Raw genomic sequence first — 72,089 nt, 5'->3', positions numbered from 1 at the left:
CCATGAAATTTGGAGATTTTCTGACAACATAAAATTCAGCAGTCCATGTTGTGAATGATGGGTCCTAAACAGCTCTATATGATGAGACTTGATGCAAAATAGACGTGAATAGACTAAACCCTAAATATGTAATGCATTCTCTTATGAAAACCCTAAGCTCTGATGCCAATTTTGATGCAGGACATGAAATTAAATATGAGGTGCAAGATTTCAAGCTTTAGATCATACCAATTTCTAAACAATCACAAAAAATCACGTCCCACATACGTTCAAACATTTAACAAGGGGAATTTACAGGGGTCCAAGCCTACTTACGTTTAGGGTTGGATCAGGTAAAATTATAAACCAAACAATACCCCATGGAGTGTAGATTCATCCAATCCTGCAAAGGATTGTTCCTCAATTCAACAGATTCACAATGTTTCAAATAGGAAAAATCCTAGGGTTTGCAAAAGTTGGAAATACTTAGAATCTAGGATTTTCTAGGGTTAGGGTTTGGGAGTTAAGACGAGAGAGGAAAAAAATAGAAGAGAGAGAAGAACTTGAGAAGTATTCTGTGCGTGGACAGCAGGCCCACCTGGGCGCACGTGCATGACTGTCTGGTTGCAGGTGTGTGGGGCCCACGAACCTGAAAAGGGCCAGCTAGGGCTTGGTCGGACAGGAGAGGCCCACTCTCACACCAAGTTTCACGACGATCCGCCTTCCGGTATGTGCGTGGTGCTCCACCGATGTTTCAGCTCCTCTAGTGGGCCAGAATCTGAAAATTTGATGTAGTGGAAAACTTGGGTACAAAAAAATGATAAATCTAAAGATGGGAGGGCTATGGAAGATGGTGGATGTGGGGTGGAAGACATGGGAATGATTTAGGATAGTTGTGGCTTCGCACCACGGTAGTTACCCTTAGAGGAATGCAGAGTTTCGCACCTAATTAGTTTCTTCAACTCAGAGGGATAGAGAAGAAAAAATGCAGAATTTTATTCATAAACTTCAATGAAAAAAACCTACATGGGGGTGCCTATTTATAAGAAAACCCTAAACCCTAAAAGTCGCGTCATGTGTGCACATTATTACTTAGAGACGAAGTAACAAAAATAACAACTAATTAACGCCACGATCATGAGATCCAATGGTAGAATCCCTATGACGATCGGGTCCACTCCAATGCTCCACAGCATGGCTCCCTAACTAAGAGGTTCTCCATAGATGTCGTCGTCGATCCAGATCGATAGTGGGGCCTTCTTCCTCCTTGAGTACGTGCGTAGGGTGGGGAACATACACGTGCGCATGATGTCCCCATCACTTAACACTCAAATGTAAGCATCTTTGTAAAAAAAAAAGATAAATGAGGCACAAAAAATAAAACAAATGTTTTAAGATTCATGAAAAATTTTAAAGTTACAACAAGTTGGCGCCCATAAAAGTGCAAGCAAAAAAGATGTCATCTACGACAGACTTTGGCAAAGGTTGTTTCAAACTGACGCTTAAAGTTGTACCATTATCTTCCACCAAAGAAGAACAGGATTTATCATAGAGGTATTACAAATATAACGGTTGGGATTGGTTTCCAACTCAAGAACGAGTTCTTTCAAAGCCAGGAAAAATTGATGTAGGCCCATCGCCCAACATGCATTGATTTTGCATTGTTTATTGATAGATTTTGAACCTAAATATCAAAAGTTACAATTTATTATTTGCGGAAGATAGGAGAGGATATAATAGATGATATTGGGTTTATTTAAAGATATGATTTAAGGATGTGATTAAAGATATGAGAGGATGTAATTGAAGATTTTGAGCTCATCTAGAGATATAGTTAGGATTATTTTTTTATGTTTGCTTTGATTATAATTAGGCTTTTATCATCTTAAGTAGATTAAATTGATCCAAACTTAAATATGTTTGATTTAAAATTAATCTCTTAGTTAGAGGAACTCCCATTTGAAAATCACTCAAGGGTTTTATTTGAAAGGGGAAGGGGTGTTTGTAAGTAGTCATTCAACGTTTTTTAAAATGTGAGTTTTCTTTAGTTTTATAAGAAAATTGGTATCAATAAAGTCATTTCTCCCTTACTACTCACGTATTCGTTTGATGTAATTTTATCCACTTTGCGATTCTTGTGTTGATATCTCATTAATTCAATAACCGAGTTGAGCCACTAATGAACAGGTTTGATTTGTTCATAACATCACGGTGGACCTGTAGACAGTGCGTGTGCACCATAATGCATCATAAGAATGGGTACCATGTTGGGTACATTTCTTTCCTACTTTTGATTAGGAGGTGGAGTGACACTAAAAATAAATAAAAGGACATAGAACATTATATCCACACTCGCGAGTGAGAGGAGGCTGGTCACTAGAGAGAGAAGAGAGCTATTTGAGAGAGATGCAAGACTTTGGAGGAGAGAAGCTACAACAAAGGTCAATATAAAAAATATGACAATTGAGCTATAATTATATTACAAATAATCTAAAATACAATAAAATCCCTGGAAAAAATTGAGTCACTTCCCAAAGTGTTTTGTAGCCTGTAATATCTAAATGGCCCTTTTAATGTTTATTTGTAAATCCTTTACAAAGATCTGGTTTATAGTCACTCAAATGACCATTTATGCAATTTGTTATGCTAGAAATGATTAAAAATGAAATTTGAGTAGTATGCATTAAATGTTTTCCTTGTTTGTATTATAAATTGTAGTTATTATGATTTCATTGGAAACTGAGTGAATTAATGCCTCGTGAGAAAAAAAAAAAAACTTGATCCATAAGCATTTTTCTTCCATTGCTTAGGCACTAAAGGGTTCCTTTTAGTTTTTCATACTAAATGGAATCATTATTAGGATGTTTAGATTATGGGAAAAGAAAAGAAGAGAAAGGATGGATGACTTTTCTCGCGATGGGACATATATTATGTTTAGATAGCAAAGTAAATATTTGATGAAAAAAATGAAATCACTATCCAAACATTAAAATCAAATTTTCACGCATGAAATACGAAGTGACTATTGCGAGAGCTTTACTTAGATTTCCATCATTATTAAAATAAAACCTCAAAAATAAAATCCATGAAATTGATGCTTATTGAAAATCATTATTAGATAATCGTTACAAATTTCTTTTACCTTTCTTTTCTTTTCCCACCATCCAAACAAAGCCTTAATTGGAAAACAAATCAATATTCATATAAATATTTGATTGATCTCCATGATAAACCAAATAACTATCCATCAATTTACTTGCTTTTCCTTTAAAAAAAGCAAGTGAATCGAGATGTCAAATGAAAACCCTAATTCATGAGCATTTGCTCTCTTAAGGAGGCATTAAAGGGCTCCTTCTATTTTTCCATAATAAAAGGAATTATTATCCACACAACTTAAAGGGAAAAAAAAAACCATAATTGAATCCATATAAAAATTAGTTTGTGCTCCTCAAAATAAAAGAAAGAGAGTGAAGGAGAGACAATCATAAGCTATATACAGAAGGTAGGCACAGGTTCTCAACCATGGATGATGATATGAACTCTTCATATTCTCATTACTAAACCTCTAGAACTTTTATCTTATAATACACAAATTATTGAATCTTGGGCAGAGATTATGGCCGATTTGTTGAAGGATAAATTAAGTTGGTTTGAATGGTAAATCATCTGCAATAAATCCTGACTCTTAACTCTTGGATTTGACAATGAATCATTAAAAATTTACTTTTCAATATTTTAAATTTATCTTTGTACAAAAATTCCTCAACAAATCCTTCTAACGGGCAAATCTTGTTAAGTGTATTTTTGTACTTACAGAAAACAGGCTAGGTTGGCAGGTGTGTTGCCTATGGTTAAGAAGACTCAACAACTATTGTGAAAAATAGTTGATTAAAAAAATATTATATATATATATATATATATATATATATAGAGAGAGAGAGAGAGAGAGAGAGAGGCATGCTCACCTACGCACCTACGCACGTGCACACCTTTGCACACGTGTCATGGGTGTCGAATCCGACCGGTCCATAAGATGCAGAATCCCATGAAACCTCAGGAGGTGAATTTTCACCCTGTTCTAAGATTCTGGTGGGCCATAGCAAAGAGAAATTCAAATCAAGGGAAGAAACTATTTGGATTTTTCATGGCCCACCAAAGTTTTGGATCAAAGTAAAATTTCGTACCAGGGGGTTTCATGAGGTTCGACTTCATGTGGACCATTCAGATTTTCGGAACTCATCAGATATGATGAGTTCTCAAAAAAGTTCGTATGTAGTACGTACGAACTGGTTCACAGGTGAGCGTTTCCATGTGTGTGTGTGTGTGTGTGTGTGTGTGTAAAAAGTGTTTATTTGAAATTTTTAAATTTTTTAGTATTTTAGGAATAATCTCATATCAGAAAGGAGAGAAGAAAATATTGTGTTTATATAAAAGGTGTGGAGTACCTTATTATTTGCTTAGTAGATCCATTGAGAACCGAAACTTGCGTGTTCTAGTGTTGTACTGTAATTCTTGAGCTCGGTGCGAGGGCGTGGGTATGTGTGGCAATGTGGTTGTAGAGGCGCTAGTGGCGCACTTTGCACTTCGCACATGTCGCAGATGGGTCGCTCCCTCTCGAGAGTAGTGCAAGTTGCGGTGCAACGAAGGCTATGGGTCAAGTGGCTGGAGTGTTGTGGGTGAGAGGTTTAAATGATACCAGTCAATCTTTTATATAAGCTAGAAACAAGCCATTTAAGATATGTGTAACTGCTTATGCAGTAATAAACTAGACCATGCAGAAATTGTTGCATGTGTTTAGCCCAACAATCATAAAATGGCTAGCAAGTGAGTCTAAACAGCTGGCATGCAGTAGCTGGTTATCCCACATGCATAATGGTCAGAAACAATCAAATAACGACTAGTTTATCACCAACAACCATAAATGGTCATATGGAGTTTTGACTCTGGACCAAAACGTCCAGCGATCTGGCCTATATAAATAGTGCATGGATGGTTCATTGGATAATCACTAACCACTCGAATCACTCTCACATACAAGTCAACAAGAAAAACTCTAGTGACTTCTTATCAAGTCAGCAAGGTTTAATACAAACTTTAGCCAGCAGTCTTCAAGAAATAAACCAGAGTAGTGGTCTTAACTAGTTACTATTTTTGTAATATTCTCTTTGATTTGGGATTTTACTTTCATTTTATTTGCTAGACAAAACTATATATGTACACAAAGTTGCATTGGTGGTTCTTCGTGCTTGCTAAATGCAGAACCACATACAAGCTCGTCGTATCTTCAGAGTTATATGACTGCGACCTATCAATAGTTTCAATTACTTTGAGAAGGGGCAAATAATGTTTTAAGAACAACATGATCACACATGCTTTAGCCTGTCCTTAATATTTTGATTTCTTGTATTATTTTACAGAAATTATAAATATGTAATTTGTGCTAACAACAACTTAGGCCAACTTATTCAATCACAGTCACGAGTGAATCGTTGGAACTAACCTGAGTTAGGGGTGAGTCGTGGTATTGAACCGAATCAAGTCTTATTAGTCGACTGGACAAGCTGCATCATATTCGTCCGTCAAAAAACCACGGTGCTGGGTTCAAGCCCATGCAAACCTCAATAGTGGTTGTCCGGCTGTCCTAGTACCAAGCATTCTCTGTGTTGTGGTCCATTTGAGTTTTGGATTGGCTTGAGTATTAGGCTCACGGTCAAACACGATAGTTCACTTGATGGACAACTGGATCTTATGGACATAAATTAATTCCCTACGGGAAGGCGTGAGATATGCCTTCTTGAGCCGAAAAATCCAACACAGTAAAGCTAGCCCATGTGTCCATGAAAGCATGCCATCTTTCACACCACCCACGTTTCCTTGATCAAAATTCAATGTTTTGCAAGAAGCTCCTGGGGTGTGAAGATAGGTGGGCCTAACATGATGTTTGTGAGAAATCTACTTTGTCCATTTGTTTTGCGAACTCATTTTAAGATATGTGATAAAAAATGAGGCGGATGTAAAACTCAAGTAAGCCACATGAGAGGAAATAGTGGGGTTTAAACAACTACCATTAAAACATTCCTGCGATCACAAAAGATTTGTATCAGGTTAAGTTTTTTGTGATTACGATTCATCCCAATGAGAATCAACTTATAAATGGATTGGATGGCATACAAACATCAAGATGGAGCTTAGGAAAGTTTCAACGGCAAACATTTCCTTCCCCAATTTTCCCTCTCTTGTCTCTTTTGCCTCTGAGTTTTGGATCCACGCAATTTTTGGTCTCATGTTCAGCAAGACGGATGTGTTGGGAGCCTTGCACAAAACCTTAGGATCTAGCCTCCCAAAACAAACCAGAATTATGAGATAATAAAGCAATAAAATAAATCAAAGCATAAACCATACGACACAAGAGATTTTTACGTGGAAAACTCTCAAAGAGGTAAAAACTACGGGACCTCGTCCAGATCAACAATCCACTATGAAGTAGAACGTTACAACCTTCTTCACTCACACAGGAGTGGATAAATAATAAGAGAATAAAAGAAAAATGGAAAGATCTCACCGATTACGAGGATGTAGAAGCACTGAAATATAGTAGATCACCTCTACGAGCATAACCTCCCTTCCATAAGCTTCCTCTCTCTCTTTCTCTCTTTCTCTCTCTCACACCTTTGATAGCCCTAAACCCTTTAGCAAACCCTTACAAAGTTTTGGGAAACCCTATTGCATTACCTAGAAAGGCCCTAGGCACCCATATTTATAGATTTGAAAGTCCCCTTTCGCACCTCTTACGAAACCGCCTCCAATTTTCTTAGTCCGCACAAGATCCGGATTCAAATCTGCGTAAGCTCGACTAGTCAAGTAGAGTCCTCGACTGGTCGAGCACTGTTCCCTCGACTGGTCGAGCCGGCCCTCGACTGGTCGAGCACTATTCACTGAGCTCGCTAGACTTTGAGTCGAGTGACCCTCGACTGGTCGAGCAGTCCACTCGACTGGTCGAGCAGTGCGGTGAAACACTCCAATTTTCAACCGCTTGCACTATCTCTCTTCTGAACTGAGGAGGAAAACCCCATCAAGATGGACAGGGTGGATTTCTTACAAATATTGAGGTGGGCCCCACCTACCTTCTCCGACTTCAGACGATCAGTTTGGTTCTACTGCTGGGAGCCACATGCGCAAGTGCTTTGGTGCTCCGTTGGTATTCCAAATTGTACCTTTTTTTAATTAGCTAAAGAGGTAAACTTTGATACTCTGGCGGAGCGTGATGGATGATAAGCGGACACTGAAAATCATACTCGAGGCATACTAGTAATTAATTCCAACTGGCCAAATAATAGGGGCTACTTAGATGTATAATGGACCTAAAAATTAGAGTTTTTTATTTTATTACGTAATTTTAAGGAATGGTGGACATATATTTGACAGTTGTAATGGAAAATATCTGACGGTCCTATTTCAGCAAACAACTGTCAGAGGAAGAATTAATTAAGTAGTCTGACTTGGGAATGCAATGGAATTCCAGTGGCTTCCATAGTTAGGAGGTTCATGTCACGTGCATTTTTTATTTGCATAATATCAGCATCCGCCTGTAAGGATGTGGAAATAAAAAAATAAATAAATCCCAAACTCTACCAACGACAGTGATGTATGTGTTTTATCCACCTGGTTTATCCTTTATGCCCGCTTATTTAGGGCATGACCAAAAAATGATGTAGATACAATACTTAAGCGAACCACACTACAGAAAACAGAAGAAGGGATTGAACATCCACCGTTAAAAACTCCCTAAAGTTTATTATATTAATTTATTTGTCATCCAACCTGTTCATAAGGTCAAACAAACCTAGACTACAAAAAAACATTAAGCAAGCTTCATGTAAATCTTCCATAATCCTGTGAAGTTTTAAATAAGTGTTCCATCCATATTGTTTTCAGGGATGCAGTCTACTTGAGCTTTGGATATGCATCTATTTGCTCATGTCCTAAAATGACCATGCAAAAGTGATGGACATCGTAGATAAAACACGTAGTCCAAAAGAGCTTGGTTTTCAAACAGTATAGAGAATTTTAAATAATTGTTTTTTAAATATGGGTTTATCCAAAGACAAGTTGCATTAGGTGTTTAAGTAATTGTTTTAAACATTATTGGCAATTTCTATTCATTGGCAATAGCTGACAATACTTTCATCATGTAATCACTCATTAATATTTTTTACATCAATTTTCAATACACGTACGTGGACCTATCAAAAGTCGTCACTACGGATTTGATGTTGGCATAATTGTACTTGTATCCAAAGATATCTTTCATCGCATTTCCTTTATCAATATGTCTTCCGTCATTAATGCGGTGGCGTAAAACTGTATGCATGCCGTTCTAGGAATGATACAACTATGTTCAGAGCTCTCCTAGTGATTATAAAGACTACGAAGATCTAAAGATTGAACAATATTTAAGTGGATGGAACTATTGGATTGGGCCCGATCATTAAATCCACAAATGTTCAAAGGTACAGTAGGAAAATGGTAGAAATATAGCTTTGATTGAGCAAGATTTCAATGTAACGATATCCTGAAGGTCCAATTTATGGGCAACATATATATAAAAGAAGAGATCTGACTAACGGTTTCAAATTTACAGAGACTCCTTATGGGAATACTATAAGCGGTAGCTGTGAAGGATTTTCTAGACCATGAAGAAAACCCAACAAGGGTTTTATTGCATCCTAAAAGTCTATAAAAAGATAATGCAATGAAGAGCTCAAGGCCCACCTCCAAATATGGTCCATCCACAATCTTATGTTGTTATATTACAATCAACTGAGTTCTTACTAAGGAAATCAAACATTTTGGTCACATCCCCGTTGACCATTTGCCTGGATTCTTTATTTATACGAATGAATCATGTATTTATCTCTTTATTTCTCTTGTTATTTTTAATCTGTCCCTTGTAATGAGCATCATCTACAAATTAATCAAATCAGAATTATTTTAACTTTTTTTCATTTATCTGTTCATCTTCATTCTCTTAAGAAATATATTGATTGCAATTATTAGTGAAAGTAATATCCCGATCTATCAATAATAACTAACTTATACCCTTATGCAAATTGCTTGATCGTTGTTACAACCGATAGTTAAGAGGGGTAAAATTTCTGTATCTAGTTTTAATAAGTCCGTCTCAATACAGGTCACTGAGTGTCCAATCGAACATTAAGTACAACTTTAGTATGCCCCTACTTCTTAATTACATACAAATTGAATACAAGCACTCATTTACATGCATGGCCTGGTGTTTTTTATTGAATTGTGCGAATAAGTATAATTCAAAACTTCCATACACCGCATGCCAAGCAGTGCCTTAAAATAATAATTCCCTTCATAAAATCCAAACTTTCAATCAGGTATTTGGTGGGGACGCTCAAAGCAACTCAGCTGTTCGAAGGTCTTCCGTTTACCTTCTGGTCAGCTTTCCGAAGAGAGAAATTTGTATCATTTTCGTAAGGACTGCCCTCACTCTTTGATTGGAATTTCATGAGTGCCATTCTCTTGCCGTGTACAGACTACCCAACCAGGTGTGGCCCACCCGATGAACAGTCAGGAGCAGTGGATGAGCGAACCATTGTGTCATTCCGGTGGGAACATCTCCAAGTAAGCCTGTGAACATTCCCAGGAAATGGCAAGTCCATTTGCCGTCTGAGCATGCACGTGCCGCGTTTAGATCATTCAGCAGATGGGCCCGATCTTGCGCCGGGGCGTCTTTAGTGAGGGCCCCATCTGATAAAACGATGAAAAAAGTGGCATGCAATGACGGGATTTTTACCGCGGATGTCACCCATAATCAGTGTCTTCCTATGAACGAAATGACTAAAATGCCCTCGGTGGCTTTTTTCTTCAAATGCTGTGTATCTTACTATGCACCCCATTTCGATGATCAGATTGAGCAAAGACTTTGGCTGATCCAACGATCAGTGGACCACACCATAAAAAAACAATGTACACCACTCAAAAAAACCTCCAAATTAGTAGGTGGAACACTAAAACATGAGTTATCTACAACTCTTGTTTTACACAGCAGGTCAAACACCAAAACTCTATGAGGGTGGGCATGTTTTGAATCGGGATCCTCTGCTCATGACCAACAGAAAATTTCCATTTTTACTGCATTATGATTGATCCATATCATTATTGATGTTAACAGAAGTGCTGGATTAAATGCAGTGTGTGTGATGATGCGGTTCAATCATATTACAATAAATAAAATATTTATGTTGGTGTCAAACAGAGGATCTGATTTGTATGCCTTATATGTAAATCTACTCCCCTACATCAAATGGGAAAGCTTATGTTAACCATGTTATGCATTTTTTTCGGTTTCAATTTCGGTGATGTGATTTGTATGGGTATATTAGAATTGAATGTGCAGCTTAATTCAAACCAAACAATTATGATCCCAAGCGTCAAAATAAGCAGATATGTTGGAATTGGTTGCATGTGACTGAGATCAAATGAGATAGGTTGACTATTTAGCCACTTGTATAATATTGTTTAAGATGATCAGGCGATCATAAAAGAGTGAGGTTCCTCCTTTGAAAATGGATTACATATTTGCCTTTTATATGAAAGTACCTTTTTTTTTTTTTCAATATAGATAAAAAGAAAGTAAAATAATCGTAATCAGCTGCAGAAAACTGTAGAGCACTTCTTTGAATGGAGAATTTGCTTAATACTTGAATCGAGTCCAACATATGAGCATAAACTCAAATTACAGCTAAGATTAATATCTATTTGATGACTGCTACGGATTACACTTAGAGTTGTACACAAGTTAACTTGGTCAGCTCGCTTGACTCAACTCGAAAAAGCTTGACTTGCCTTGGCTCGAAATTGGATTCTGACCTAGTTGAGCTTGTTTTTTTTAGCCCGAAAAAAAATTCTGAGCCAAGTTCGAGCTTGCCTGAGCTCGTCTTGATTCAGCTCAAACCCCAACTCGAATCGAATAGGCTCAGTGACTTGGTTAATTTGATCTTAATGCTGCTCATCGAGTGTTTGATAAAATGACTCAGCGAATTGTTGTTTCTTGAACTAGAATCATATGAGGGTATTCTTGCAATGGGCATTCAAGGTAAGATTGAAGAAACAAATCACCACAATTTTTATTTTTATTTTTTGTAGGACTACCCTCTTATTTTTATCTTGATTCTACTCGCATGAGTACTTAATGAAATGATTATAGTGTCGTTACTGTTTTGCATTCAAAGTGTGTATATATTGAAGATGCATTTTATGTGTTTGAGAAAATGTTGCACATGCTTGAACTTGGCTCGAGTTATCTCAACTTGTTGATCAAACTGAGCTGAGCTGACCACTCAGGCTCGAGGACCAAGCTGGGCTAGTTCAAACTAGGGTTGATTGTTGGTCAAGTTATGCCAACCTTGACTCAGTTCAACTTGTGTACAACTCTAATTACATTAAATGTAAACAATGGATAATACTAATAGGTATGAAGTAAATAAAGGATATATTTGATTTAGTTTGATTCGTATGAAATGCCTAATATTATTGAAATTCTTACTATTTATAGCCTTAAAGTGACCATTTGAATGCTTTTCACGTTTTGACGATTATTATAATCATTTCATCACTACATAACCTTATGGAAAATTTCTTCTAAACTTGCCACATGTCCTAGTCTAGTAACCGCTTTAGGTTTTCTTACCGACTTAACTACTTTCCACTTGACTACTCTTCACATCTTTTTGTTTGACCGCTCGACTAAGTTTTTCAGCTATATTCCATTTCTTGGTTTCCTTTAGTCACTTGGTCTACTTTTGGATGCTTATCGGTCACTTTTTTCACTTTTATATGATTATCGACTACTTCATTTTTTTGACCAATGTTTTGTCTTGGTTGCTTTCTCGATTGATCTCCTGTATGCCTCCCTAATACTTAGTTGACCTTTGAATTCCTTTCAAATTGTACATTATTTTGTCATTCTTTCAATTGTAATTCTGTAAAAAGCACTCAAAAATAATTGAAGATCTTTAGCATGTTTTATATTTCTCTTGTTTTGACATGTGTTATTGTCGATTGAGTTTCCTAACAACAATTAAAAATAGGGTACAACAAACACACACACAATATCAACTTAAGGGAGAGCTTAGATAGGACATGGAAATGGAAAAGAAAATGTAAAGTTACAATTAATACTAAGCTCAGGTGGTGTGGCCAACCTGACTTTGGATTCTTACCATTCACTTCATCCTGGTTAATTATCACTGTTCGGGTTTGTTGAAAGATACACGTCGTGGCCCCGTGCCCAAACCTATGGTCGGCACTGTTTAAGAAAAAAAGGTGTTATGGGGGATTCCGGTCGTTGTTAATCACATCACCGTCATCATTTTCGGAAAAAACAAAGTGCTTAGAAGGTAGCGGGGATTAGGTGACAAGCGGGGAACAACTTAAAAGAGGGTGAGGTCCCTACCGTGGGGCCCAATTTGATGTATCAAATGTATATCAATGCCGTCCATCCATTTTTGCACCTCATTTTAGGTCATAAGCCAAAAAGCCAAGCAGATCCAAATCTCAGGTGGGCCATACCATGGGAAAGAGTGGTGATTGAGCGCTCACCATTAAAAACTGCCTACGGCCCACCGTAATGTTTACGTGCCATCCAACCTGTTGATAAGGTTAAAAATACCTGGATAAAGTAAAAACCAACAGAAAACAAAGATATTAGCTTGATCAGAAACTTTTGTTCCCACATGAAGTTTTTAACGGTCAATCACCACTTTTTTCTGTGATGTGATCCACTTGAATGTTAGATATACTTAATTTTTGGTATCATGCCATAAAATGATCTTTAAAAACGGATGGACGGTGTTGATATAAAAATGTATATTTCCGTGGGCCCCACGGTCAGTAGCCTCACCCACTAAGCCGTTACTCCGCCACCACCTAATCCGCGCCCTTAGAACTTAGAAGGGTAGTGTTGTCATTCCATCCCCTGAGCGCCTGTTCGGAACACGGGATTAAAATCGGAGGAATTTTGCGGTAAAATCCCTATAAACCTCGCAAAAAGGCCTCATTTCCATTCCTACTTGAAACACGCACCAGCAAAGCCGGAGCTCTCTCTCCCTCTCTCTCTCTCTCTCTCTCGTTTGCTTTGATCTTTTGTAATGAATGAATTACACTCGTCTCTTTCTCTGCCCACCATTCTCTCTGCAATTATCTTTCTTGGAGCTCTGAACATCAGCTTCGTCAATGGCAGAGACTCCTCGGGAGATTACTCGAAGCTTTCTGGGATTATAATCCCAGGTTACGCCTCCACGCAGCTCCGAGCGTGGTCCGTCCTCGACTGCCCTTACTCTCCTCTCGATTTCAATCCCCTCGACTCTGTCTGGCTCGACACCACCAAGGTGATACTACTTCCATTTCAATCTCCTTAATGAATATCCCCTGCATTCGTTTCCTTAAATTCATACTTTCTAGGTTTTCATTTCTGCTCGATGAATTTCAAGCTGCTGCGTTTGGTTCAGTTCAATGTCTGGATTCTTTCTTTTCTAGCTTTTAATTCGAGTTTCACGTCGGAGTTTATTATTATTTTTAAAAATCCGTTCGAGTCCTAATTCAACGGACATGATATGAGGATTCTCGTCATATGGATTGGGGTCCATGAGATTCAAAGAAGAGGCAGCATATGTATCCTCAGGTTTTCTGTTGGCACAAGCAGGGTTACATGATTCAGTGATCAGTATAGTTGATCAAGTGGAAATTATTATTGATGGGGCATGTGTGAAAAATCTTTCCTAATTGGATAATTGTAGCCATCCAACTTTTTTTCTTTCCTCAGGGGAATTTCCACTGTTGCTGCATTTTTTTTAAAAACATTCTGTGTGGAGATCGACAGTCGATGAGGTTATTTTTCAGTCATGGTCCATCTAGAGTGGGGGCATAACAGATTGACAACTAGGATCGCTGAGCGATGGGTCCACTTGCACAAAATGGAATCCCGAGGTACAATGGATATCCTTGGATGAGGATCATTTAATATAATCCCGTTCAAAAATGGCCCACTCTCAATCTTTTATTTATTTATTAAATATTATGGTTATTATTATTTTTGAAAGATAACAGAAGTTTCCGTTAAAAGGGGCGCTGAGGAGGTGTCACAAACAGAAACACAAACAAAGCCACAAAGAGCCAAAAGGTAAGAAAGAAAAAACGTTACAGGTTATCCAACCATCCCTTGATCCCCAGCCCACTCAAAAACAAGGAGCAAACAGAATTAGAAACCCCACCTACATTTCTATGCCTTTTGGGTGTTTATTTTAAATAAACAGGAAAGAGAATCTTTCTTTTTTTGAAAAGAAAGAAGGATATGTGAAATTTACAAATTACATCTGGTCATCAACAAAGTTGCTAAGCTGCAGATTGCATATGTAACTGGAATTTTGACATTGAATGAAATGAAGACCATGCTTCGTATGTGTTTTGAAAGAGTAGGGTTGGTGTCAGGTAGGCAGTCAGTCATCAAGATTTTTCAAGCAGTTGTGAGAAAAAGAAGCCAACCCCTAATATGCGGAACAAGGCTATGATGAAGAATGATGATTTATCTTTACAAAAGTAACTAAGACGAGGCCATGGTCATCTTTTTTAAATTCTATTCTACTTCTTTTGGTACATGATCCATTATCCCATGAAAGTGGCTGGATACTTTTTTATTTCATTTTTTTTTTTTAAATTACTTTTTCTATCCATACTGTGTAGGCTGCTGGTGATAGAATGTAATCAAGTAGACGAACCATGAAGAAGGGCTTCCGACATATCATCAGTAGCCTGTCTATAGAAGTAGCTACAGTGCTTAGTTACATCACACACATTGTGATGTAGGACAATTAACCACTTGTTCTAAAAGCTTGAATTGTTAGAGGATGGCGAATCAATCCCTTTATCTCATAGCCCAGGCCCCACATCTCATGGGTTAGGACCTCGGCCGAACCCCCCTTGTGGGCCCCAAATCATATGGGTACCACCTCACACAAGCCACCCACCTCCCACGGGTGGGGCCTGCATCACACGAGCAACCCCGCTCGAGCCCGATGTGAAAATGCCCATGCATTACATTGCATGCGATGAACTTTACCTTTTTCTCTTCCTTTTAGTGAAATGCTTTGTTTTATCACGTGATACATTAAATCACGAGATAAGTGACATGTGTACCTTCGTGCCATGTGTACCTTTCTGCCATGTGTCTCTTGTAGAGAGCTAAGATGCCAAATGGTCTTGGTTTTGTATTCTAAAAATTGTCTTTTGTCAAATGGCACCTTTAGTGGTGATGCCATGTGGTGGGCCATGTTCCATGTGCGACTTCCTAAGAGATGCATAGGTTGACAATGACATCATTATCATCACATAAACCTTAGCTAGTTAATTGGGGTTGGCTACATGAATTTTATTCTGTCATTCCACTCTATCCTATTATGTCAAGGGCCCTACCTTCCACTAGATCCAAGGTCATCAAGTCTTTTCTTACTACCTCCATTCATGTCCTTTTGTGCCTTCCCCTTGTCCTCTTAGAGCCTTCAACGTGTACCAATTGACTCCTAACCGCACGATTCTTGGTCTCCATTGCATGTAACCAAACCATCTAAGTTTACTTTCCCTCATCTTATCACCATTGGTGCCCCTCCTAAGTAGGGTTGTACATGAGCAGATTTAGCTCGGTAGCTCACTCGACTCGACTCGACTCGGTTCGAAACTGAGTTCAAGCTGATTTTTTGAGCTCGGAAAAGTTCCGAGCCGAGTTCGAGCTTGCCCGAGCTCGACTCGGTATTGGCTCGAACCTGACTCGGTTCGACTCGGATCGGCTCGGATTGAAAACCAGGTATATTAATAATATAATATATTATATATATAAATACTTGGCGGTGCTTTACTCTTTTTTAAAAAACACCAAATCCCTAAATCCCCAAATCTGTCCAGCGTCCGACCCTCTCTTCTCTCTCTCTCTCTCTCTCTCTCTCTCTAGTGTCCAGCGTCCGTCAAGAAATCTCCTCAATCATATAATACTTCGGATCCAGAAATCTCTTCTTTTCCAAAAACACCGAGAAGAGAGAGAGCAAAACCCTAGATTTGCGGCAGAAAAAGCAAGAAGAAGATGTCTTCTACTTTCAACAGCGACGAAACTGCCCTCTTCTTTGGCTTCCTCGACGTCGTTGTTGCCCTCTTTTTTTCCTGTAATTTCTTTTCGATGGGTATGCACACCTCTCGTCGGGGCTTGCTAGGTTGCCGGCCGGGATGGCAAATGGGATCGTTGGTGATGTTAGCATCCGGTAATTTATCCCTCTCTATTCATTTTCTTTTATAGATCTGAAGGTAGAGTACGGTGACTAAGCAGTTTGCAGTTCTTCAGTTTATTTATTTATTTATTCATCTGGATTTTTGAAGATCGGGTCTTTTCTAACTTGTGTTACGATCTCGAACTCAGCTCGAAAACTCAAACTCAAACTTGGCTCAAACTCAGCTCGAACTGGACCGAGCTGCTGTTCCAAGCTCGAAGGCCGAGCCGAGCACGAGCTGAGGCTCAAGCCGTCTGAGTCAAGCACGAGCTGGGCAAAGCTCTGCTCGGCTTGACTCGTGTACACCTCTACTCCTAAGTTCCCTTGAATGTATACATTTTTAATTGATGTAGGACAATTAACCAGTTGCTCTAAAAGCTTGAACTGTTAGAGTATGGCGAATTAGTCCCTTTATCTTATAGCCCAGGCCTCACATCTCATGGGTTAGGACCTCGGCCGAACCCCCCTCGTGGGCCCCAAATCACATGCGCCACCCACCCCGAGTGTGTCCCCACATCCCATGGGATACCCCACTCGAGCCCGGTGTGAAATGCGCATTAATCACCCCCGATGAGGAGTCTCGAACACGAGACCTCCCATGTGGGCCCCAAATCATAAGGGTCACCCACCCCGAGTGTGTCCCTACATCCCACGGGCTACTCCACTTGAGCCCGGTGTGAAAATGCCCCTGCATTAATCACCCCCGGTGACGAGTCTCGATCACGAGACCTCCCTCTCTGATACTAATTTGATGCAGGACAATTAACTAGTTGCTCTAAAAGCTCGAACTATTAGAGTATGATGAATTAATCCCTTTATCTCATAGCCCAGGCCTCACATCTCATGGGTTAAGACCTCGGCCGAACCCCTCTCGTGGGCCCCAAATCACATGCGTCGACCACCCCGAGTGTATCCCCGCATCCCACGGGCTACCCCATTCGAGCCCGGTGTGAAATGCGCATTAATCACCCTCGGTGAGGAGTCTTGAACACGAGACCTCCCCCGTGGGCCCCAAATCACATGGGTCACCCACCCCGAGCGTGTCCCCGCATCCTACGGGCTACCCCACTCGAGCTTGGTGTGAAAATGCCCCTGCATTACTAATTCTATCCTTCCTTGTCCTGCCACTCATCTATCTCAACATCCTCATTTCAGCTACACTCATCCCATGAACATGTTCCTTAACTCCCAACATTTTGTCCCATAAATCATGGTTGGTCTTATATCTAGCCTATAAAGTTCCCTTTTTAGTTTGAGTGGTACTCGACATCATGTAAAACTCCAAAGGCATATCTCCATTTCTTCCACCCAACGTGAATTCTATGGGCAAAGACCTTCTCAATCTCGCCACTCTCATGAATTATTGACCCTAGGTATCGAAAGTATTCATTTTAGGAAACTTCTTAATCAATAATCTTAACTAATTCCTTGTTTTCACTCTTATTGTTACTAAAATTGTACTCTATATACTTTTGTTTTAGTTTGACTAGTTTTAAATCCTTTAGATTCTAAAGCATCCCTCCATAAATCTAGCTTTATGCTTGCGCCTTCCCGTGTCTTGTCAATCAAAACTATGTCATCTACAAACAACATACACAATGTGATCTCTTCTTGCAAATGCCTAGCTAACTCGTCCATAATCAATGCGGAAAGGTACAGGCTCAATGACAACCCTTAGTGCAAGCCTATGGTAATTGGGAACTCATTTCTCTCCACAAGCGGTCCTCACATGTGTTACCCGCTTCCTCATACATACTCTTAATCATGCTAATTTATTCTCTTGAAACTCCTTTATTTCCCAACACCCATTAGATTAACTTTGCAGGCACGCTGTCTTATGCTTTCTCTAAGTTAATAAAGACCATGTGGATATCCTTCCTCTCCATATTTTTCTCCATCAATCATCTAAGTAGGAAAATAACTTCAGTAATAGACCTCTCTGGCATGACACCAAAGTGATTTTATGATTCATTTGTCTCATGCCTTAGTCTTTACTCAGTCACTCTCTCCCAATGTCTCATAATGATGGGGACATCATGCGCACACGCACACCCCCCACTCTATGCACATACTCAAGGAGGAGGAAGGCCCCACTATCGATCTGGATCGACGACGACATCTATGGAGGACCTCTTAGTTAGGGGGCCGTGCTATGGAGCATTGGAGTGGACCTGATCATCATAGGGATTCCACCATTGGATCTCATGATCGTGGCCCACTACCTTAGATGATCTAGGATTTTGAGTTTTGGTTATTATCGTTATTAGAAACATCATGAACGATTTTGATTGCGTTGATTAGTTGTTATTTTTGTTACTTCGTCTCTAAGTAATAGTTTGCGCACATGGCACAGTTTTTAGGGTTTAGGGTTTTCTTATAAATAGGCAACCCTATGTAGGTTTTATTTCATTTAAGTTTATGAATAAAATTTTGCATTTTCTTCTTCTTTAGTTCTCTGAGTTGAAGAATCTAATTGGGTGCGAAAACCTCCCTTCTCGAAGGGCTAACTACCGTGGTGCGAAGTTACAACCATCCCAAATCGTCTCTACCCCTACACCCTACATCCCTCATCTCCCACAGCCATCCCATTTTCAAATTTATCCTTTTTTGGCACTCAAGTTCTCTTTTACAACAAAATTCTAGATTCTGCCCACCAGAGGGCTAAAACTTCGGTGGAGCACCACGCACTCACCGTACATTGGATCGGCCTGAAATTTGGCATGAGAGAGGACCTCCCTTGGCCGACTAGACCCTATCTGGACGTTTCCAGTTTCGTGGGCCCCACACACGTGCGGACAGAGGTCCACGCACGTGCGTCTGGGCCAGGCCGTTGTCCGCACACGCGGATTGTCTCAGGTTCTGGATTTTTTCTATCTTCTCTCCTTTTCGCCATAAAACCCAAACCCTAATCCCAGATAATCCCAAATCCCAAGTTTTTTCCACTTTTGCAAACCCTAGACTTTTCCCGAATTGAAACATGGTGAATCTCTTGAATTGGGGAACAATCCTTTGTAAGAGTGGATGAATCTTACACTCATTTGGACATTGTTTGGTTTATAATTTTATTTGATCCAATCCTAAACGAGTGTAGGCTTGGACCCCCTTAGATTCCCCTGGTTGAATGTTTGATCGTAGGTGGGATGTGAAATTTTGTGATTGTTTAACATTGGTATGATCTATAGCTTGAAATCTTGCATGTCATATTTAATTTCTTGTCTTGCATCAAATTTGGTATTAGAGCTTAGGGTTTTCATAGGGGAATGCATTGCATGTTTAGGGTTTAGTCTATTCACATCTATTTTGCATCAAGTCTCATCATATAGGGCTGTTTAGGACCCATCATTCACAACATGGACTGCTGAATTTTCTGTTGTCAGAATATCCCCAATTTTCATGACTGAATTTTCTGTTAACGAACTATTTAGGCAGTTATGTTGCTGGAATTTTAGTAGCGTTGTGTAGTTTCCCTCATATAGAGTCCTATATGATCATTTAGTCCCATTTAGACGCATATGGTGTATTAGAGGGTCTTTAAGTTGAGTGAGTAGTTGTATGCCCACACGTACTAGTTGTGGTTTTGGCTTGCACCCTACACTAAACATGAAGCAATTGCAAGAGTTAATGAACAATATAACTCGACAGTTTGAGTCTTTGGGTAGGCTCTTAAAACAACATATTGATCAACGCTTTGAACAACTTAATGTGCGCGTTACCTAACTAGAGGCCTTCGCTCGGGCAAACCCCAACATTGGGGAAGATGTCCAATCTCAGGCAGGTAGTCAGGAGGATAAACAAAGGAATGAAGGTGGCAAAGGAATTGGTCATGAGCGCGCACCTGTGCACCCACCCTGCGAGGGGCATTATGATCACTATGACCCAAATGAGTGACTCCTCCAGGGGATTAAAGTAGAGGCCCCTACGTTTGATGGCCACTTGGACCCTAAAGCTTTTCTAGATTGGTTGGCGGATATGGACCACTATTTTAAGTGGTACGACATGTCGGATTCTCGTCGAGTCCGATTTGCAAAGATGAAGCTTGTGGGCTAAGCAAAGAGGTTTTGAGCTATTGTGGAGCGAAAGAAAGAAGGTCGAGGGAGCCCCCAATAGTCCATTGGGGAGAAATGAAAGAAACTCTTAAGGAAAAGTACCTTCCTTTCTCCTATCACTTGAGGTTTGTTGAAGAATGGCAGTCTCTTTGACAAGGTTCCATGAGTGTGGCTGAATACATTGAGAAGTTCGAAGAGTATTTGACCTGCTGTAAAGTTGATGAGGATCTCGTACTCACTCTTGCACGATTTAAGACGGGCCTCCGTTCTGACATTAGGAGAGAGTTGCTCGCCAAAGACAGACACTCTTGAACAGATGTATTAAGTAGTGTTGTAGGTCGAGTAGTACCTCAAAACACCTGTGGAAAGGCGGTTTGAGCCTCACAATTCTGGCGCTAAGGCCAACCCTTCTGGGGCTAAGCCTAGCACTGGATCTAAATACAAGCCTTCCAGTAGTGTTCAATCTGGGTCCAATGATGATAAGGTAAAGGAGTTGTTGAGTCTAGCTCGCGCAAAAGTGATGTGACTAGGTGTTTTAAATGTTAGGGGTTTGGTCAATTTGCCCACTAGTGTGGCATGAAAGAGGGCACCAAGGTGTTCCTTATTGATGGGCAAGTAGAAGTAGTGCCCCCAGAGAGTGACGGTGAGGAGGAATATGAGCCAGCAGAAACCCGTAGTGATGAGGAAGAGGAAGCGCAAGAGTCTGCGACCCTCGCAATTGTACATTGTGTCTTTGCACAAGCCAAGAATACCGACGATTGGCGCTGCAACACGATCCCCTATACTCACGCAAAATGTAGTGATAAGAGCTGCAAGATAATCGTGGATAGTGGTAGTTGTACCAACGTGGCATCAACTGACACTGTGAGCCATTTGGGCTTGAAGCTTAAAACCCATCCTCAACCCTATAGAGTGTCTTGGATTGATGAAACTTCCAGTCCAGTCTCGCACCGTTGTCTTGTTCCTATTCGGTTTGAATCATATAAAGCCACACTTTGGTGTGATGTTGTTCCCAGAAAGCCTATTGATCTTGTCCCCATGTCCCTGTCTCATAGGTCATCAGAGTCTGCAGAGTCCCTTGCACATCACATTCATTCATTGCATCAAGAAATCAGGCGAAAGATCAATATTAGTAATGAACATTATAAAATTTCTGCAGACCAATATAAACGATTCAAGGAATTCAATGTAGGGGATTTCATGATGATCCGCATCACGCCAGAGCGGTACCCTCAGGGAGCCGTTCATAAATTATACGCACGCAGCGCTGAACCATTCAAAATTATAAAACGAAACGGTCTCAATGAGTATGTGGTAGATCTTCCACCTTCCTTGGGAATTAGTTCCACATCCACATTTAATGTGAAGGATCTAATTGCATTTCAGGGGACCATTGATATATTGTCCAGCCTTGCATCAAACCATTCTGATTCCCCAGACCTTTTCCTAGATTCATAGCTTCTTCCTGACCCATCTTCCCAGCCTCTACCTCCCATACCTACCCTTCTCACACTCAGAGAGGAGATAGAGGATATTCTGGACCATCTGATAGTATCGACATCGGACGGCGGATTTCAAAAGTTCCTGGTTAAGTGGAAGTCATGCCCAACTTCAGACAGTGCATGGCTCATTGAGAAGGAGCTTCAGAGACTTGATTTTGACATCTTGGAGCGGTTCAGGAGTTTTGTTTCGCCAGTGGCAAAATCTTTGCAGCCGGGGAGAGTTGATTTGGACATCAGGTGCACGCGCACGCCCCTCACCCTACGCACATACTCAAGGAGGAGGAAGGCCCCACTGTCGATCTGAATCGACGATGACATCTATGGAGGACCTCTTAGTTAGGGGGCCGTGCTATGGAGCATTGGAGTGGACCCAATCATCATAGGGATTCCACCATTGGATCTCATGATCGTGGCACACTGCCCTAGATGATCTAGGATTTTGAGTTTTGGTTATTATCATTATTAGAAATATCATGAATGGTTTTGATTGCGTTGATTAGTTGTTATTTTTGTTACTTTGTCTCTAAGTAATAGTGTGGGCACATGACGCGACTTTTGCGGTTTAGAGTTTTCTTATAGATATGCAACCCCATGTAGGTTTTATTTCATTGAAGGTTATGAATAAAATTATGCAATTTCTTCTTCTTCTCTAGTTCTCTGAGTTGAAGAATCTAATTGGGTGCGAAACCCTCTCTTCTCGAAGGGCTAACTACCGTGGTGCGAAACCACAACCATCCCAAATCGTTCCCACCCCTATACCCCACATCCCTCATTTCCCACAGCCATCCCATCTTCAGATTTATTCTTTTTTGGCACTTAAGTTCTCTTCTATAGCAGAATTCCAGATTCCGGCCCACCAGAGGGCTGAAACTTCGGCGAAGCACCACGCACTCACCATACATCAGAACGGCTTGAAATTTGGCTTGAGAGAGGACCTCCCTTGGCCGACCAGACCCTAGCTAGACATTTCCAGTTTTGTGGGCCCCACACACGTGCGTCTGGGCCGGGCCATTGTCCACACGCGCGGATTGTCTCAGGTTCTGGATATTTTCTATCTTCTCTCCTTTTCGCCTTAAATCCCAAACCCTAATCCCAAATAATCCCAAATCCCAAGTTTTTTCCACTTTTGCAAACCCTAGACTTTCCCCGAATTGAAACATGGTGAATCTCTTGAATTGGGGAACAATCCTTTGCAAGAGTAGATGAATCTTATATTCCTTTGGGCATTGTTTGGTTTATAATTTTATTTGATCCAGTCCTAAACGAGTGTAGGCTTGGACTCCCGTAGATTCCCCTGGTTGAATGTTTGATCGTATGTGGGACGTGGAATTTTGTGATTGTTTAACATTGGTATGATCTATAGCTTGAAATCTTGCATGTCATATTTAATTTCATGCCCTGCATCACGTAAGTTCAATCCACGATAGTTAGTGTAGCTATGCATGTTTCCTTTATTCTTATAAATAGGTACCATGGTTCTTTTCCTCAATCTGTCTAGCATCTTGTTTGATCTTATAATCTTGTGGAACAACTTTTTTAATCAAAATAATCTAGCATCTCCTGTACACTTCCAAACCTCTAATGGTGTACCGTTTGGTCCAGATGTCTTTCTTGTTTATCTCCTACAAAAGTATTTATGGTCTCCGACATCATGTGAGTTTATGATTCCTTCTATATCCATGCTCTTAGAGTGGTTGTTTTTAACAAGTTCTGAAAATAGCTTATCTACCTTTGATTAATCTCATTGTTCTTTACTAGTACCCTTCGGTTATTGTTCTTAATACATCTAGTATAATCTAGGTCCCTGCCCTTCTTCTCTCTCATTTTTACAAATTTGAGGACATTTTTCTCTCCTTCTCTTGTCCTCAATCTATCGGGAAGATCAGCATAAGACTTAAGTTTAGCCTCACTCACCACTTGAATAAAGGTTAACAATGCTGTTGCTCATCATCAACAAATATCAGAATCACATAGACATTGTAATCAAGTATAATTTCCATGTGTCAGTCGTAGCCATCATATCCATTTAAACTTTGAAGCCTATTTGAGAACACTAAAAAATATTTCTTAGGGAAGGTCATGGCGGTGGTGTATTGGTAGATCAAACAAAGAAATTGGGTACTTCTTACAAAGTGGTGGTGCAGATTTGGAAAAGAGCAAGAGATGCTTTGTGGAGATATTATGCTTCAAAATATGAGGAATCAGAGGGAGGTTGGTCTCCAAGCATGGTGGTGAGAGGCAATAGCCGCTTTATTTGGAAAGCCATCTTGGAATATGGTGATAATTCTAGATTTGTGGGTATGATAGAGTTAGATTTGAAGTGGGATGTGGTGAGCGGGTTTGTTTTTGGGAGGATTTTTGGTTGGAGGAGACCTCCCCCTTGCTTCTTTTTTCCTATAGCTTACTCCCTTGGCATGAGGATGCTCTCTTAAAGGAGCTTGCCGATGGTAAAATTACCTGGTCGATTCAATTTCATTGCCATCTGTTGGGTTATGAGTGGGCGTTGATCATCAAGATTGATCTTCTAAATTGAGTCCCGTTCATCAAATAAAATCATGTCTGTGGTCAATTCAGCCAAGGATTTTACTTAGTCTTAGTTTTCATCAACTAAGTTTTATTCTGTCACCATTATTTATGCAGACCATGTAAAAATTATGGTAGATTACTACTATTCAGTTTTTGGATGATAAACTTGTGACAAGATGATATTTTATAATTTACAAACTCACAACCTATTTCACGTTTCTTGCAGGTTCTATCTGCTGTAAATTGTTGGCTTAAGTGTATCTTGCTAGATCCTTACAATCAAACAGATCACCCTGAATGCAAGTCACGACCTGATAGTGGTCTTTCTGCGATTACAGAACTGGATCCAGGTTATATTACAGGTAAACTTCTTATTCTACCAGTTATTGCATGCTCCTACATGTCAAGATGTTAGCATTCATGGTTTGCTGGGGTAAATCATTTCACTGGCATAAATTAGGAGTTTCAAGTATATAAATCCACAATCTCAATTGGATACGCTCCCATCAATATGGAAATTAGCGATTATGGATTATAGTTGCACAATCCTTCTAACCCAGTGCCTCTCCCACTTTGAATCATCCTTCAGAATCATGCTCCAACTCCTGCTTCCTTGCTGTTTATACTTGCTAACATTTTGAAATAGACGCTTCCCTGCTCCCACACTCGAATACCTTGCCACTTTGTTTCACGCTTTGTTCAACTAGGGGATTTCCTTTAGATTGATATTCACCACCGGTCAAGAAAAGTTTGGTGGTCTGCAGTATCTTTTTAGAGAGAATGTTTCAATGGTAAATATAGTTTGGCAGAGGTCCACACTTTAATAAATTTCTATTGCTTCAATTGATTACTTACACATTGCAAATTATGCATGTCCAGGTCCTCTTTCCTCTGTTTGGAAAGAGTGGGTTAAATGGTGCATTGAATTTGGTATTGAGGCAAATGCAATCCTTGCCGTTCCATATGATTGGAGGTTGTCAGCGTCAATGCTGGAGGAGCGGGACCTTTACTTCCACAAGCTAAAGTTTGTCTATCTCCTTTCTTTTTTGTGTCTGCATATTTTCAAACAATTTCTTACCAGTTGAAATATTTAATGCCTGGTTATGTTGCTCGTTTACCCATTAATGGCATATTTGATAGAGATTAGTAGATGAGGTTGGTGGTCCTAGATTTCCAGAAAATGGAAGTAATGGATGACATTGGATGGTGTGGATTGAAGCATCAGTGGTGTCACTATCTCATGTATTAGAAATTAGAATTACAAGGCAAGAAACTAGAATGACATTGATCAAGTAAATGAGTCGAGGTTAGGGTTAACCAAGCTAGGCGGAACGGCGATAAAATCAAGCAAGTTGTGAGGAACTGAATTTATTTTAATTCTATGACTTTTCTCTTTTACTTATGGATGTGAGCAATAATTAAAAAAAATAATAATAATAAGGAGAACGGAAAACAAATAATGTTGGACCAACCTCAAAGAGAAAAAGTAACTGTAATACCCACTATGCTCGAGGAATCTAAGCTTAATTTGCCAGTGATGAAGGAATGCCTTTCGCTTAATTCCTTGTTGGCCTCCTGATGAATAAAGTGAGAGGAAACCAACCTCAATGAGGAAGTAAAGGAACTACTAAGCTGGAGGAATCTAAGCCCAATTTTCCATTGATGAAGGTAAGTCTCGAGTCCCACTCGTCATTAGCCTCTTGCTGAATATGGCGAAAAGCGACCTTCACAGAAGCATGCAAAATCAAGATTTTCTCTAACCAATCCTTGGTTAATTGTACTCTGCACAAAGTGGAGGCAAGCGGGAGGGGATTTAGGTATGGGAGCAGGAAAGCATTTGTTTTAAAATGTTAACAAGTGTAGAATCCTAGGCAACAGGAGGGGTGGTCTGAGTTTGAAGTGCTAGTTCTAAGTGGTAGTGGCACCTTGGTAAAAAGTTCATTAAACTAAGATCCTGCCTCCGATGGGAATGTCTCCTCGCCAACTCACTGGATTGTGATGTAATAAGATTGCCTTCAACAGTAAAAGTCCAGGAGGGGACTGCTTGCTTCACAACATCAAATACATCTCTAAGTAAAAACCTTAATGATGGAGATATCTTGCATAAAACATATCTATCTGGGAAGAGGGAACCTTGGTAGCAAAGATGGTTGCCCATGAGTTTTTGATGGGCGGATTTTAGAAACACAACGGGATGAAGGCTTTTAAAAAATCTAATTCAATTAATTTGTTAATTAAGATCCTTGTTTAGATTCGGCCATGCTTCCATAAAAAAATAATTAGATTAAATTATACTTGACGAAGAGTTGTTGATCACGTGTTGTTGTCAATCTCCCAAACAAGGGAGTCTCTCCCAGATCTATCAAAGGTGGAAAGGGTAGAGAGCCACTTGTCAGAATCCTAGTAAGGGCTGTATTTGATCACAAAACATCCCAGAAGAAGAGGCCCACACTTTGGAACATGTGAATGTGTGGGATGTGAGAGGGGTTAGGTGTGGCCCATATGCACTCTCTCTCTCTCTCTCTCTCTCTCTCTCTCTCTCTGGGTAGGAATGTCCACCTCCCCCTTAGATGTGGATGTCCAAGGGCTCTCTATCTCCTTTCCCTCAGATAGGATCTTATGAGTGATGGATCCCTTAAAAAAAGAGAGTAAAAAAGTTAAATAAAAAGGAGTTTGGTGTACTGCATATGGTGCTTCTCCACTTTATGGAACATCTGTGTACCTTACTGTGAAGGATGTCTATATACCTTACTCATATACCCCAACCATCCAAATCCCTCCACCATCAGTGGTCACTATCCCTGAGCAATGCCCATGCCACCTAGGGTATGGATCATTTTAGATCTCAACGATTGGATGTCCATTGAGCGTGATCTAAAACAAATCAATGGTAGAAAACAAAAATCAACGGTTGAAAAACTTTGGTTAACCAATTGAAAACCTCAGTGGTGCTGGCTGACCTTTAATCATTCAATGGACCATTCAAACCATAAGATCACCCACCAATTCATGTGGTATTCATGTCCCGGAAACAGTGTTCGAAATAGCGGTATCACACCATGTATCGCACCCTTGGGATATAGATACATATCGGTTATCGCACGGGATATATCGTTTATATCACGTAATTTATCACACTTTTTGGGAAACATTGGGAAATTTGTTGAATTTTTCAATGAAACTTCAGGGATTATTAAAAAAGACCTTAATACACTTTTAAATCATAAAATCTCAAAAAAGAAGTGTACATAATAGGTTTACTTTGTAAAGAGTCCTAAGCTATGTGCTGGCTGATTGAACTGATGTAACTATATTCAAATTGAATGCATAACATTAATAAATGTATTAAAACATGTATGAAAATACAATTAATTCATTCAAAAGTAGAAATTGTAAACATTCCCATCAATGATGTGACTAGCTGATTTTTGGGGCATGATGGACGTTTAATGCTCACTATTTCATGTCGTGCGGCCCACTTGATTTTAGGATCTACCTAGTTTTTGGTCTAATGCTTTAATATGCTCTGGAAAAATGGATGGACATTGTGGATTTCTCACAAACATCATTGTGGGCTCCACCATGAGCCCCATAGGACCATCCATCTCTAACTAGGTCCTAGCGGGATGTGGATTGCCTACTGATCTGAGGGCCTCACCATAATGTATACATTTTATCCACTTTGTCCATCTATTTTTCCAAATAGTTTTATACCATACTCCAAAATATGAGGCAGATTCAAATCTCATGTGGACCACATCGTTGGAAACATGGGTCATATGAAGTTTTTAATGATGCGTCAGTGGAATTTGGATCTGCTTAAAATTTAAGATTTTTTTATAGTGAGGTAGTCAATCACCATTGTTTCTTATGGTGTGGTCCACCTAAGATTTGGATCTGCTTAATTTTTGGGACCACATTCTAATGTAGGCTAATATAGGCTGGAGAAAAGGATAGATATACTACACATCGGTAAGGTGATGTATGTGTTTTATCAGGGGTTTGTGGGGCCAGTGTGATGTATATGTTTTATCAGGGGTTTGTGGGGCCAGTGTGATGTATATATTTTATCCACGCCGTCCATTCATTGTAACAGATAATTTTAGAGCATGAGCTAAAAAACGTAGGGAGATCTAAGGCTCAAGTGGACCACACCACAAGAAGCAATGAGGATTGAATGGCTATAATTGAAAATGTCTAGGGGGGCCACATAAGTTTTGGATCAAGCTAATATTTATGTTTTCTCTTCATCCAGGTCTGTCAGACCTTATGAATAGATTGGATGGCAAATAAACATCATGACGAGCCCTGGGAAAGTTTCAACGGTGGGCATCATTGTCACCACGGCTTCCTGTGGCGTGGTCCACTTGAGCCTTAGATTCGCCTCCTTTTTAGGCTCATGCCCTAAAATAACCTATCAAAATGGATGGACGGTGTGGATAAAGCACATACATCATGGTGGGCCCTATAGAGCCCCCAACAAGACCATCTATATCCGGCTACCGATTCTGCCTGCGCCCGTAAAAAAAGGACGTTGATTAGCACTACAGGTTGGAAATTGGATTGCGTATTGAGTTACTCACTATGCTCTTATCATACTGAATAAACTCAGTTTGGCCCACCTTGAATGTATGTGGTCTATCCACGCCGTCCGTCCGTTTTTCCATCTAATTTAAGGGGTTGAGCCCAAAATTGAAGCATATCTAAAGATCAAGTGGATCATACCACTGGAAATAGTGAGGTTAATGATTTCCACCGTTGAAACCTTTCTAGGCCCCTCAGTGATGTTTATTTGTCATCCAACCTGTTCATAAGATCATACAGACATGGGTTAAGGTGAAAAACAAATATAATCTTGATCCAAAACTTCTGTGGTCCCAAGAAATTTTCAACGTTAGACATTCAATTCAACTCTTTCTTGTGGTGTGGTCCATTTGAGCATTAGATATGCCTCATTTTTAGGCTTAAGACCCAAAATTATCTGGTAAAATGTATGGACGGAGCAGATAAAGTGCATAAATCATGGTGGCCCTCACAGAGTTTACTCAGTACACTAAGTGTAGTGAGTTACTGTACGCAATCCGCTTCTTGCAGGTTGAGTGGCGAGACTCGCTACTAAAGTGACACCACCAAGTTCCATGGGCCCCACCATGATTTATGTGTTGTATCTACACCGTCCATTCATTTGGAGAGATCATTTTAGGGTATTAGACAAAGAATGAGGCAGATCCAGAGCAGTAGTGGACCCCACCGCAGAAAACAGTGGGGAGAGTGATGCCCACCGTTGAAACCTTCCTGAGGTCCACCATGATGTTTATTTGAGATCTAACCTTTCCGTTAGTTAACACATACATGAAATAAGGGAAAAAACAAATATCAGCTTGATCGAAAGCTTTTGTAGCCCTTAGAAGTCTTTAATGGTGGGCATCACTCTCCCTACTATTTTCTATAGTGGGGTCCATTGGAGATTTGGATCTGAATCATTCTTTGTATCATGCCTTAAAATGATCTCTCCAAATGTATGAACGGCGTGGATACAATGCATACGTCATGGTGGGGCCCACATAACTTGGTGACGTCACTTTAGTAGCGAGACTCCCTACTCAAACCTGTCAACTGCTAATCCATGTCCCTAAAAGGCATCCGAGGCCCTTTTTTTTTCCCCTGAAACGGAGGAACCCAAAAATCCCTCTTTTTCTCTTAAGTACACTCCAAATCTCCAATTTTTTAGATCATTTGCCGAAATCGAAGGGAATTGAAGCTTTTTTCGAAAAAACCTACGAACGGCGCATGACTTTGATTGATTGGCCTACCAAATGCAACTTCCGATTAGGCAATCTCTTTTACAGGTACCAAAATACACTATTTTGAAAGTTTTTTCCTTTATATATATATATATATTTCGATTTTCTGGGGTGATTCCGGTTTTTTCTGATTTTTCGACATTCCTGGCCCTTTAACTGCGAAGGAAATGTTAAAATCCTCGATAAAAAACAGTAGAAGTGATAATATCTATCGATCTCGCACAATATTTTGCAATCTCTCACGATATTTTGCAATATATCACATGATACGTAAGATTCTTCGAATTTTTGGTATTTCATGGGCCTTTTGAGGGGTTTCGTATCACTCGCCATCGATACCGATAATATTGGCCGATAGTATCGATATTACGAACACTACCTGGAAATACATGGTGGAACCCTTGTTGGATCGTGCGTGCTTTGAGGATCCTGATGAAGAAATGTAGCTACTCCTACTTTCAATGGCATGTAGAGGCCTCATAAGGAGAGCTAAAGCATGATTGATCAAGGCCTCTCTATCCACACATTCTCAGGTCATGGGGATTCGATGGAGCTAGTGTAGCTACAAGCCTATTCAAGTCTGGGCATCATGGGTCTCCTAATCTGATGCTTGTAAGCGATCCATGCCAATGCAAATGACCAAAGGCCCCATCCTAGCGGCCATCCATTGGCTCACTTCTACAATCATGTGGGCTAGGGAAGGCGGCAATTTGACATCAAGTTGACCCTGATGGCTAGAGACTATCCATGTTGATATGCTCTGGAACTTGTATGATCATGGCTAGGGCAATGAGATCCATGAAACACAACTCTTCCTTGGCTACCAAGCCGCCGTATCCAATTTCTAGTGCCCAAGAGCAGTTGAAGTGATACCTTTAAAAACCCACACATAGGTTCCATAACCGCCCGATCTTACTTGAAGTCAAGGAAGACACCTGGGGACCCAAACCTTTCTGCTTTGAACTTGTGTGGTTAGAAGTAGAAAATTTCGTGAATATAGTAAGAGAATGGTAGCTATCGTTCTCAGCTTCAGGGTTAGCCGCGGATTAATTATTCCAAAAACTCAAATTACTTACAAACTATTACTCTGGAAGAAAGAGGATTTTAACAAAAGACTAGAGAAAATCGATAGCATCATCAACGTGATACATGATTTGGATATGAAAGAAGAGGTAGAATCACTATCTGCTGAAGATCAAACCAAAAGATTATCCCTCTCTGTTGAATATTCCAAGTTTTTAAAGCAAGAAGAAATTATATGGAGGCAAATTTCGCGAGCTGTGTGGCTCAAGGAATGTGACAACAACACTTCATTCTTCCACAAAATAGCTAGTGCCTGGGCAAGGAATCATCATATCAGCAACATCTTAGTTGATGGGGAAAGAATAGAAGATAAGGAAGCAATTTGCAAAGCCATTGTAGATTTTTATACCAAATCGCTATCTAAGGAAGAACGGCCATGTCCTACATTAGGCAATATACAAATTTGTAAGATCTCAAATTTGGACAAGGAGTTCCTAGAGGGGTCGATATCGTACAAGAAATCAAGGAAGCAATTGACTCATTGGGGAGCGACAAGGCTCTGGGTCCTGATGGGTTCCCTATTCATTTCTTCCAATTTTTTGGGACATGCTTAAGAAAGATGTGGTTGACTTCATCCAAGAATTTCATGCCAAAAGGTCATCTCCCTAGAGGCATGGGGGCAACTTTCGTAGTTCTTATCTAAAAAAAAGAAGGCGCGGAATCCTTACTTGATTATAGACCTATCGGCCTCAGTGGGAGTCTCTACAAAATATTGGCCAAAGTTTTGGCTTCTAGATTCAGGAAAAGTCCTACCCTCGGTCATATTGGATGACCATGGAGCTTTTGTTGCAGACTGGCAAATCCTAGATAACGCGCATCTAGCCAATAATACATTGATTCAAGACACAAGGAAAAGTAAAAAAGGGGTTGTATGTAAACTCGACATTGAAAATGCGTACGACCATGTAGATTGGGACTTCATAAAATACATGTTGAATAGGATTGGATGTGGTGGCAAATGGATAAACTGGATGGTGCATTGTGTATCTTCTGCTTCCTTCTCCGTATTGGTCAACGGAGCTCTAAAAGGATTCTTTAAAGCCTTGAGGGGCCTTAGGCAAGGCGACCCATTATCTCCCTTCTTGTTCATAGTCTTAGTGGAGGCTTTAAGTGGTATGATGTTGAAAGGACAACATCAAGAATTAATCTTGCGTTTTTGAAGCTTGAACTCCGGGCCCAATATTTCCCACTTGCAGTTCACAGACGACACCCTTCTATTGTGTGAGGTAGATCTGGTCAAGATAGACAATTTGCAGAAAATAGTGGGTTGTTTCGAAGAGGTATCCAGGTTGAAAATCAATATGCACAAAAGCAAGATGCTGGGGATAGTGCTCTCTAAAGAAGAAGCAACAACCTATGTGACAATATTCAGTTGCGGCATGGGATCTTTCCCTTCTTATTTGGGTCTCCCACTATGTTTGTGGAAACCACCAAAACATTTGTGAAGCAAGGTGATTGAGAGATTTTAATGGAAATTATCAGGATGGAAAGGGGGGCTTCTTTCATTAGCCGGGTGCATTATCCTCATTAAATCAGCCCTATCTAATCTTCCACTATATTTCATGTCTCTCTTAAATGCCTGAAATCGGTATTATAGAAACTTATAGAAACTTAGAAAACTAAGGAGGGACTTCTTATGGCAAGGTGCTGAGTAAAAACATAAATTTCATCCCCTTAAACGGAACGAGGTTTGTTTACCTCTACCGAAGGCGAAGCGGGACTTAGAGATCTCAAAGCTATGAACGTGGCGTTGCTTGGCAAGTGGCAATGGAGATTTGGGGTCGAAGGAAGGCTTTGGAGAGAATTTATAGCTAAAAAGTATGGGCTGGAAGAAAGAGGCTGGGAGACAAAGAAGTCATCACTCTATCGGCTTTCAGCAGTGTGGAAAACCATCCTTGCGGTGTCCCCATCAGTTATAGCCACATCAGCCTATTCTCTTGGAAATGGCGATTGCATAAGGTGGTGCAGGACAAGACCTCTACAGGAGGATACGTGGTGCGGGACAAGACCTCTACAAGAGTATTTCCCGTCATTTGTAGCTCTATCTTTACATAAGAATATTACGGTTGATCGTTGCTTTTCTTTCACGGTAAGGGGAGTATGGTGTCCCCCATGTAGAAGGGCCTATCGGATTCGGAGTGCGAAGATTATGCAAATTTATTACAATGACTTCAGCAACTCAACCTCTCTCTAGGCTCGAGTGAGTCTTTGGTGTGGTCGGCATCAGCTTCTGGTTCTTTTTCGGTAAAATCTTTTTACAACATGATCCAGCCTTCACGAAATTCCTTCGAAAGCATCACTCCCGTTGCATTTTGGTTCTACGGGGCACCTCCCAAGTTCTCTTCCTTCACATATCTGGCGGGTAGGAAGCAGATCCTAACAATAGACTATCTTCAAAGGAGGGGTATGATTCTACCGAACATTTGTCTACTCTGTATGACCAGCATGGAATCCGTAGAACACCTTCTAATCCATTTCCCATATGCTAGTCAGCTTTTGATCCACATCTTCAATCTATTTGAGATCTATTGGTGAATGCCACAATCAGTTCTGCAACTCCTTTGGGCCTAGCATGGCGTTCATTTGGCGAAAGAAAGGTTAGTTGTGTGGCAGCTACTCCTTATGGCTGGTATGTGGAATCTCTGGGCTGAACGCAATGCTCGGTGCTTCGACAACAAGCTTAAATCTCCAGATCAGCTCCTGAGGATGGTGAAAAGAGATGTAGTTGAATGGGCTACCAGGCGCTTTCAGAAAGATCTGAATGTAGTCTGTTCCCTATTGGAATTGTAATCCTTTTTGCTGGATGTATTCTTTGTCTTGACTTTGTCAACCAGTTTTCAATAAAATTCATTCATAATCCCTATAAAAAAAAAGAAGGCATCATGCCATATAAAACGAGGTCTATTAACATTGGTTTTCCAGGGCACAACCCCAATAATTTTCACCCAAGATGAACATCCAACAAAATCACATGCCTTGTGAGGAGAGGAAAAGCTCTGAATGTTCAATGAGCCACTAAACGCTTACTATCGGACATTAAATGCTAAACGATCATGAAAATCTAGTCATATTCACCTTCCGCAGGCATCTTCATGAAGTCCTCTAGTAGACGTAGTGTTTTTTTATTTTTTTTATTTTAAATAAATAAATTATTATTTAAAGTAAACAACCTAGCCAAAAGAGAGAAACTAGCATTTTTTCTCTCCTGATTTCCATTCCATTCTTTCAAACATGCTCCAACAAAATTTTGAAGGTTTTTTAATCTCAGGGGAAGAACCAAATAAGCAGAAAGAAGAGAATCTTTCTTAAAACTGAGTTGCATTTGCATTCTGAAGATATCTTCTCTACCTTTGGCTCATTCCTCTACCCCCCAACTTCTTGCAAGGATCATTATTGAGTAGAGGACTCAAAAGAGAAAGTTGTCTTGGTTTATACTGAAAAAGCATTTAGCTTTGAGCTTTTATCATTTCTATTATCTAGCCCAACAAGAAGTTACATTAGGATGCATTTATTGATAATAATTAGTACAAGGATGGCCTTGATTTCTTTTTTACTTTGTTGCAGGTTGACTTTTGAAACAGCACTTAAACTTCGTGGCGGACCCTCATTAGTTTTCGCCCACTCATTGGGAAATAATGTCTTTCGCTACTTTTTGGAATGGTTGAAGCTAGAAATTGCTCCAAAAATGTACATGCAATGGCTTGATGACCACATACATGCCTATTTTGCAGTTGGTGTGCTCACTTTCCTTTTTAGAGCCAATTTACTTTAAATATTGAAGCTTCTGGATGGCAATGCATACCTTTTACTGTAATCATTTCATGGCTGTTAATTTCAGGTTCCCCTCTTCTTGGTGCAATTGAGACAGTCAAAGCCACTCTTTCTGGATTCACATTTGGCCTCCCCGTTGCTGAGGTGATTTCCCTATTCTCAAACTCTTTTTTTTTTCTTTTTCTTTTGCACTTGTTGTTTATGTGAACACATCGCCAGAGCTTTCTTCTTAGGTTGTGTTTGGATGGAGGATAAGTAGAATGTGGATGCAAAAGGTAACCTCGAATCCTCAGGAAATTGGAAGAATTGGATTCTAATCTCCCATCCTTTGTTTTGCATTCCATCCTTTGTTTTGCATTCCATTTTTACATGGACTACACATATGCTCTCCTCGAATAGTCATCTCTCGTCTCTTCTCTACCTTGGAAATTGATCAAACACCTTCTTTTTTTTTTTGAAATGAAGGTCCATAGTTTTTTGATGAAAAGCTGAGAAACGAAAACCATTTTCCAATGCTACTATTTTCCTCAAATGGATGAATAGCATTTCCATTGAAGATGATTTCCTTTCCAGGGTTTTCCACGTTCCCAAATACCACCTTAGAGACATTATTGGTTGAGAAGCATCCAGTGCTAAATGCTAAAATCTAAGTTATCAAGCATCATTCTCCTACACCTGGCACACTTATGTGACATCTGGACTGTTCCTATATTGTGCCCTACCATGGATAGCTGGCATACAAAAAACGACACCAGTCAGAATGATCCTAGCCATTGATTGGAGGATTTTAGCCATTGAACCTTGATTTTGGTGAGACCTTTTCCTGACTGACCACTTGTAATCCTCAACTGTCCTCCATTCGGTGGCTAGGACCATCCAACCAATGTGATTTTGGGGGTTGGCCCCATCCATAGTAGGGCCTATGTAAGAAGGTGCAGATCTTGTATGCGTGTATTGTTTTTTACCTTTGGTTAATTGTCTTGCAAATTCTCATGATCCATGGTTATGTCATAGTTCTTTTTGTGCTCTTCTTAAATCATATCTATTTGTTGAGGCTACATGAGTACATATTGATTCAGGCAGACAGAAAAGCAGTACATCAACTAGAGTGTGGATGCTCCTCCCTACTAATCATATCATTGGAATTCTTTGGATGTTCAAATGTTTCGATTTAGACCTACCTTAAACTGAACCTGATCTTTCTTGTTTTTTCACAATAAATGACAAAAGTAACTGTTCATTGAGTTAGTTCAATGTCATGGAATTTGAACCTTTTCTGTGACCACCTCAGGAGATTTGAACTTGCTTTATCTGGAAAATATTGAATGGTGATGAAAAATGATCAGAACAATACCAGGGAAAAGCTTCAACATTGATTGGTAGTTTACATCTTGTTTCACAAGAACTGAAAGGGAAAATTTATAGGATAGCTATGAACCAGCCACACTTTATGGGACAGACTGTTGGGCAGTTAAGGAAGAACACGTTCATAGGATGAGCATAGCTGAAAGGAGGATGTTGAGATGGATGAGTGACAAGACGAGGAAGGATAGAATTAGAAATGAATGCATTTGAGGGAACTTACAAGAGTACTAATAAGATGAGGGAAAGTAGACTTGGATGGTTTGGCCATGTGCAACGGTCAATAGAGACCAAGAACTGTGCTGGTTAGGAGTGAGTTGGTACAAGTTGAAGTTTCTAAAAGGGCAAGGGGAAGGCCTAAAAGGACGTGATTGGAGGTAGTTTAAGAAATACTTGATGACCTATGGTCTAACTGAAGATCTGGTCCTTGATAGAGTGGAATGGTGGAACAAGATTCATGTAACAGAAGGATAAAAAAGATGAGGTAAAGTAGACTTGAATAGTTTGGTTATGTGCAATGGAGACCAATAATTGTGCCGGTTAGAAGGAGTGAGTTGATAGAAGTTGAAGTCTCTAAAAGGGCAAGGGGAAGGCTCAAAAGGAGGTGGATGGAGCATAAGAGACTTGATGACCTATGGTCTAACCGAGGGTCTGGCCCTTGAGATGTTTCCATCCATCTTGGATTTGTCATGTTTTGTCCTTTTTCTTTTTTGTTTTTACATTGTCTCTTTGTAGATCAGTATATTATCGTTAAACTTATGCATCTATTGTTGCCTATGATACTGAGCTTTGTTTTCCTGCAAACTCATTTGCCGAGTCTATAAATCCAATTATTTTGATAAATATTCTGCTCTATATGTCATCTTTTGAGTTGTAGCTTAAAACATGGTGTGCCGTAAAGGCCGTTACGGGGCCATAAAGGTAACGGTGGCAATCGTTACACGTTACGGGGTCGTAACGGCCGTAATAGCTGTTATGGAAAAAATGACTTGTAATTGCCATTAACAGCACGTTACATCCCCTATAATGGCCATAATAGCCCTGTAATGGTCTATTACGGGACATATTTAAGTTTTTCATACTTTTTAATCAACATTACGGGGCAGATATAGGTTTTTCAGGGGTTTTTTTTTCAATAAATAAAAAAATAAAAAAGAGAGATCGTAACGGCCGTTACGGGGCCGTAACAGCCGTTATGCCCCGTAATGTAAAGGTAATGGTGGTGGCCGTTACGGCCACCGTTACCGTTACGGAACACCTTGCCTGACATACTAAAATCCAGTGCTTCCCATGAATCATCTCCCTTGGGATATAAATGAGTGTCTCTCTCGTTATTCATACTGAAATGCACCATACAAACAGTTGCCTACTGCTGCATATCTTTATTTAGTCTCATACTTTGGAGTCACAAACATTGCTTCAAGCAGTGGTCCCAATGCTCAAGTGGTGACCCAATTTTTACACACTTAAATCTCCCTTAGTGGTGCTAAAATTGTCACTCCCAAAGTAGGATATGCCATCTTCATTTAACAGTAGTGATATTGTCCACATGTTTACAACCCACCCTTGGGCATTTATTGTGATAAATGGAAATTTTATTTAAGAAAAACCAAAAGAACCCAGGAGACTCAAAAACAGATGCCCCTGGGACTGTACAACCATCTGGCATCAAGCTAAGCCCAGACAGAACAACAAGCAGACTCATGCAGCAAACCTATACAAAGTATTTAGAACCGAAAACCCATCATCCCCATGGATAGTTGAAGGCACCAGGGACTGGCTGACCCAGACATGACATTACCATCATCCATTCACCCGACCGTCTGGTGAGTGGCAGACCCCTGCTGTTAGCCCCCTCATTAGCTAACTTGTCTGCCTTATCATTGGTTGAATGATGAATGTGAACAAACTCCGCTTCGGTGAGCCCCTTAAGGTCTCTGATCTTGTCAAAAAATGGTGGCCAGTCTCCATGGGAGATTGCAAGATTCACCCACTTGATGACATTGTGTGAATCCCCCTCAAATATTATCAGGCTGAACTGCTTAGAGATGGTAATTTTATTCCATGAAACTGGAGTTGCCTATACCTTCCAGCACTAATAGCTTTAATATCACTGGGGCATTTCGCATTTGTGATGTTCTTTTCAATGAGTTTTTCTTTAGCCTACTATATGGCATGAGTTTTGAACTCCCATTGCTTTTTCTAATGGGCATCATTCAAGTGAGCTTTTGGCAAATCACTGGATAGGTGGCATATTTTGTATTCTTTTTATTGATAAATAAAGATAAAATTTTAAACTACAAGTAAATGAAAGGTTCTGATATCTAGATAGGATCTCAACAAACCTTCCTTGGCAATTGTCCGTGTTATCTCATTCACTTCCCTGAATACATAGAATGTGTTTTGTTGTGTGTATAGAAATCTCTTTTGTTGCATGTGCATGCCTATGAAATTTATAGAAGCAAAAAGAAAAGATTAATATTTTGATTGAATCTGTTGTTAGCATGCATGCCTTTTTCCTTATGTGGCTATTTATTTGTTACATTCATTTGTTTTAATGGGCACGCGATCTTAAATTATAGCAAATTAGCAAGGATAGTTATGTCATTTGCAACTCTCTACCTACGCATACAATAATCAAGAACATCAAATCATTATCCGACCCAAAAGGGAAAGACCTTTCCTTTACCTTTGGAGGTAGGAAATCATGATTGGGATAGCAGACGCAATGCTATGGAGACGGTCGATGAACTACTTGCATTGTGATGGTTCCCTCTGATCCAAAATTTCAGGTTTATGTTGCATTTAAAGCCTTTATTTCTATAGCTTAAAATTGGCTATATAGCATCAAAACAACTAGCAACATAATGCCATGAATATTACCATATGTTGTCACAGTCATATCAATGTCAGATAAGTCTATGACTATATATAGTAGTCCATGTATGTATGCATGCATGTGGTACTTTGGCTTCAATCACAAGAAAGCCCATACAGATGTGTCAACCACATACTGACAAGGAGCTGATCCAGTCAGTGGGACCTTTAGAATCATTAACCCTTGTATATATTGATGCATCATCACATGGACAATGTGTAATTCCTCCAAATCATGTCATTTGCTTGTCACATGTTTTCTCTAGTGTCATAAATACTGGAAGCAGTGTTTGAAATATCGGTATAATGTTACGTATCACATCCTTGGGATACAGATACATATCGGTTATCGCATGGGATATATTGTTTGTATCGGGTAATTTATCGCACTTTTTGGGAAACATGGAAAAATATTGGGAAAGTGGTCGATTTTTTCAATAAAACTTTAGTTATTATTAAAAAAGACCTTAATACACACTTTTAAATCATAACATCTCAAAAAAGAAGTGCAAATAATAGGTTTCCTTTGTATAGGGTCCTACGCTATGTGTTGTCTAACTGAACTAATATAACTACATTCAAATTGAATGCATAACATTTAGAGTGTATGCGATGATCGTTTCATCAAACACTCCTAAATACTTCGAAATTAGTCTCAATTGACAGCTGGTTGAAGGGAAATTTTGGAAAAAAAAAAAAAAAACTAATATATATATTTTTTAAAATTTTAATTAAAAATGATTTTTATTTTTAAAAAATTGACAAGGACTTAACAAATCATTAGATTGGACCTCATACATGCTTGATTCCATGTTTCGAGTGCAACATTGCAAGCAATTTGGGAGAAATAGTGAAATTTCCCCAAATTTTCCCAAATCGGACCACCTAAACTCAAATTTCAAAATCAGAGTGTATGTGATGATCATTTCATCAAATACTCCTAGATACTTTGAAATTATAAATTGACAGCTGGTTGAAGAAAATTTTGGAAAATAAAAAAAAAATGAAGAACATGAAAAACCAATGGATATCGAAATCAAAGCTCCAACTCCATGATTTTTCATGCAAAAAATGAAGAACCAATGAATTTATAACCATTTGACACTAATTTAACATAATTTCCAAGAAAATGGATCAAAAATTGAAAATGCTCACCGGATTGAACATGTCGGATTTATCGGCACTACCTATGCGTTTCGTATATAACACGATTGAGATACAATATATATCGTGGGATATATCAACCGATATCGTCGATATTTAAAACATTGACTGGAAGTAAGTCCCCTTCATTTCAACAGATTGCCCCTGTAACTTATGGGCTTGCTTAGTGCTTATAGACAAGTGTAGTGCTTTGGGACAAAATGAGCTTTGTCTTATAAGCTTTTGTTTTCTCACTTATATCCTCCTTTTAAGCTGTTTTCTCTGTAATAAGCATAGATTCACATCGAAAACGTCATATCATAACACCCTTTAAAAAAAATAATAATAATCATGACTATGCCATTGCATTTTAGTTTCATGTTGTGAGCTGTATTCATATCTCAGCTCTCAACAGATTATCACATTATGTTTCTGCTACGTTTGTTTTACGTGCTTGGTTCAAAGCTTCAATTTATTTACTACAAGCCCAGTCACATTCAACAAATTTTGAGATAAATCCTAAGTGGTCATGAGCCCTAGATCATTGAAAATCTGCATAAGATCTTCTAGGACTGGACAAGGCAAAACTGGATGACCCACCCTGAATCAATAAAAGTTGGATGAGACATTGAGATTTAAAACGGGCACACCATAGTTTAGCGGGTATTTGGAATACAATAAAAATACCTCGGATCAGTGTTTTAAAACTGAATCAAACTGGATGGTTAGGCCACTTTGGGCAGGAATCGGACACAGAAATGGATCGTGTTACCTATAAACCAAATTTTGGGAAAGATACCGTTCGAGCTGTCCAGTCTAACTGGTTGCACATATAGGTTGGGCATTTCGCTGATTGGATTGGCCTGTTCATCTGTTTTTGGTAAAAACTTCAAATGATCAGTGTGCGATTCTAATCATGACAACTTTATAAAAAGCAAATCCACTGTGCTTTTGGTGTTTAGCTGCTTAATTCCCATCGATTATTTATTTATTTTTATTTTTTTAATATACATGTCATAGGCCTAACAGGTCAGACTGCCGGTTGGACCTATTTGGATTAAAATTGCTGACAAAAACTGATGAAGATCCAATGTAGGTTTTAAAACATTGCTTGGGACCAATGTTGTCAGAATTGTTTATGTATTGCAAATCGTAATAGGGGCTAATCATATCGAATTGCAAATCATATCATCAATCATAAAAAATTTCTGATTTGCTTAAAAAATGAAAAAATAAAATAAAAATCTGAAACCTATATACATTAACATATTGTGATATTAAGGGTGCAATTTCATGATATTTGATGCAAACCAATGTTTTAAATAGTTTCACTATGTAGCGTGCGGCTTATGCTACGTAGCGTAACTTAGTCTTAACACTACGTAGCTCATGAAAAAGCTTAAATCGCATGCAGCCTACACTATATGATAATTTGCGTACGCTACACGCTACATAGACTATGTTACACACTATGTAGGTCACATTATTAGTATTTTTTTACTGCAACATTAAAATCAATTAATGTTATTCAATTATTTTTTTACCTTTTAAAAAGTTAGTTAATCTTTTCAGTGCTTTTAGTAAAATAATATAAGTAACAACATTAAACCAGTTTTGTTGCTCTTTCTTAACCTTTATACTTAATCATTGCCCTTTCCTATTACTTTAGGTTGCATTTAGTTGCACCAAATATTATGAAACTTTGTTAAATTTCATTATTAGTAAGTCTAAAGGTGCAGAATATCATGACATTGGTGCAACCAAGGGCAACCATGATTAAAAATCTAGAAGTTGCATGTAACCTACGCTGCATGCTATGTAGCTTAAGCCTCACACTTTAGAGAGATGAACATTGCACTACATGCTATTCGCTATTTAAAACACCAATGCGACCAAATGCACCCCAAAGGAATCTTGTATCTCTCCCTTCTTTCTTTTTTTTGTTTTTGTTTTTGTTTTTGTTTTTGTTTTTTGTTTTTTTGTCTTGGTAGAATTTACCTTAAAAAAGCAAACAAAGGAAAGATACAAGAATCTATGAAAATTTATGTTCTTTTGTACCTTTCATGTGTGTAGAATCATGTTCGAAAAAGTGGCATTTGATTATGTTGACCAATGAAAGAGATATCTTGATTTCTTTGTTTTGGGTTTGTTAATATCAAAATCCCCAAAACAACAGACAGTTGGGTGGTCCTGGATAGTTGTAGTCTCAGTCTTGTTTTTCTTTTTCTGGTTCCATTGTTCCCGGCAGTTGTTGTTAGTCAGTTCCATTTCTTTTTGTAGCTGCTGGTTGGCCATCTACCTTGCTGGCTTTGCTTAGCTGGGTTTGTTGTTCTCTTGGGGCTTCTTTTAATAAAATGCAATTTATCTCTCAAAAATCAAATTTAAATTTTAAAAAAATCCCCAAATTTCGTCTCTCTCTCTCTCTCAAAAGTCAAAAGACAACAATGGGGATTTTTTGTTAATGACAAAGGGCCTTTTACATGTTTCAAAAGCAAAAGGGTGAAAAAAAAGAAGAAGAAGAAAAAATGAATAAAAATGCAAAAAAGTAAAAAAGAATTTTTGAAGTAAATTTGGGCCCATTTACAGAGTCCATGATAATTACATGGTTATATGTTTCGATACAATAACTGTACAATCATGCAGATTTGCAATTTGGAGCTATGATTTGCATCGTAGGCATATATGATACGGTTTGAATTGCAAATCTTACCATTTTAACAACTTGCTTGGGGATAAATGAATCCTAACCAACAATGGATAAATGAATCCTAACCAACAATGCTCCACAACAGTTTTCTGCATGGAATCAATTGCAAAAGAAAACTGGATATAATAGTGAAACCCTTTGTCAGTGCTCTTTTTTTTTTTTTTTCTGTCGGAGCTACTGCACATTCTTAGGTCCAGTTTTGTGGATGCCTAAAAATGAGTTCACCTCATTTTAGTTAGCAGCAGTTACGTATTGAAGATTTTGATCTTTAATACACAGGTACTGTTAACTAAAATGAGAGGAACTCAATTTTAGGCATCTACCAAACAGGGCCTTAGTATTCCATCCACTCTACATTGTTTACTCATCATGGAAAAGGGCCTATTAGATCTATGCATGTAAATTTCCTTGCATCTGGTGAATATTACACAAATATTCCTATGATTATGGTCAATATTTCAGAACATCAGGAATTGGCAATCACATATTTCAAACTCTGAGATAATTCTTGGCTCAGTACCTCCATTGAATGATTAGTAAATTAAGGAAACCTTTCAAATTGACAATGCTTAGCCATCCGTTAGTGTGACGAGTTTGATTTTATGCTTGGATTCATTATGCACTGTTAGCTGCCACCTCCATTCTGTGATCTGTCCATGGAACATGTATGTGCGAAACACATTTGCTTACGTGTGTGGGAGAGACAATAAGATGATAGAAGTTACAAAGGTTTGGGGCGGTTGTACTTTCAGAGCAAATGCACTTCTGCAACTCATTTTTATTTTAATGTATAATCAATGTTACATCAACCTGGATTTCCTCTTGTGCTTGGACTCTTTCAAATTATCTTTCATTAGTGTATTCATACTTTCGAATTGTGGACATTGATGTCGTCATGTGTCTTGGAAATCCGATGCATTAACACAAGTTTCATTGGATTGTACAAGTTATCAGGGAACTGCTCGATTGATGTTCAATTCATTTGGCTCTTCTTTATGGATGGTGCCATTCTCAAAGTATTGTAGGACTGATAATACACATTGGAAACATTTCTTTGAGGGAGGAGGAAGGGGACATTATACATACCATTGTGATGACACAGAATTTCAGTCAAATTACTCGGGATGGCCTACAAATATAATAAATATTGAAATTCCTTCTAAACAAGGTGCAGCTTTGAAGCCTTGTACATTTGCCAGATGATGAAATCTTCTACAATACATCTTATGCTTGTAAGCACCAGTTAATCATTTCATCTTTCCAGGTGTTGATGCGAACCCATCATTTCCTGAAGTAGCACATGCCACATCTTCTGGCATGGAATGCGGACTCCCTACTCAGTTATCTTTTTCTGCCAGAGAAGTATCAGATGGGACCTTTTTTAAAGCAATAGAAGATTATGATCCGGATAGCAAAAGACTATTGTATCAACTCGAAAAGTAAGCAAAGCCACATCTGGTAATACCATTCGTTAAGCTGAATGCACGCTGCCCTAGCTTGATAATGTCAGAGTTGACATTATTTTTGCATTTGATGACACAACATGCATGGACTGTAATCCCCATGATAGTTATGGTGATAGCTGGATAGGCATGGTTGGAAAATATTCATGTTGCATAATTGTTGGCTATATTAATTATTTATAGCTGGTTGATTTATTTATAATGAGGTGAAACAAAGTTCATCAACATCTGATAGCTTATGAGGCATCTAAGATCTGCATGCTTTGGCTTGTTAAATCCTTGATTCCTTGGCCATATCCTGAGTGAGGTGGAAGAGGTTGCCAATTCTGTTGTTAAAGAGGATGCATTGAGACTGACCCTTGTATTTGGCAGTCTACCCTCTTGCAATCTTTCATCTTATCAGTGAATAGTTATTATCAAATATATATGTATTTGTCACCTTGTTTACTTAAAATTTGTACAAGCGTACTATATCCAAAGGGTTCATCTTTTAGGCCCTATCATGAATGGGCCACAGCCCAAAACACCGATCAACCAATCCTAACCCTTCAAATTGGACGATTTCTGAAGAACTGATGGTTCTTAAAAAAATGTCAATGTTCCGATTACCCTAGCTTTGGTTAATTTAGTTGAGACTCTTTGAATGTCTTAAAATGCGCTTCTGAGCGTGGTTATCCGTGAAAGTTGGTGAGATTTGTTGAGGAAATCAGTAATTGAGGATCTCTCGCTTTCCTCTGCTCATACCCTAAGGGAAGGAAATGGTGAGCCAATGGTTTGGCCAAAATGGGGTCCAATGTTCAATGTCTTCAGATAGGAGATTCCCTTCCCTTGTTGTAGTCATCACCCTCCAGAAAAGAAAGTTCCATTGACCATCCATTTTAATTATATATATATAAAAATCCTGTTCTAAGGGTTAGGATTGTTTGCTTGGTGTAGCTTTTGGAGAATGACTAATCCCTGGTAGTGCTCTCCAGATGAATGGATTGGATCTCATATATGTATGCCACACATGTGACAAACACTGTCCACTTTTATATATCTTGTTTCTTTGATAGTATATGCATCCTTTAAATATATGACTGTTTCTTTGACGGCCCTACTCTCTTGAGGATCATGTGCTGTACTAATGTTATGCATTTTTGGAGTCATATCATTTCCAGCAGGCTTAATGTTTTTTAATGCTGTAAATTTCAGGTTGTATCATGGTGATCCAGTTCTAAATCCTCTTACACCTTGGGACAGACCTCCATTGAAAAACATTTTCTGTATATATGGGATAGATATGAAGACTGAGGTAATGCTATTTTATTTGAATAATAATCATTTCTAAATTCTTCTTTAAAAAAAATTTGTAATTTGTTATGGCTGAGCCAATTGTGGCATTGCATCCGTCTAACCCTGACATTCCTGAGTTAATTTTTGGACATCATATTAACTATTAAGCAAAAACTCAAAATTGATTGACTCAATTGAGCACCTGACTGAAGATTGACTTCAGTCAGATTTGGATTCTCATTGGGTATGAGCGAAGTTTGTGAGTGTTTAACTCTTGATACTGTAAATAATAAGTACCAGTGAAATCCCTTAACCTGGGATTCAATATCATGTGTTGGATAAACAATTAGTTAACCTGGGATCCAATATCATGTGTTGGATAAACAATTAGTTTCATGAACCCTACTAGTGACTTGTGATGGGGACATCCCGCGCACGTCGTCCACACGTGCACGCACACCACCCCCCTACGCTCGTACGCCAGAAGGAGGGCCCCATCGTTGATCTGGATCGATAACGACGTCCAGGAAGAGTTTCCTAGCTAGAAGATGAAGTTTTGATTCAAAAGACTTGGCCCGTTAGTCAAGAAAAACCCATCATGGGATCTCATGATTGTGGCCCACTCGTCGGAATGATTTTATATTTTAGGTTTTGCTTATTTATGTTATTTAGAACATCGTGAACGCTTTAGATTTCTTTGATTGATTTTTATTTTCGTTTACTTCATTGTGAACTAATAGGTTGCGCATATGACGCGAGTTTTTGGGTATAGGGTTTTCCCTATAAATAGGCATCCCTTGAAGTTCTTTTGATTCATTGAAGATTAATAAAAATTTTGCGTTTTCCTGCTCTCTGAGTTGTGAAGCCTAATTGGGTACGAAGCCCTCCCTTCCTCGAAGGGCTAACTACCATGGTGCGAAGCCACATCTATCCCGATCTGCTCCTATCTTCTATCATCCATACTTCTCACCTTCTTCCATCCATATTTCTATTCTCCTACAATCATCTACGCTTCAAATCCATCTTCTATTGCAGCCGTTTTTCTCTCTACAACAGAATTTCAAAATCTGACCTTGCAGGAGGGCTGAAACTTCGGCGGAGCACCACGCACAAACCATGTATCGGATCGAGCTGAGATTTGGGGTTTGCAGTCCATCCCTGGCTGACTAGGGCCAAGGTGGCCTTTTTCTGAATAGTGGGCCCCGCACACGTGCGGCCGGGATCACACGCACATGCGTGTAGGCCATAGTTGTTGTCCACGCGTGCGGTACTTCTCTGGTTGGTCTCTCTCCTATCTTTCACTCCATTTTCACCCAAAATCCCTAAACCTAACTCTAAATTACTCAAATCTCCAAATTTATGCCCATTTTCTTACCCTTGGGTTCTCTGAATTGGAATTGGTGAATCCCTTGGATTAGAGACTGATTACTATGCATGTGTGGATGATTATTTCTTATCTGTGAGCATCGTTTGGTTCATAAATTTTATTGATCCAGCCCTATCATGTGTAGGCCTGGATCCGCATAGATTCCCCTTAATTGAATTGGACTTTTGTGTGGGATATGGAATTTGTGTAATTGTTTCTGAACTAACGTGATCTTAAGCCTGATGAGATCTTGCATATCATATTGGAATTTCATGTCCTGCATCAACTTGTTACTGTAAATTATCTTATAGGAAGTGATAAACAAACCACCCTGTTTGATTGATAGTAGTGTATTACGAAAAGTAGATTGAAGGGTGAGCTATCAAAAAGGGTGGATGTAAATAGTGGCTCCCGTATTTTATTTTGGTTCACATTCTTCCAAAATGTGCATGTGTTTAGGAGTTTCAGTTTATATCTGATTACTATTCTTCTTTCTGAGACATAGTTCGTATTTGTTATTAATAATGTTTATGCCTGTGTATTCTGCTCTAATCATATGCTTTTATGTTTTGCATTTGATTAGCTATTGATATCTTTTATTTCAGTAAATAATACTTTGGGTATCTTGGTGAGACAGGTTGGTTATTACTTTGCACCAAGTGGCAAGCCGTACCCTGATAACTGGATCATAACAGATGTGATTTATGAGATTGAAGGGGCACTATTCTCAAGGCAAGTTCTGTCTAACGCTTTGATGATGATGATTTTGAAACATATTTTGGGCACATTGAAGTAGTAGTCAAACTCACAAGACATCTCTAGAACCTGCTCCTCGATGATCTATTTTCATATTCTTTAATGACATCATCTCATCAATCGAAGGTATACTCTTTCACAACAAGAGGCTTCTATTAATCTGGGAACAAAGTACAATCTAGGTTGTGGTTTGGCATAGGCCCTTAATTAAATCGTTAAAAAAAACTAGAGAAAAATAGTCGTTACAAGGTACAAAATAGAGTAATACAAATGATGCATAAAGTCCTAATCTATGATCCTTCATCTTCAAAGTGTCCAGACCATCGATTAGGTGGAGCATTCTGGTGCATTTAGGACTTAAATAGCTTTAGCATTCATGTCCTGTATAGCTCTAGGAAGTTCGAAAGTTCTAGTAGCATGTCTGCTTTGCCCTGAGGCGTTTAAAAGACCTCAGACAGAAACAACACATGGCCATTCTACTGGAGAAACCAGGGTTAGCCTGGATTGCCTTGGCAATTCATCAGTCAAACAGTCGGCGTGGGACCATTGTTTGGGGCTCTAAATAGTCAGCGAGGAGTCGCCACCAGAGCCTTGAACAGTTGAGTGTTGGGCCACTGCTCAAGTTTCTCAGACAGTTTACTTGGAGCGAGACTGTTGGTACTCAAACAGTTGGCATAGAGCCACTGCTGGAGGTCTAAAGGCTAGCGTGGAGCAACCTTTCAGAAGGATGAGTCCTTAAACTCTCTCATTCTCACCTTGTCTCGACTGTTGGTGCGGGGAGAAGGAAGAGAAGGGCTTTGCAAAGTATCCAGAGAGCTTTTAAGCTATCTCAGGAACCAAATGTCATGAGCAGTGTTTCAAATAGCACCCGTAGCGTACACTACGTAGCATCCCAAATAGCGTAAACCCCCTATAGCATACGCTACAGGGGTCGTAGTGTACGCTACAGCTACGTAGCGCATAGCGTCTGTAGCATAAGCTACGATGTTTTTTTTTTTTTTTTCTAATGTTGAGGAATGTGACACTTGTAATATACTTGATACTTTTAACCTATGGGATTTTTATTTCTTTTCATAATTGTGACTTGTGGTTTCAATTAGACATTATTAATTAAAGTGGTTTGCTTAGAAAGTTGTTGATGTGATAATTATTTGATTTGGCTTATATATGTGGATTGACTTTTGATAAATGATAACTAATAACTTTTTTGAACATGCTTATAATTGATAAAATGAATCATCTTTTAGGCATTTTTATATATTTTTTTCCTTTTCTTTTTTTCACTATTTATTATATTTGTCCTATTTTTAAATCAAAAAATAGAAGTATCGTGTAGCTTCCGCTACACGCTACGTATTTACACTACACGCTATAGAGGGCTGAGTGCTATGCATCACACTACCGCTATTTAAAACATTGGTCATGAGTTTTTGGAAATAAAGGTCCAAAGGGGTATTTGTAATAATGGGAGACAGTTATTTCCTGTCCCTGAGGTGTTTACATGGTTATTTCCCACCTAAAAGCTTGTTCAGCGGTTTGGACACATGTCGCGCGATCATTGGATGACTCAGAATGCTTCTGTTGGCATGTGCTGGAAGTGCGAAGCGCTGACCTAGGTGATTAGCGTGGGATAAAATCTAGTTGAATGAACTGGTACTGCGCTTGGTTGCAGACTGTGGTGCGATGTGGTATACTGGGCCCCACACTGCCCTTGGAGGCGAGCACGGATCTGATTTTATCTCCTTCCAGGCTGCTTGCTGCTCTTCTCATGCTTTTCTTGGACGCTGAGCTTGGAGTGAGAACATGGTCCCACTCTGGCCTTGACCATTAGCTTGGACTGTCAAAATGGCTGCATATATAGGGCTCTGCACTAACTTTGAAATGAGCATGGATCTCCCGCGCTGGCTGATACCCATTATCATGGATCGTACTTCATAAAATTTTGATGCCAACACGTAGAAATGTGACACATTGGTACATGCATTCAAGGTGGACAGTATCCATTCATGAGTACATGAAAATTCCTTGAATGTTTTGGCAATATATCTATACATGCATACACATGAGGATGCTCCTAATATGCTACTGATTTTGAGGACTGCCAGGTTACCATTTTACTGCAGCTTAGCTCCTGCCTTCGTGGAATCTGCAGCAGCTGTAACTTGTAATGCATTGCTCCTCAATATAGATTAACGGTTTTGTTCAGTCTTATCCTTCCAAATGGGATTCAGGGACTGTTCCGAATGGAAATTTGGCATTTGTATATTGCCACTGATTCATGTCCGCTCATAATCCTTGTTTATGCTTCTTGTATCTCACTGCAGCATTAGATTCAGTTGGGGTATATTGGTGTGCCTTTCTTTTGTTTCCTTGCATCATTGATGAAATGGTTTCGTTAGATTCAGTTGTGGTATATTGCTGTGCCTTTCTTCTGTTTCCTTGCATATTTCCTTGCATCATTGATGAAATAGTTTCACATTATATGGGTGCGTTTGGTTGCACAAAATATTATGAGATTTCATTATATTTTGCACCAAATTACAATGATTAATCATGAAGTGTCATTAAATGTCATGATATTTGGTGCAACCAAATGTGCATATCTGGTGAATCTTGGAACATTTATTAGGCACTCTCTCTGAACTCTCATATGGAAATGCTTAAATGTGTTACTATCAGGTCAGGCAATATAGTTGATGGGAATCCAGGATTTTCAAGTGGAGATGAGACGGTATGCTCAAGAAGTAATTAATGTAGTGTTCTGTCGGATAAATTAGCATTAGTTAGCTAATTATAAAAACCAAAACAGTATTCCTTTCTGTTTTTATGTAACACTCTTCAACAAGTTATTTTTTCAGGTACCGTATAATTCCCTCTCATGGTGCAAGACTTGGCTTGGGTCTAAAGTGAATATAACAAGGGCTCCTCAGGTATCCCCAGCAGGTCCAATAAATCACCATCAATTCCTGTTGTAGTTGTCTCATGATTTCAAATATGGGAGTGCTTGAATTTAATAAATCGTCAAAATAATTCAGACATTAAAAATATGTGATTGGCATTTCAACATCCAAGGCGGGGCATCATCATCATCATCTAAGCCTTGTCCCAATTAATTGGGGTTGGCTACATCAATCCTTTTCTGCCATTCCACTCTATCAAGGGCCATAAAAACGCCCTAGCATGAATTTGGAAATCAATGCTTGTCAGTAATAAAAGTGTTTTCTTTTTCTTTTCTTTTTTTGCTTTACTCTGTGATATAGATCCATGTATCTCTGGAATGGTTGGTCATATCATTTTAACTATGCAATGACTCGCTATCCTATGAAAAAAAAATGCAGTCAGAGCATGATGGGTCTGATGTCCAAGTGGACCTGAATGTAGAGCATCATCATGATTCAGATATAGTCCCAAACATGACAAGGACTCCACGCGTCAAGTACATAACCTATTATGAAGATTCTGAAAGCATTCCTGGAAGGAGGACAGCGGTTTGGGAAATTGATAAAGGTGTGGTGATCAGTACTTACAGGTTGTGTTAAATAGGTTATGAAAGTCGACAAATGCATAAAATGATTTGGGCTGGTCCCTTTCTACAGCTCAACTTGATGGCAGCCTGAGTATCTTTTGCTCTGCCTCAATCAAATCCTTGGTTATGACATTTCATGTCCTAGTCTCTTGCTCATAGCTTGACTTGGCTAAATGTGGCTTTTTGTATCGTTGTCAGTGTCTAATAGGAACTCTTTCATTTTTACAAAGGGGCTGTTTGGTTGCAAGCTTGGTTCTGTCCATCTGGGTCAGACAGTGTGTTCCTAGTTTGTGAACCCAGTTTTTCCATGGGAACTGAGACATGGATCGCTTTTTCCCAACTGTCCACTCTTCTTTAAAAAATAAAATAAAATTTGTTGTATAGGATAGCTTCTTCTTCCAAAAAAGAAAGAAAAAAAGAAAGGAAAGAAAAAGGTGTAAAAGTTGTCTTCCTGCTAAGGTATGTGCTGGAATATGACATTGCTACACATTGCCACATGTGCTGCATTTGCCATCATCGTTCATCAACACCTCATGTGTGCCGCATGTGCCACCATCAATCATCAAGCACCCCACATGCCATTGTGCACATGCACCATCTTCAAGCTTCCCCACATGCACCACTGTCCATTCCATGTTCCTTGTTCCAGGTGTTTGACAAACAGCGTCCAGGAACAGACCATCTAAGACAAACTATCTAGGACACTGTATGGGACAACTCAGCTGGCTACCAAACAGGCCCAAAATTTTACTTTTTAACATGTATAGTGCGGTTCCATGTATTAATCTGCATCTCCTTTTATAGCAAACCACAGGAACATTGTTAGGTTGCCAGTTTTAATGCGAGAGGTGTGGCTCCAGATGTGGCACGACCTTCATTCTGATGACAAATCAAAATTTGTGACAAAAGGTGCATGCTTTTTCATATTATTGCCATTGCTTATCGTGCAATTCCATTTTACTGAAATTCTCTTACACGAACAGCCAAGCGTGGGCCTTTGAGGAATGAAGATTGTTATTGGGATTATGGAAAAGCTCGGTGTGCATGGTCAGAATATTGTGAATATAGGTACCTTTCTCTTCCTTCCTGTCTTTTGTATTTTGCATTATGAATCACTGCAAAACCAATGTGATGAGCCATCGGGTAATTCAGGTATGTTTTTGGGGACGTTCACCTTGGACAGAGCTGCAGGTTGAAGAACTCTTCCACAGATCTCCTCCTGCACTATTTATAGAATGTTGTAAGCTATTCCTCTCATGTTTTTGTCTCAAATTTCATTGTGTGCATTCCACTTGCACATGCATGTCTGTGCAATGTTCAAAATTTTGGAATGTACCGAATTCTATCAAGAATGTACTGCAATGCATCATGTTACAGGAATGAGTCGAAAGGTATCGCTTGTATCAGTTTGTATCATTGATTCATTTTGATGCACAGAATCGGACGGTATTCATTATTCCTTGCCTGATAATTTTGATGGAATTTAATATCATAAAATCCATAATATCAGAATGCATCATTCATATTGGGAATGATCACAATACATTGCACACAATGATGTCATATGTGCAAATGACATATTGGACAATATTGGACCTTGTTTCAATGGCCTGACATTATCCTTTATTAGAAGAATCCTTCCAAAAAAAATCATTTGTTAGAAGAAATGAGTTAAAAGAGTCATAGAGTGGCCCTATTCATTGTAAAATAAAAATGTCGAAATAGATCGGCAGAACTAGCAGGACCATCTTGAGGGGACAATTCAAGTTTGCAAATCAGTTTATGAAGTTTTATTGCTCTGGTATCAGGCTGTTTTGGGCTTCTATGGGCTGATACAACTGTATGGTTCATGGGCGATACCAGCACATATTGGGCGATATTTTGTTTTTTTTTTGTTTTTTTTTGTTTGTTTTTTATAAAAGAATATTGTAACCAGAGGATCAATGAAACTAGGACCTTATTCTATCCATTTTTTCAAGGTCAGAAACTCCAAGGGTGCTTGTTTGTCTGGTCACGTAATTAGATCCTCTTTATTTTAATTTGGCTTTGAAAGAAGGCAAACGATGAAGTGCTTTATGACAAAAAACTAGGGATAGTTTTTGTGGCATGTTAATTTCTGATGGGGGATGTTTGCAGGTACATACAACCATTGGATAGGGCTTGAAAATGAGGATGACGGATAATCCCGGTTGTTGGTATGCACAAGAAATTCTCATGCTGATTCTTTGCCCGTGTTCTAATCAAGCAGGAAGGGTTAATCCATCATCCTGATTATTGAGCCATGGGCCAAAATGGTGGGGGCCACCAGGCGAATAGTCCAAATGTAAACGTCTACCAGTGTCCTAAATTGGAATGGTGGTGTTGAATTATAGCTAGAATGGCTAGCCAAATTAATTGGATATGAAGTCGGAAGTGGTGGGGGTTGAGAATACGGTGGATGATGCACTATCCAAGAGAGATGATGATGCTTTCCATGCCATGTATGCGAGTTTAAGGAGTTGAAGCATGAAGGTGCGAGAGATCTCGAATTGGTTGCTAGTATCCGTTTACTTGCATTTGAGAGGTTATCATATGCCTAGTGAGTTTGCATTGCATCACCTTGCTGGCTCTAATCCTTTGGCTTGTGGATTTATTAATGGCTAAGCCGTGAACAATACTAGGTGGGAGCATATGCTGCCATTTAAGTGTGTCAATGCAACTTCTGCCGTGGACGGTTCCAAGAGTATACGGGTAAAAGAGGAAGCGCCAGCTGATTGTGAAAGCCAAGGCAAGAGCACCGGTAAAGAGGCTCACATATGATAATTTATTAGAGCATTTTTTTTAATTAAAAAAATACAAGCACAAGCCTATCTTATCCATCATAGGCCGTCAAGAAAGGTACATCAGTTAATCTCACGGTGGGCCTTTGTGAAAATGCCCTATCATGGGAATTTCATGCCATTTGGAAATAGCATAGCTGTTTAAAAAGGAAAAATTAAGTTAAGCACTGCGGTTGATGGCCTTGACAGCCCAAGGTCAGGCCAGTCTACTGGTGCATATAAAATGATCTATGAAAGGGGAATGACCTACTTGCTAGATACAATGACAATGCCTATCCCAGAAAAGTGAGGACCGGCGTGATTTTGGCTTTGGTCACATTTCACTAGGTGGAACGGATGGTAGTTTTTTTTTTCCATTTTTTTTTTTTTGTGGGGGAATTGACCGGTGGTGGTTGGTCGAAGCTCCAGTAGGTAGCCATTTTTTGTTGGAGGAGACGAAATGGCTAATGAAGTATCCATGCTGACCCCGTACCGGAGCCTCGCCGCGCTCTCCCGCCTTGCCTTAATCCCGTTTTCTCAACAGCACTACTCCATTTTTCAAAGCAAGCTCGTGGCCCAGATCACATTCCGTGAATCGAAAGGGGAAGCCTACTCATCCATCAGCTCCTCTCGTAGATGCGGTGCGGTTTTACGGGGCGGTGCGGTGTCACATTCGTTTTGACAGCTCATTTTATGGCATGGCCCAAAAAATGAAGCACATCCAAATCTCGGGTGGACCCACCACAGGAAACATGGGGATTGACCATAAAAAAACTTCTTGTGGGACACGAGTTTTAGATTAAGCTGATATTTGTGTAGTCCGTTCATCCTGGTCTTTGTGACCTTATCAACAGGTTCGATGACAAATAAACATTACGGTGGCCCCCAAGAAGTTATTAATGATGGGTATTCAATCACCACTGTTTCCTGTGGTGTGGTCTACCTAAGGTTTGGATATGCTTCATTGGTGGGATCATGATATTAAAGTAGATGTCAAAACGGATGGACAGTGTGGATGTAAGGCACATACATCACGGTGGGCCTCACAGATAAACCAAAGCCGCTGCCCCGATGTCTTGCCAGATACAGTGGGGCCAGCAGAGCAAAGTAAATGAACGATTTTCATGCGCATATGGTGAAGGGTTCCAAATGCTACTCTCTCGAGGTAGCCAACGTATTTCCCCCTCAGTTAACAGGAATGAGGATTTATACGTTACGTGGCCCACAACATTGTACACGCGCGTCCAATCCCGACAAGTGAGGCTCATGGGTTAATCCAGACCATTGGTCTTTTGAGCCCCATCTTGGATGATATACACCTCGAAAATCTCCAACACAGGAAGATCTCATAGACCAATGTTAGAAACCGAAAACTGTTAATGTATCTCTCTTCCTAACCATCTGCGTGTAGGCCCCATAATGAAAGTTTTAAGATTGTTCGGTCATGAGATTTCTGAGGCAATGGTTTGGATTTACCGGAGAATGGATCCCTTTTTGTCAGAATCGAAATTACCCATACATATTTCAACCCTACCCGCATATTTCCTTATCTCTTCTCTCTCTCGGCCATGGCAGCTGCAGCATCAGCACTGCTGGGCCATTCGAGCTTCATCTGCTACCAGAAATCTGAGAGTTGTATATCTAGGGTTTCTATTGCTGCTGCTTGCAATGGTTCTCTGACCACGAAGAGGAAGGCATGGGGACTACGTTCCCTGGCATCGCAGTTCGGCGGAATCAACATCTCTCACGATTTCATTTCCGCAAGTCCCGCATTGAACTCCTCCACCAGGCCTGCTACTACCATCCAACCCGTTGCTCGTAAAAATCCATCCATCTTACCATTTCATCTCGTACCATTCCTTATTTTTAATCACTTTCTCATTTGCTTTTGGTTGAGAGAATTGGAGATGCTTTAGTTTTAGTTTCACTTTCGACCCTGTGCATTGTCTGATTTGGGTTTTGATACATTCGCTGTAAAAATGTTTCCTTTTTCTGTTCTTTTCCTTTTTTAAGCAGTTGGATTTTATCTGTTTATATATATATATATATATATATATATATATATATAATTTATTTATTTAAATCTGATCTTTCTTTTTCTTTTTTTTTTTTCTTTTTCTTTTTCTCGTTTTTTTGGTTCTATTTTCCTGATTTTGAAGCAATTGCATATTGCAATTGATTCATTGATTATTCTTTTCCTTTTTTTTTTTTTTTGGTTATGATTTCTACCTTTCAGTTCAAATCCATTTCTTTGATAAATTGTTATGATAGAAGTGGAGAAGTTTCCTTCTTCTTTTTCAGCAGATGCCCAAATCACCCAGCTTCTTCATAAGAAATCACCATTTCGGGTTCATGCCAGTATTCGTCCTTAAGGAAACGGCCCTACCTACTTACAGCTTCGTTGCTCCCTGCTCAGTGGAGACGTTTTCCGTCTTTCAATGAGAAACTAACATAATTTATCAGAGAATCTTGGAGACCAATGCTTTTCGTACAGGGTCTGTTTGGGAGCTTAGAAAATAAAAAAAGGAGAGTGATATTTTTTCAATCTTGGAAGTTATTTTCCAGGAAAGCATTTGGAGAAAATAGAAACAAAACAAATTAGGGCTGGGAGTTTTTTAGGACTTTCTATGAAAGAGATTCTTGGAATATATTTTCCACCCAAATACATTCCAAGCCTCTCAAACATGCCCTTCTTCTGCAATCATGTTAATTAACTTAATTGAGTCTTGTTGTTGGAAAATTTTCCACAAAATCGATCCAGTTTCAGACAAGAATGCAGTCATTTTCGCTCGATTCTTTGCCAGAGAGGTTGTCATGGGGCCGGAGGACCAAATTCAACATTTTCTTGATCCTTGGAGATTTCTCGGCCCGTGGATGTATCTTTAGTTACACCTTCCCTAGTTAGACCATCCACAGTCATTTTCGCTCGATTTTTTGCCAGAGAGGTTATGGGGTTGGACCAAATTCAAGATTTTCTTGATCCTTGGAGATTGCTCTGCGCATGGATGTGTCTCTAGAGACAACTTCCCTAGCTAGATCATCCACGGTCATTTTAACCTCATGGAATATTTTATTAAACAGTAGCATCCATAGCTCTTAGCTAAATCCCAAAGTACTTCAATAATGTTTGTAAATTCCCACTACTCATTCAACTGGGTTTTGTTACCTAAAGCCCACATTCGGTATCAATGAACCAATGGCATTTTAGCTAATAGTTCCCAGCTTAGGCTTGTTATCGATGGAAGATGATGGCCAAATGAAGAAGACAAACTGCTGTGAGGCTGGAGATCATGGATTCGGGATGGGTTTTTTGCTAATCGTTTGCAATTGTTGTATATTTTCTCCACACATGGATAGAGTTTAAGAGGCCTATATATATATATGAACAACTCGTTGGGTTCCAACGGTTAGATTTTCCCACATCCAATCTGGTGAAATGGCCCTCTCCTTTTGTTCACACAATTTCTAACAGTCTTTGAAAGTCTATTGAGCGGTTTATTTCAGGATTTGGTCAAGCATAACTAATTCCTTTTAATCACATCTAATGAGGCCCAAATGGCCACACGTGCCAACATCAACTTATCAATTAAGCATAATATAAGATTTCTCAGCTTTTTTATTTTGCAGTTGTAGCATTGCTAGAGATACTTGATCTTGTTTAATTTATCTTGGATCATAGAAAATGCTTAATTTTAAACATGAAGAGCCCAATAGATTTTTCATTTCTCAGATATTTGTACTTTTGGTTTATTCAAGTTACCAGTTACCATCCACATCAACGATCTTCTATTGAGTGTTTCTGCTAATTTGTTGCATATGTATTCATGATATCATGTTCTATGATTCTCACAACCAAGTTATGTGTTCTTCTTCTTAGGTAGAATATGCCCTTTCACTGGCAAGAAGGCAAACAGGGCAAACAAAGTTTCATTTTCAAACCACAAGACTAAGAAACTGCAGTTTGTCAACTTACAATACAAGAGAGTTTGGTGGGAGGCAGGGAAGCGCTATCTCAAGCTGCGGTTGTCAACTAAAGCATTGAAGACTATTGAGAAGAATGGATTGGATGCAGTTGCCAAAAAGGCTGGAATTGATCTGAGGAAGAAATGATGGAATTTACGTTATTGGTTAGCATTTTGAAATGCATTTCGTTGTTTCCTTTTTTCCTTTTTAGATCGATTCTGTTTATTAGAAAATTACTACTAAAGGAGGGTTATTTCTCAAGTACAGGTATTTTGCAAAAACTTACACTCTTCTTGTGTAATGTCTTTTTTTCTTCAATGTGCTTTTATTAGAGGTGGCAATGGGTTGGGCTGAGGTAGGGCAACCCAAGCCTAACCTAGGCACACCCTGACCCATGACCAGAGATGAGATGATCAGGCCTGACCCATGAGCTGATTCTGGAGCTCAGGTCAAGCTACTCTTGCTAAAAATTGTATTGGAAGGGCACAAAACCCAAAACTGTTTTTTAAGGTTCCATGCATTTGAACCACTAAAGCAAGTGTATAGTTGTTGCTTATAAGTATATAGCCATGTCTGACTGACCCGATTAGTTTGCTTAATCAAGTGACATTTTCTGACTTGAGTCCATCTCAGAACCCAATGAGCTCAATCCAAGCCCATCTCAAGCAGGTCAAGTTGGTTAGCCTACTGGTTGATCTAAACCCTTTGCCAGCCCTACCTTCTATGGGTTGGCTACATTATTAGATGTGGTGCCTCAATAGTTGAATATTTGTGATAATTCAAAGGAATCTATGTTATTAAATGCCTGCTGCTAAGGCAACGGCAACAAAGTACCAATAAACGTGTGGCGTGCTAAACAGACATTTAAATTGTATTTTCATGAACAATGTGATTTGCTAAAATTCTCTGTCCATCTCTCCTTCACATTATATTTTTATGAACAACGTGACTCACATTCTCACAATCCATCTCTCCTTCGTAATAGTTCATGTAATGAAAAGTTAAAAAAACAGCTCAGAGTCCCTGCGTCGGCGCTTCATCAGCGGCGCTTCTTGATCTCGAAGGAATAATCAAGTTCCAGATAACATCTTCTGTCATCATCTTCAAACTGCAGAGAACCAGGACACAGCTAAGAAAAAGCAACAATGGGTGTTTACACTAGAGATTATTTAGAAAAAAAAAAAAAAGCAAACTGAAAATAACGGACTGGTGAAGTGATGCCTAAGCTATTAAAACTAGAGGCACCGATCCTCAGAAAATGGGTGGTTTTCAGACACCAGCCCACAAATAAAGTGTCTCTACTCATGGATCAGTATAGACACTGTGTTTCCAATCTGTGGTCATGGGTTCGAGAACCCATGTGGTGTGTGTGTGTGTGTGTGTGTGTGTGTGTGTGCATCCACCTTTAAAAAAAATAAAAAGAAAGGGTTAAGAAAGGAATACCCCAGTGCTCCACATTCAACAGTGTATAAGGGCAAAGGATACAAGGGTTGGGATCTTCCCATCAGTGAGATTTCTTGGGGCATCCCCATCCATGGTGGAGCCCATTAAATCAATCTCTGGCCAAATAATACATTTGGCGAGGCTCAGAACCCAATATTACCCAAATAAATTATTGATTTTTTGGGTTTCTGCTCAGAGCCTCATACAGCCTATTAGCTACCATTTCGAAGTACATGCATAGATATCAAAGTTAACTGTCATGAAAATATGACTATGGTTGTAAATGGGTCGAGTGGACCTGATGGGTCATTAAACCTGACCCTAACTAGTGGGTCTGAGTCCAAAATTTAGACCCATGGGGCAGGTCTTGGTCCAAAAGCTTAACCCAAATTACAATATAGGCTAGTCTGGGTCCTCTCAAGAGCAATCCTACCTGACCCCAACTCCGACATTGTAAAATGGACGCAACCGCAGACATGACCTAGACCTAGACCCAAGAAGTTAATTAAGTGGGTTTTCTGTTTTCTTTTTAGGTAGGCTATGGCAATAATTCACAACCTTTTTTCAGTGTTGTGACAATCTGGACCATGCAAATCTTGGGCCCCATTGTTGATGGAAAAAATACCAGATATGACACTAATTTAACCTACCCTAACCATAAAAAAATTTACCTGTTGATTTGGACCACTGGCCATTTTATCTTTTTTACTATCAAAAATGATATTTTGTGTGAAAACTAAATTGTAGTTCTAAATCCAACCCATGTGATAAACAGGTTGAATCTGGTTCCAGGACCCAAACTAGACCAATTAAATTAATGGGTCAGTTATTTTTTACTAGGAACTGACCTAGACTCGACCCAATTTTAATGGGTTAGATCAGACCCAACCCATTTGTACCTTTAAAGATGATCCCTTCATTCAAATAGCAGATGGGAAACATAATCCCACTGTATTCTATTGTGGAACCTGGCTATCAAATCAAAATGGTGCGACCTTTGAATTGTAAGCTGTCCAAGCATAAAATAGAGATGGCAATGAAAAGGTACCTTAAGCTTCGCCACGTAAATTCCTCTAGCAAGCAAACCAGACGGAGTTGTCTCCTCTTCCAGGGTATGAATATAGGGATCCCGCTGTGGAGCAAAGGTACCCAACATGCCTTTGCATTGATCAACTGCCATTGAGAAGGTCACAAGAAAGAACATTTAAGGATAATAAGTCGTGTAAAATCATGCCATGGGTAAGCCAAAAGCTAGTTGCAGCGCCGGTCAAATGGGGTTTATAGATACATGAGTCCTTTTACAGACAATTAAGTATTCTAAATACTGCATGAACATAATTTCTTATCCAATGACTGGGAGAAGAAAATAGAAACATTCTACTCCTCCAAGTAGCCAAAAGGTAATTTATTCTAATCAGGGGATGTGGCATGTGCAGCACACCTAGAGAGAGGATGGGAGAGAGAAAATTGTGAGAGATTGGAAAGGGGAAAACCAGGAAAATTGTAGGAAGCAGAATCGTTGTTTCAATAATGGGCGACCCATCTCTATGTTTTCCTGTATTGTGGCCTATTCAAGCCTTTGATCTGCCTCATTTTTGGGCTGATGTCCTAACATGAGTTGGCACAAATGATGTACAGTATGGATTTCACACATTCATCACAATAGCCCCACAGAGCCTTTTTTGCACTCTCCCTGCTGTGTGTCATGTGGACTACACACAAAGAAGAGAAGTTCGAGTGGTCTACTTGCATCAAAGAATTGAACAGACAATACTTGGCTGCGGGTGAAATCTAAGCCATTTAAAAGCCTTTTGAAATTTGAAAGAACAACAACTGCATTTTCTAGTTTCCAAAATACCCCCGACTTCATTTAAAATATCTTCTCATGTACTTTGAATATTCAAAGTTTTCTACCCTAAAAAGCTAATTGTGGGGGGCAAAAATGTCAAAAAAAAAAGAAAGAAAACTGCATACTTTTATATTGGTATACATGTATCTTCTTCATCATCCCACCTACGAACAAAACAACATTAACCTTAGGTTTGCCTGTAAGGGAAGGAAACTATAGCACATCCACGGTAATAGTCATTGAGTGAGTGCTTTCATGTTCTTATCTCAATGCCTAGAAAATATCAAGGCTCTCATTAGTCTTTTTACAGATATTTTCTTTTAACTAATTAATGCCATTGTAATAATCTTCTGTAAGAAGCACATTCTCATTATTAACAAGTGGAATAATACCTAAATCACCATAATAAAATGTGGTGCAACCCGGTTGTCAAGTCACTGAAATCTGAACACCCGAATCACAAAGAAATTAACAGGTATACGCTCATATGGAATTTTAGAATAGACAGGGAGAAATAACTTTATTAATATTCAAATTTCTTCTCCAGTGGAGTATGAGGTAGGCATTCCAAATTTCTCTCGAGTAGTGAGTTTTCTTGAGTATTGTAAGAGCATTCACAATTCAGAGAAATGTGAAAAATGAGTTTTCAACATTTTCAAGCCCTGAGAGCATTCTTCATCTAAACCAAAGAGCAGAGGTTGCATCATACTAATATTTAAAAAGCACTAAAATATAATATCATAGATTTCTTTTTTTATATTTTTATTCCTGTTTTCTTCTTTTGATAGGTAAGACGGGCTACAACCCTAGAGGTTGAGACCTCCTACCTAGCTCAGTATCCAAGTTGGTAGTGTACTACTCAGCTTAGCTTATGATCCATTCTGACTACGGACCTTTGGTGGCCTTGACCCTTAAAAAAAAATGTTGAAACACACCGTCTACCATTAAGCAATAGGCTGGAATCCTATCATAGTTGTAACTCATCTTCCTATTATCATAGGATCAGTTCTATAAATGGCTAATAAGGACAACCAGTGTCGAGTAACAACTCACCTACAACTATAAATAAATCAGGCTTAAAGCAGCTGATGCATTCTATGGGGGTGGTGCTTTTATGCAGATTCAATTAGAAGCCCTTCTTGGTATGTAGATTAATTTGTAGAAATACAGGTCAAGACTAATTTATTGAGATCATGGATCCATAGATGACTGAACTTGATGAACCTTGGGCTGATGGAAGCTTTGATACCATTGTTATACATGAAACTATTTGAAATGATTCCATGGTAACATTACCACCGAAATTAAGGTGATAACGGTTTGCATAGGCCCACCATGATGTGTTAATGACATCCAACCTGTCCATTAGATGTGCCTTGGCTCGTTTGCCAGGGCCCAAAAATCAATCCGATCCAAAATTCAGGTGGGCTGCCCAATAGGAGACAGGTGAGGAGGGATGGCCGCCCTCCTTGCTTTCAATCGGGGCCAACCAGAGTATCAAAACCCCATGATGGCTGCAGGATCCCTCCATCTGGGGCAGCTTGTCCAGGTGAATGGATTGAATGGCATATACACAACACGGTGGGCCATCTACAAAATCAAAGGTGAGTGTCTCCCTCAACTGTTTATTGTCGTGTGGCTCACCTGAGTCACCAATTGGCCTATTTTTAGGGCCCATGGCTAAATGAGCCGGGCTGCATCAGATGGTCGGAGAGGTGGAATTTTGGTGAAAATGTTCATCGAATCATTTTTGGGTCCCACTGTGATGCGTCAATGACATCCACTTCAACCATCAGATACATTACCCCTTCTTTGGGCATGGGCCCAAAAATCATGCCGATCCGTGACCCAGGTGGACCACATGACAGGGAAACAGTTGAGATGGAACACCCACCCTTGATTTGAATCTTAGAAAGCAGTATTTTTGGTGATCAAAATGCCACTAATAAGTGGCAAGCATCTAAGCACACACAAGTGTGCAATAAAGCTCATGTACATGCCACATGTGCCAACATGGCACGATAGATTTGAGATCCAATCCATCCATCAACATGAAATCTCTTTATGGATGCACTAACCCAAGAATCAGGTTGATCCACTGGTCAGGTGGGGCACAGTTTGAGAAATAAATGTATGGTCCTGAAGGACGTGGATTGCATGTTGATCCTGCCACCACCAACGTCCGTGGTGACTCAATGTGGTGGGATTTGATTGGGCCACGTGATGTATTCAGAAATGGGGCCCATTTGAGTATGTACTCAACCTAACAATTTTCAAACGTGCTTTGCGTGACTGCATGTCTGATGACGTTGCGTGGCCCAATCAAATCCCACCGCATCAGGTCACAACTCACAAAGCAATCCGCGTCCGGCTCTGAAAAACTTGGCTGAAGTTTTCTAAACCATCACCTGTTTCCAATATTGGGGCCCACACGCTGATTGAAATGCATTTTAGTTTTGGGAAAACATGTACAAGGTCGGACCAACCTCACAGATGGATAATGGATTAGATATTGCACCTATGTGCCATGCTGGCACATGTGGGAGGTGTACATGACCTTTATTGCACACGTGTGTGTGCTCAGCAAAGTTCTAAAAAGAAAAGAAAAGAAAAGAACTTTGTTAAGAAACAGATTTCAAAGATTTCAACTTAAGAAACAGATTACAACACATTCTTGTTCACGATGCTTTGGCAAAGCATCCTCAAAGTTAGGCAATCCTAAATATAGTTTGAAGAATCCAATTTTTTCAATATGAGGAAGAAATGTACCTTGAAGCCCCCCCTTCCATACTGTGTTTGAATAGGTTAAGCCAGAGACGATATTGTGCGAGACGGTGAATGTCAACTTGAGACAATACGGAGATCCTTCCTTGAGAGTAAACAAGACACTCTTCCGATTCTCATTGACCGGTAAGGGTGTATTTATCTCGGCAGAGTCCTCAGTTACTATTCCTAAGGAATGGAATGTAACTTCAGGTTCCATTTGGTCTGCAAGAAGAAATCACCTTTATATGAATGGGATCAAAGCAAGAAGAGAAAAGGGTGAGAGAAACCCAGAAGTACCATTTAAATCTCCTTCAACAAAACCAAGAAGCTTCTCCTTCCACCTCTTTAAACTCTCATCTTCCTGCATAATAAAACACAACTCCAAAATTAAACCTAGAGACATTCTAATAAGATAAGGGAACTTGGGATTAGCACCAATAGGTAATATGATGATGAAAAGCAGAATTAGATGGTAAGGTCATGTGCAACGGAGACCAAGAATTGCGCCAGTTAGGGAGTGAGTTGGTGCAAGTTGAAGGCTCTAAAAGGGCAACGGGGAGGCCCAAAAAGATGTGGGTGGTTTAGTAAGAAAAGACTTGACCTACAGTCTTACTGAAGCTATGGCCCTTGATAGAGTGGAATGGCGAAACAGGATTCATGTAGCTGACCCAATTAGTTGGAATAAGATTTAGATGACGATGATGAAGATATTCTAAATTAAAATCTTCCTCACCATGAGAGGACCGACAAAAAAAATACATTAATAGAAGACCCAAATTTTAACAATGTACCAAAGTAGACTAATAACAGGTAGTTTTCTTTCTTGGTCCCATGTATATCATCTGTTCTAGTTCCATTCTCAACTATAGAGAATTTTATCTAGAAATCAAAGATGTAAAACACCCAAGATCACTAAGGAATCAAATCATGAAGAGTTTCAAGGTTAACAATACACTTTTAATAGAATGTCAACAGAGCTTGAAAAACACAAATATAAAGCAACAAAAGGGGGGGGAAAAAACCAAAACAGATTTCAAATGAAAGTTCAGATATAATCCCTCAAGACATCACAAAAGCATTCGAAGAAAAAAAAGGAAAGAAAGAAACAGACTAGTATAGAAAATCTTCCGTGGTGGCAGTAATTCACATCTTCTCAATTCCAACAGACCTGAAAATTTACCCAAGGCCTGTTTCTCATTTCTAGAAAACAATGAGAAATGAAAAGCCGTTTCCCTTAATTGTTTGCAACGAGATTTCCTTGAAAACAATTTCTTCATTTCCAAATCTATTGTTTGCAAAAAAAGAAAAATGAATTTTTCAGGGAAATTTTACTCAAAAGACCTAAGTGACACATGCGTGCGCTGAGGATGGATTGTGGCAAATGTGTCATATTGTCCTACGTGACACATTGGCACATGGGGGATGCTAGAAGATGGATGGTAGCTAGGGGCGTCAACAGGCCAGGTTAGGGCCGGGCCAACTTCTGTCCAAGCCCATCCCGTAATGTTTAGTGTAGGCCCAAACCTGGCTCAGTCATGTGATAGGCCTAAATGGTTCAGCCCTAGTCTGGCCCTAGACCTTTTTGCTGGCCCAAGCACAAGTTTGAAAAAGAAGATAAGATGGTGATGGCAAAGGCTTATGGCAGGAATCCCAACGATCACAACAATTCCAAATCGCAGCTCGCAATCACCTCTTTCTGTCCCTCTCTCCTTCATACGGTTTTCATCCATCCACCCGAGATTTCAGTCTGGCTGCGTCAGATGGAAGAGAAGCAAAGAGAGAGAGAGAGAGAGAGAGAGAGAGAGAGAGAGAGAGAGAGAGAGAGAGAGGAGATTGGGAGTAGAGATCAGGAGAGAGAGGGAAAGGTGAGCCAGTTGGCCCATTGACAACCCTAATGGGTAGCATATGTTGCACGTGGCATGTTGACATGTGTTGCGTATGTGGAGCACTTGAAGATGGACGGCAACACATGCAGTACATTTGCACGTGGTGGTTGAAGACGAGGCTGGCACATTGGGGCGTGTGGCATGTTGGCACACTTGACGATGGTTGGTTTTACATGTCACACATGTGGCATATTGTGCATGTGTGAGGTGCTTATATATGGATTGTGGCACCTGTGGGGCACTTGAATGGACACTTGCAAGTGGGGTACATGAGGGTGGTCGGTGGCACATGTCACACGTGCGAAATCATGCAGGGCATTCGAAGAGGAGGGTGGCACATGTGGCCACATGGAGGGCATTCAAAGATGAGGGTGACACATGTGGACACATGTAGGGCATTCAAAGATGAGGATGGCACATGTGGCCACATAGGGCATTCAAAGATGAGAGTGGCATATGATCCACATGGCACATTGAAATGTAGGTCAATAAAAGATGGGCAACAACACATGTTGTACATATGGCACAATGCCATGTGTGGCACTTTAAGATAGATGGTGGTACATGCTTCACATGTGGCTACCATATTGGGGTACTTTATATATATATATATATATATATATATATATAAGGAGTTGTTTCCTCTCATTTCCTTCAATTTCTTGGAAATGATGTTTCCTAAGTCCAAGTAAGGAAATGAAGAGAGGGCATCTTTCAAGAAATGAGAGATAAATAGAAACAAGATTTCAAAGAAAATTATAAAAACAAACGACAAAATGCCATTTTCATGAAAATAATGTTTCTGTAATTTATATTTCAAGGAACCCAAACAAGCCCTAAGCATGCTCATTCCCAACAACCAAAAAGAAATTGCTCTGCAGAATTTAGTCCCACTAACAAAGAAAGAACTGGGAACGATGCTTCTGCAAGGATCTTCCACGCATCAACCATGGATGAAATGGAAAAGCTGAAAATAGTACTTGTTCCCCCCATTATCAACCATGGATGATGGTTACCGCACCGACCTTGCACTCCTCACCATTCATACAATGGGAATTTTTTCCGCTTGAGTTGGGTGAGGGGACTGAGACACTTTCTTATGCGCATGGATTGGTGGTGGATATTCTTTTCCATCATTAGATTCCGTATCCAATACGATTGCCTCTTAAAAGGAATTCCATATGATACTCCAGTCTGATAGAGCCTGACTAGAAGTTATTTTTATCTACTAGCTATCTAACTACATAATAAAGAAAAGTGATTATCCTTCTTGCTTACCAATCAAGCAAATACAACAATACAAGACTCTTCTCTAACAACTCTCATTGCTTGAATTCTATCTAAGACAAAACTGATCTATATATGACTCTTATCCAACAATTCTCACAATATAACTTGGACTCTATCTAAAGCAATAGAAAATTATATAAGACTCTTATCCAACACTCTCCTAACATAGGTTGAAATCTATCTAATGAATCTCTCCATACATTGAGATCATTATTGATAACTAAGCAAATCTAAAAGAACTTGATACGTTGCATTGGCCATCATAACAACACACCCTGTCTTGAATGACAACTTGTCCTCAAGTTGCAAAGGCCGGAGAATGAGCAACAAAGTTGTTGGTACACCTGCCCATTGCACAAGGACATTGGTAATGGCTTGATTCTTATGCTTGAAAATTCCTCGATCAGCTATTTTGCATTGGGTCCACGTAGTAGCACCAAGATTTTTTTAAAAAATAATAAATTAGAGGGAGCGTGGTCAAAGAAGGGACATTAGCCCCCAATTTCTTTTTGAGGACCAACAAATGAAACACTAGATGGATCTTGGATCGTGGTGATAATGCGAGTTTATAAGCAACCAGTCCTACACATGCCATGACTTGAAAAGGGTCATAGAACTGAGACAATTTATGTGGCCCAAGATCTCCCATAGAGTGTTGTCAATAGTGTTGGAGACGTAGAAATACCTAATCACTAATATCAAAATTATGCTCCGTGCACTAGCAATCTACATATCCCTTTATGTGATTTTGCGATAACTGTAGATTATCTTCGAGTACTCATAGGATATTGTCACAATCACACAAGGCAGAGTCTATAGCATGCACACTTGTGAAGTGTGGCACATAAGTTTCAATGTGTGAAGGAATATACTACCTGAAAGGGTGACATTTTAATGGAGTTGTGGAAGGAGGTGTTGTACCAGTACTCTACCCTAGGAGGTTATTGAACCCAATGATGTGGGCGAAGACTGACAAAACATCGAAGGCATTATTCAACGGATCTATTGACAATGTCGAAAATGGAAGCCACAACAGTCAATTGGATTGATCCCCTTTCTAAGTGAAATTGCATCATTAGATCCCTAAAATTCCAATTCATAATTCCAATTGATTTGAGCAATTCTGCCGCTAGAACTACATCATAACCGCAAATGGGTAAGAAGAAAAAGTTCCTGGTGAATTTGTAGCCTTATGTAGACAAGGTGATATTGTGAGAACGTACCGGACTGTGCATGACATTACCATTGGCGACAATAACCTTAATGGGATTAGCATAGCTTACCAGAAATCAGCATTGCTTGGCTGCAGTCGGATGCAAGAAATTATAGGTGGCATCCAAGTTAACTAGTATCATTACTGGCCGTTTCTTAATATGTCTGGAAAGCCACATTGTGTCGGAATAATGACTACCAAGAAGGGCATTCAAAGAAATTTCCATCATGAGAGCATCATGGTCCTCCAAGCGAGCTTCGGATTCTAAACTGTCATCAGCCTCTAGTAACAACAGTTGAGGACACGTTTGCAACAGTGCCTTGGTCAGAACCGCTCATCGCAGTTGAAATACAACTGCTTCTCTGTGTTTTCGTTGCTAAGCCAGGCTCAATCGACTGACAACAAGGGGTATATTAAGAAGTGTAGTAGCCAATTGGGGTGCTGAAAGGGGAAGGTTTGATGATGGCATAGGTGGGGTGTGATTAGTATACGGTGGAGGAGGTAGAGGTGGGGAGGAATGCAGAGGTGGTGGCACTTGTAGGTATGTAGACAGGGTCTCCTGGATCTTCAAAACAACTTTGGTTAGCTCCGTGACTCAAGCATGTAAATTGGTGACACTGTCATGGATAGAGGCAAGATCATTTCGCTCATTGTTGACAGGGACGTTGTATCCTTCAGAAGAAGAAGACATGGCCACAGGATGAAGAGGCTTTGATACCAAAATGATAGATCCTGACTAGAAGTTATCTAACTACGTACTAAAGAAAAGTGATTATCCTTCTTGATTATATAGGACTCTTCTCTAACAACTCTTATTGCTTGATTCTATCTAAGACAATACGGATCTATAAAGGACTCTTCTCTCCTTAATATAACTTGGACCTATCTAAAGCAATAGATATCTATATAGGACGTCCTTACTCTTGCTCTGGTGGTAGACTCTTAGGAGTTTCAACACCTGGTCAAGGGTTCGAGTACCCATAGGTGGTGAAATCCCACTATGGCGTGAGTGTGCGGGGGTATGCGTGCGTGTGTAAAAAAAATTAAAAAAATTTTTAAAAAAAAACACTCCTATCCTATCATAGGTTGGGCTCTATCAAACTCGAGACAATTATTGACAACTAAGCAAATCTAAGAGAACTTGACACATGGCATTGGACATCGCTACACAGTCCCTTATTGGATACCGTATGATCACATCCTTGTGGGCCCACCTCACACTGGTCCAAACTGTCTGAATCCTCCATCTTGGTACATGTACCATATATGGCACATCTTTGTGTCAGAATCTAACATTCTACCAGTTGGGTCATATGTGCTACCATGATACTTTTTGAATTAGGTGTATCTAGTATTTTACTTTGCTACTTCTGCGTTGATACTTGAATAGGGGATCGTGCTCTCACACGCACATCTTTGGGTCAGGTTCTAACAAGAAAGGCCAACGATGATACCAATCCTATAAAATCCAAAACCAAAATCCTAGAAAATTGCAATTTCAGCTATCAGGGAAAAAAAACAAGTAATTAATATACAAATAGACCAAAACAATCAAAATCATTAAAAAAAAAAAAGAAAGAAAACAAAAACAATAGTTTCACCAAAATTGAAACCCCAGTCATCAGAAGCAAAACCTCAAACACATCATAAATGCTAAAATTGCAAAAACCCATCAAATCAAAACACCAAAACTAAAACAAAAGTTTAAGAAAAGCCAATGAAAAAGAAAACCCACTAAAGAAATTGCATTCTCGTTTCACAATCTTAAATTCATGCAAAAAATACAAACAAACAAGCATTAGAATCACCCCACATATATAAAATAACTACACCCAAGCTAACATTATTAAAATAAATTTTTTTTTTTTTTTTAAAGACCTTGTCTTTCTCCAGCTGTTCTTTGAGAGGAATCAAAGGGCCAGGAACAAAACCAGCAGCATTCCCATCATCACCTTCTTCTTCTTCTTCTTCCATCACCACCACAACATCTTCATCACCACCACCTTTCTCTTTCTTCTCTGAAACTCCATTTCTGTCATCAGAAATCATCTCTCTACAAACCCAAGAAGCAGAGGGCCCTGCTTCTACTCTCCCACCCTCCATCAACACCACTGCCCAAGTGGGCCAATACCAAAATCCTCCCTCCCTCTGACCAAAACAACAGTCTTATAGAAAGAAAGCCCATCTACCCTTCCACTACGTATATTTATACGGGTTTTCGTATGTATTTGACGCTATATCTTTTCGGGGGATGTCAGCGGCAAAAGAAGAAAGAGAGAGATGGCTCTTTCAATTGCGGTTTTTAAAATTTTACTTGGGAGGTTTGCTTAGCCCACGCGCGGGTGGGACACGTGCCTTCCACGCGCAACACACATGCCGATGTGGCACCCCGTGTGAGAGACTGGATCTTTGCATTAGATGGCCACAGTGTTTAGATATTTTGGATTAAAAATCAGGGCGTTTTCTAAGGTTGGCCTGAGTGTTCTGAACTAATGGATGGCTAGGATTGTTTTCCCCGTCCATTTGTTTTGCACATCATATATGGTCCACCTGAGAAGTGAAACGGCTCTCAGATCAGAAGATCTGAACGGTGTGGCCCACGTGATGGACTGTTCATATCTCGCACGCGTATTTTGGATGTATGCTTGCGTGTGGACGGGCAGGCCAGACACTCATGGGGAGAATATACGGCGTATTTTTAGCGACACGGCTTCGGTGGATCTTGAATCCATCACAGTCGGTGCATCCCATTAATATATTTTCCTTACATCCATGCCGTCCCTCCGTTTTGACAGCTCATTTTAGGTATGATTTTTAAAAAATAAGCAGATCTAAATCTCATGTGGAACACATCGGAATGTTTATTTTTCATCCAACCCGTTGATAAGGTTAACAATACCTGGATGAAGCGACCAAACAAATATCAGATTGATCCGAAACTTCTGTGGCTGGATCACCACTGTTTCCTGTGGTACGGTCAACTCGAGATTTAGATCTGTGAAAACGTATGGACGGCGTGGATGTAAGTAAAATACATAAAGGTGGACCCCACAGTGGATCGGGGTCCATCCAGACCGCATCCTATTTTCCGTGGCATTGCCAACGCGACTCGCTGGCGTGAAATATGAGGCTTTCTTCGCGGCACGCTTTGCCAACGGCACAAGCCCGCCAAAATCGTCGATGTGCTGGCATTCGTGATGACCGTACGGGTACGAGAAAATGGATTGCTCGAAAAATATAACACCGGTCCATCACGCGTTAGCTGCTTTTGTCGGAGAATGTTCGAAATGGGACCCGCATGATGAATGGCCAGGATCTAGCAATGTGTGCCATTGAGAATGAAGCAGGCTGTTTA

The 72,089-nt window shown here is 39.6% G+C and overlaps 3 protein-coding genes and 1 long non-coding RNA gene across 7 annotated transcripts; 1 reads left to right on the top strand and 3 right to left on the bottom strand.

The window, feature by feature from the left end:
- The first annotated feature begins 13,070 nt into the window (after positions 1-13,070).
- LOC131240505 (phospholipid--sterol O-acyltransferase) lies at positions 13,071-58,341 on the top strand. 3 transcript variants are annotated; one of them, XM_058238771.1, is made up of 16 exons: positions 13,071-13,397; positions 24,620-24,755; positions 25,273-25,417; positions 34,845-35,014; positions 35,119-35,195; positions 44,095-44,308; positions 44,405-44,579; positions 45,798-45,897; positions 47,882-47,976; positions 50,680-50,731; positions 50,847-50,930; positions 51,339-51,507; positions 52,331-52,435; positions 52,510-52,594; positions 52,679-52,766; positions 58,202-58,341. In XM_058238771.1, the coding sequence occupies exons 1-15, from the start codon at positions 13,158-13,160 to the stop codon at positions 52,758-52,760; spliced, it is 1,929 nt and encodes a 642-aa protein (XP_058094754.1). In that variant the 5' UTR covers positions 13,071-13,157; the 3' UTR covers positions 52,761-52,766; positions 58,202-58,341. The 3 variants fall into 3 exon arrangements, with proteins under 3 accessions (XP_058094754.1, XP_058094755.1, XP_058094756.1); XM_058238772.1 differs by lacking the exon at positions 58,202-58,341 and adding an exon at positions 53,663-54,312; XM_058238773.1 differs by having other exon boundaries at positions 13,074-13,397; positions 50,859-50,930.
- LOC131240507 (uncharacterized) lies at positions 45,952-46,295 on the bottom strand. The gene is made up of 2 exons (XR_009168793.1): positions 46,234-46,295; positions 45,952-46,186 (listed from the first exon to the last, which is right to left on the bottom strand). It is a non-coding gene; the product is annotated as an uncharacterized LOC131240507 (long non-coding RNA).
- On the bottom strand, positions 58,121-58,683 carry LOC131239016 (uncharacterized). Its single transcript, XM_058236579.1, is given in 2 exon segments — positions 58,121-58,419; positions 58,664-58,683. Coding segments are annotated over 2 exon segments (258 nt in total). The 3' UTR covers positions 58,121-58,181.
- Positions 58,684-59,048: 365 nt separating this feature from the next.
- Positions 59,049-70,998, bottom strand: LOC131240506 (rho GDP-dissociation inhibitor 1-like). 2 transcript variants are annotated; one of them, XM_058238774.1, is made up of 5 exons: positions 70,613-70,994; positions 64,643-64,706; positions 64,349-64,567; positions 60,779-60,903; positions 59,049-59,395 (listed from the first exon to the last, which is right to left on the bottom strand). In XM_058238774.1, exons 1-5 carry the CDS (start codon positions 70,835-70,837, stop codon positions 59,327-59,329), a joined length of 702 nt encoding a protein of 233 aa, XP_058094757.1. In that variant the 5' UTR covers positions 70,838-70,994; the 3' UTR covers positions 59,049-59,326. The 2 variants fall into 2 exon arrangements, with proteins under 2 accessions (XP_058094757.1, XP_058094758.1); XM_058238775.1 differs by lacking the exon at positions 64,349-64,567 and having other exon boundaries at positions 70,613-70,998.
- Positions 70,999-72,089: the final 1,091 nt, after the last annotated feature.

The sequence above is a fragment of the Magnolia sinica genome, chromosome 3, assembly GCF_029962835.1.
Source record: "Magnolia sinica isolate HGM2019 chromosome 3, MsV1, whole genome shotgun sequence".
Taxonomy (NCBI): Eukaryota; Viridiplantae; Streptophyta; class Magnoliopsida; order Magnoliales; family Magnoliaceae; genus Magnolia; species Magnolia sinica.
The sequence above is the reverse complement of the archived record's forward strand: the minus strand, read 5'-3'. Positions and strand labels throughout refer to the sequence as shown.

Excerpts from the sequence above, each read along its gene's own strand:
- LOC131240505 (XM_058238771.1), top strand. The coding sequence starts at position 13,158 with ATGAATGAATTACACTCGTCTCTTTCTCTGCCCACCATTCTCTCTGCA. Across the intron at positions 45,898-47,881 it reads GGATAGATATGAAGACTGAG|GTTGGTTATTACTTTGCACC; the intron begins GTAATGCTATTT and ends TTGGTGAGACAG. Across the intron at positions 50,732-50,846 it reads TTTCAAGTGGAGATGAGACG|TTATTTTTTCAGGTACCGTA; the intron begins GTATGCTCAAGA and ends CTCTTCAACAAG.
- LOC131240506 (XM_058238774.1), bottom strand. The coding sequence starts at position 70,837 with ATGGAGGGTGGGAGAGTAGAAGCAGGGCCCTCTGCTTCTTGGGTTTGT. Across the intron at positions 64,568-64,642 it reads TGTTGAAGGAGATTTAAATG|ACCAAATGGAACCTGAAGTT; the intron begins GTACTTCTGGGT and ends TTCTTCTTGCAG. Across the intron at positions 59,396-60,778 it reads TTTACGTGGCGAAGCTTAAG|TTTGAAGATGATGACAGAAG; the intron begins GTACCTTTTCAT and ends GGTTCTCTGCAG.